Source organism: Nansenia antarctica (assembly GCF_963989245.1).
Source record: "Nansenia antarctica genome assembly, chromosome: 7".
In the NCBI taxonomy this organism is placed as follows: Eukaryota; Metazoa; Chordata; class Actinopteri; order Argentiniformes; family Microstomatidae; genus Nansenia; species Nansenia antarctica.
In genome coordinates this window covers 44746757-44818845 of record NC_137677.1, presented here as the reverse complement: position 1 = coordinate 44818845, position 72089 = coordinate 44746757, and the positions used below count along the sequence as shown (strand labels likewise).

Below are 72089 nucleotides of genomic sequence, written 5' to 3'. Positions count from 1 at the left end.
ATACCAAACAGATGGATGTATGTTGATTTATTGTGTTCAAAACCCTCACAGGAGAGATGTTTGTGCCAGATGCAACAACTGATAATTCACCCTAAGGAAGGATATACACCACAAACACTCCAACGAATAATAATGTTTGGGTCTATCTGCACCTCAATGGTTGCGTAACACTGAAAGAATGCATGAGATCATGTGATTAGATCTTAAACGAGTGATCTCACCATCAACACTGTAGTTGCTGATGTCTCTCCTTGCCTCAACTATGCAACTTCACCTTCAGCGAACTGCTGTTTTGTTCTTATGATCAAAAGTTCAGCACCCTAACAAGCTCATTAAAATTCCTGCCTGGCACAGGAGAAAGGCCAATGGCCTGATACTGGCATTCACCCGCTTTCAGGAGACAAGCAGAGGCACAGAGGCCTGTGGCTCATATGCACGGCCTGGTTTTGAGAGGGAGCATTCAGGCATGCCGTCCCAGAACAGTGAGCGACAATAAGTGGCTACACCACAGGGCAGAAACCAGCCAGGCCTGATGCAAACCACTCTCTTTGGTCTTTCTATCTGTTCTTAACTTTCAATTCGACTGTATACACTGCTTATGGATACTCAAAGATTTCTATAATATATGGATGGGTTTATACACCTCTGAGGATGCATACAGATTACTGGATTACTGGAGATTCATGACTGTATTGTAGAGAAGCAGCCTCTATGTCACTGGGCATTGGTTTTGTGGGTAGGCACTGAGGTGAGGGTAATGAGCAACATGAGGACTGTGGAAATCTGAATGCTGGCAGATGACAGGGTTACATAACTGAAAACAGTATGTTTGCAAACAGTGATACAATTCTACATTAACATTTTCATTTAAAAAATGATGGGCTGTCAACTCATCTAAACAATATCGACAAATGTCCAAGGCAGTTGGATTCCTTCTCAGTGAACATCAAACAATGATAATAATGGATATGAATCCTGAAAAAAATAAAATAATAATAATGCTCTATGTTTAACACCTGGCTATTTATTCAAGGATTCATGGAAATCTATTAATGAAAGGCCGTTAAATAATAAGGAAATCAATGTAGACCAATTTCGAAATACTTTCTGATAGAAATGCTGTTTCAGTGCATTCAACAGTAGTACTGTAGTTGTCCACGAGGTATCACTGTTTCACCTAACATTCCATTAATTGTTTGCCATTCGACACAAATAGAAAAAGCCAGGTAGGCCTACAAATCACATGGTGAAATCTTACCGCGTTTATGGATCTACCGGTAATCGGCAAGATGACCACATTTTCGCCTACAAGAACAATTATCTCAATATGGAAATATGTAAAACATTGAACATATGACATCATCATCAATCATATTTTGGAAACAAAAATAAAGATACTATATGAGTAGCTCTTAATCTAACGTTCATTTGTCCCTTTTAATTCGCCTTTTATGTGTAGGCTACAGTATGACACAGCATGACACTCATGTAGGCTGTTTTTTTGTGCTGTTGTAATTTATGTGTGTTTTTAAATTGAAATAGTTGTTTTTAAATTGTTTAAAAACATATTTTTTTTAACCTATTGTACTTGTAAAGCACTTTGACGTAAAGTGATATATAAATAAAGTTATTATTATTATTATTATTATTATTATTATTATTATTATTATTATTATTATCATGTGCCATAGCTCGCAAAAATGATGAAAAGCGAAAGAACGTTCACTAAAAATATGTTGACAAATTATCCAGATGCAATTAGCCTACAAACCACAAGACAAGATCAGAGGAAAAAACCCAAAACCCAAAAATACAATACAAACAAAACACAAATTGGTGCACAAAAATGTTGTAGTAACACGATAGACGATAAAACAATAAATATTAATTGTAATCCCTGTGTGCTCCTCATGACAAGGATTGGCTGCCACACGCATTCCTAACTAAAGCCCATGAAATCGAACAATAATGAAACTTTATCTAACTTTCCTCCGAGTCTGACTGCTGGGTTCACTTAGCCCGGCCCATCTGGTGCAGCAAATGGCCCAACTCACCAGGGAGGGAGAGGGGGGAGAGAGGGGAGAGAGAGGGGGGAGAGGGGCGCGGATTGGAAACAGATCAGCCTGAAGATCTCACCACCGCATGTCTAGAACAACTGTCGTTTAAAATCTTCTCTAGTTTTAAACTTTAGCCGCACTTACAAGAAAAAGGCATGTTATTTTGAATAAAAATGAGCGAAAGGGGTTGAAAACTTTTACCGCTGCAAGAGGATGGATTGTAAAAAGTTAGACGCAACCCACTGCGCTCCACTGAATTAGATGAGTTATCCGAGGGATGCCGTGGCACGAACTTTGTGAAAGACTTTCCAACAACTTTTCTCGAAACGCAGTGAGTCCATGGATTTTCTCATCACATTCAAAGGGACATATCTGAGTGTTTTTGTATTTAAAAGTACAATTTTAGTCCTAGTTCTCATAGGACTCATAGCGAGTCAGTAATTCACCGGACAAAGTGAACTGAAGAGCAACGGGTAAAATAAGCATTCAAGGTAAGAAAACCTCCTGTTCCGTTGATGACAACAAATGCACTGATTTGGGACACATTTCACATTTCCTATATTTAAGAACATGTTTAAAGGCTTCAGTAAAACATATCTGGGTGTAACATGTATTAGACAATATGTGTTTGACACCAAATACTATCCTCCCTTTCTCTTGCGTGTCAAGGACGGATGAGGCTGGGGGTAACTTCACATCTCATTTGCACTTTGAACTTATCTGACAGAGGAATCCAAACAATTCTGTCCTGCAACTTGATCCATATGTGAAGAGATGTGATCAGAAATCTCGGCGCCAATCCTTTTACAGAATTCCAAGTGCCTCTGCTCACTGAAGCCATTATGATCACTCACCCCACTTTCTTGTAAGATCCCTAAAGTTTCTGCTACTTTTATGCAAAAACAAATAAGTTACGTGTTATGGCTACGGTTATAACTACTATATGCACTGCAATTGATTTGTGCATGTTTCAGCTGGAACTCAATACTGAAGGAATGAAGGTTTATGTTGGTGGCAATCACAACTTTGAGTGGATATACAGTATATATCAGATTGGTAAAAAAAAAATGCACATTGCAACTTATTGTGGCTCTCACACTTATGTGTCCAAGTTAGTAGTATGTTATTGCACAAGTAAGGTAAGTTGATACTTGTGTTAGAGAGTAACTACAAGTTGATAGCTGCGTCATAGAATGTACTAGATGTTTGAAAGTGTTCTCAATGTCTACACACTATTATAAGATCCCACTCATTAACCACTTGCTCTTGGCAAATAAGGACTTCAACAATAATGCTCCAAGTGCCAAGCATGCAGTGGAACTAAGACCATCTCACTGGGTCTGTCAGGTCAGTAGGAGTTGTGTACCTACTGTTGACAGATTCAAAGTTGCTGTTTGCACTCCAGGCTGAATAATCAACAAACACTTCACGCTTTTGTGCTGGATCCTAAACAGCTATATTTGCTATTGGCTTTTACCCCCATCTTAAATGTCCTAATGATCCCTGAGGTCATGGCTGAACTGATGAGTGTCATTTCTGTTGGATGTTTTGGACTACATTCTAATAAGGAAAAGAAAGGGGGGAAAAATGTTTCTTTTTGTGTCTGTTTATTCATACAGTACATACAGACCAAAAGTGTCTTTTACCATCTTGTGAAAAAGTTTGACCTGATCCAAATATAATGTTATTAGATACCCTATACTAAGTGAAATTGAAAACTGCACAGTATACTTTAAAAAAAAATATATATAATCAGGATGTTCTTCAAAGAATAAAAGTATTATTACAATAAAAAAAAGAGAAAAAAATGAATGAAAAGAAAGGTAAAAAGAGAAACAGACTCTCAAAGGGGAAAAAAAACTAAAAACATTTCCAGTGTGTATTTCTGTGTGCGCGTGTATGAATGTGTATGCCTATGAGTGTGTTTTTAATTTAATGTGATGCCCAGTTGAGATCATTAGCATGAGAAAAAAAGTTTTAGTGCATTTGCCATTGTGTGGAATGAAGAGTCCCAGCAGTCAGGCCTGGGACGAGTGAAAGGATGTAAAGAAATGATGGGCTATTCAGCTTATTCAGCCTGGGTTGGGGCTCCGGTCCCCGGGCTCTGAGACCCATGGTGACGATGTTACTTTCATCTCCCCAGCCAGTCTCTGTATGCCCGTTTTCACACGTCTCTCCCCCAGTCCCACTTTATTGATCTGGCTTTTTCTTCTCTGGAAGTCTGCGGAAAATTTAATGAACCGAATACTGGAAAGGGGGGGAGCTTTTTGAAAACAAATACCGATGAAGTCTAGCGTGTAAGGCAGGACGAAGAGGAGGAGGAGAAGTCTGAATGACCCCCCCCTCCGTCCCCCCTACTGAGAGAACTCAAAAGTTGAGAAAAGAACAGAGTCTTCTTCCCCCTTCTCCCACCTCTCTGAACTAAGACACTATATATGTACCAATGAAGCCATTCATCTCTGCATGTCATTCTTAGATTGCAGTCCCCTAAAACTATTCAGTTGGGCTGGAGAAATGGCTAAGAATGTGGTTGATGTAAAAGAAATACAGCAGGTTACCCCAGTTACATGTTTTCCCAGTACTGCACTCACACAATTACGTGTTTGTCCTGATTGGCAAAATACATTCATAGGCCTGCATTAGGCCTTGATGATTTGAAACCACTACTACAACCACTACTACATACACTACTACTACATAATATAATGGTCATCAACAACATCCACAATGTAGATGTATATTTAAAATATTAAATAGGTAGTACTGTAGGATATTACCATGGAATAAATAATGTATTAGGTTTTTTGCCGCAATGATCGCAAAGACATAAAGACTTCAAAAAAAAGACTTCTATTTCCATTATCCCTTTGAGTGAAAAGACCATCATCTCGGACTCATCAGAGACACTACTTTGTGCCTGCATTGGCCAATACTGTGTGTCTAGCAGGAGCCCAGGATGGGGTGTGTGTGTGTGTGTGTGTGGGGGGGGGTAGCTGAAGTACACTCGTGTCTAGAGCTGAATTGATGGGAATTTAATGGCCATTTAGGGAGCTGTAAAAGACAGCTATGTGTTGAGCTAGTCCGCCGTGTTTTCTAGCTACGAGCCTGTACTTGAGATTGGTGCAAAGTGGGGGGAGAGTGAAGTGATGGCAGCATACATTCATTTTCAGGGTCCTCATTGAGCCCCTCTGCTTTGGCTTGGACGGCAGGGGACAATCCCTGCTTTTTTTGTGGCTGTTGTCCTACACCCCTCAAGGCATCCGGCTCATTCTCTCTCAAGTGTCCAGGGGTTAAATAGGATCACATCATATCCGGTTTGGGAGAGGAGAGCACAGCCTGCTCCTCATCCCCTTCTTCATCTCTCACAGGGCCAGCTATGAGTGAGTACTTAGACACTGACATGGAAAGTGAACACGTCCCATTCGATCGAGCCTGTAACCTCTGTTGTTATCAAAGAAAATGGGGGAAACTATGTCTCACTGAAAACATACGTCACTGTAAAAGTGGAAAGTCCAATGTGCCTTTAACACAAGCCATTTAAAGGGATGTATGGTAAAATCTCTAACAACCTAATTCCACAGTGATTGACCTCATCAAGAACGTACAAGTATGAAGCAACTGGTTTCTCTGGAGGAAACAGTATTTCCATGTTGCTCTAAGTTCATGCAACAAGGCCTTATCAGTTTCCTATCCATGCCTTTTCTCACAGAGACTCTCAGAGCCTCTACACAGAATGGTCTCGGATGGTCTCGGCCCCCCTCCAGACATCCAAGCGGCTCTCTGAGGGAGGAAGGATTGAAAGTCAAACAGATTAAATCATGTATACAATTTACACTGTGTTATATATGATGTGTCATCACCAGTAATCTCAACACTATACACAGTTCCCAGACAGACTCCCCAAACAATGGCTTTTAACAGTGATTCACCAGGTCAGGGGGTTAGCAAGTTTGTGGAGGGTTGACGCACAATTTATTTCATTACCTAACCTAAAATAAACCATTTGGGTTGAGTTGCAGAGCTCCACACTCTGGAGGAGACGTCTGAACTAGCTCACTTTGCTGTATCCAGTATATTGTACAGTCTATGTGCGAATGACTGGATTGTTGCTTTCTTTACCCCAGCCAGTCTTATTGCCGTAGGTCCTTTCACCAAGATGGAGCCTTAGACATGGGCCGCTCCTCAACACAAGTGAGGGTTCAAGGAGGTTTCACTAACTTGCTCTGCAACAACACCAAACCTGGAGAGGGCACTTATGAGGGGGGTGCCATGATCCTGGTTCCTGCTGTTAATTGACTCCTGGTGGGGCTAGAGTAACAGGATGATCTGCTGTCTTCCTCAGCAGCTGGCTGTGAGAGTATCATTATTACAATCACTGTATCTTCCTCATTGCCAATGAACAGAGTTTTTGTGTTGTTCAGAGGACGACTGACATGGACTCCCAGACAATGGCATATTGTCTCTAGTGTTTGCCGTCAGCCCTAATCTGATGCAGAGACAGAGTTGGGGGCTATGCAGAGGCCACTGGCAGCACAGCACATTCAACAGGAGGGGTGTGTGTGTTTGTGCTTCCAACACTGGGGTTTGTGGAGGGGGGAGAAGCCTCAGTTGTAAGTTATGATTTATCTGGGGGCCCTCCCGTAGCTACAAAGTAGACTAGCCCATAGGGGCTGGGCGGTTGGGCTCTTCTTCTTACGTTCCATATGATGAGCAATATTAACTTCCAAATAGCGCTGTCTCTCTGCCAGGCCACAGACTCCTCTCTGATAGACGAAAGCATGGAGTTCGGTAAAAGCCATGTGGTAATCTTTAGCAAGCGGTCCGTCACCCCTCCTCCTCAGCACACATGTCCGCTGCCATTGGCCTCTCTCTGAGCAAGGCTCTGGGCTCGGGCCAGCTTGAGGTTTGCTCATGATTTGTAATCATCTCATTACAGAGAGCAGGACGAGGGTCATATATACAGTACATGCTGTCTTTGTCTTCTTTAACTTGAAACATGTAAGAAGTATGGCTGTTGTTCACACTGTCCTCTACAGAGTAGCATTAACAGGTGGTCAGTCAAAAAGGAGGTGAGTGGCAACACTCATAAAGAATAGAACAGTTTCTGTTCTATCTCCATGTGTAAGACCTGTACTCCTAATAATTAATTAATAATAATTTTGCCATTTAGCAGACGCTTTTAATCCAAAACGACTTACAATTACGAATTACAGGGACATTCCCCCTGGAGTAACTGAGGGCTAAGTGCCTTACTCAAGGGCACACTAGTAGTGGTGTGGTTTCAGGCGGGATTTGAACTCACAACCTTCCGATCACAAGTCCAACTCACTACCACTAGACCACCCTCCTCAGACTGAATATGGAGAAGTGGCAAAGTTGGGAACATACTTCACTTGGAGGGGGTCCAAAAGAGATTTGGATCATAAAGTCACTTGGTGTGAAACTGCACACTACTTCCCCCGTCATTATGTTTGTACTCGGTCGTCATCTCACCTCTTGGTGTACTTTGACAGCTGATGACCTCACACACAGACAAGGGCCCCGACAACAGGGGTCTCCCATTCTTGTCACCAAGGCCTGCTATCTGAGCCATGAAGCAGCTGACACATTGCCCACATATGCCACACACTCAATGAGACACAGTCTGCTGGTATAATCACTTCTACTGGTATGATAAACGCTCATAGCAACATTGTGGATGTGTGGACATAAGCATCGGATGCCAGCTTTGATTTTCACCAACTCCCGATTCACAAGCATGCATAGAGACATACAGTAGCGTGCACACACACACACACACACACACACACACACACACACACACACACACACACACCACCCACCACCCACCACCACCACCTAAGTGGTCGGTGAGAGTATTGACAGCTGAAACTGTTGAGAGTGAGTGCTAACAACACATTTAGGATAAATGACCTGGCCAAATGTTGTTGAGAGGAAGCCGACTCTGCAATGTGGCACAAATGACAGCTGGGGGTTCTCCTTGTAGGGGAGACCTCCTAACCAAATGTCCCTTACATGACATAACAAATATCTCGGACACACAAACCTTGTGTAATTACATTGAGCATCATAAATAGCCACTTCCAACTGGGCTACATCAAGGCGACATGAAACCCAACAGCTAGGAATTCTACCCTGTGAGTGTGTGTAGGCTGTGAGAGAGCTACACATCTGTTTTATATTGGTTGGGAGACAAAGAGATCAACCACAGGATATTGCATTTACTAGCAAGGAGTGGTGGGGGTGGATTTAGTGGAGAACTCATCTACAGGACTTGCCTTGATTTGTTAGATGTTCAGTCTTGGGATCAATGTAAGAACATGGGCCTTTGAGTGCCTCTCAGCTACTCATGACTCAAGACTCAAGACAGTGAAGTGTGCACTCTCCATTTTTCCATGTGAACATGTTTTGGCAATAACTTAGTGCTTTCATCTACAGGGTCACTGACCAGGACTGGGTCCATGCATTACATATCTGTGTGTCTGCATCAGGAGAATGACAAATGAGGGCTGCCAGTTCTCTCACCATATGTTTTACACAATGCCCTTTTAGACCAGAACTTCAAAGGGGTTGTGTTTTTCAGAAGACAGTGATTCACCCATCTAGAATGTGTTCATGTCTAAGTCCCAACTTGTCTTGCAGTTACTACCAGAGAGGCATCTCTCTGTGTGTAATCAGCTTAATAAGCCCAACATGAAACAGGGCTTTTGGAAAGGCTAAATAAATTCATATTTATATGCCCAGTATGGTCACTATTTAGTTGCCCCTATAGTATGCTGCACATGTAATTGCTTTGTAGCTGCATGGTAATGGACTTGAGTGGTTATAACTTGTGATATGTACAATAACATGTTAACTTCATAGATATTGTGTTGTTAATAGGAGGTAACTACACAGGTATTTGGGAAACTTAATGTAAAGAGTTACCCACAGTCTTTCCCGAGATCTGCTTAAGCTTTTCTAGAAGCATTGTCTTTAACCAGGACCAAATTCTATTTGCCAACTTCCGGAGAACAATGGTCACTGCCTGAGACCAAACAGATCCCTTTCAATTTAAACAGTGCCACATTAGACTCTAAAGTAAGAGTAAATGTCAGATAACAACAATGATAACAAAACAACCTCCCTCTCTTTCATTGGCAAAGCATTTAATTATTAGTTTGTTTGTTCAGATTAGAGACAGACTGACTGCAATTATTTATTTTGGGCTGTAGAAAATAATTGAGAGAATGTGTATACGTATATATACAATATATATATATATATATATTGTACTTTTGTATTACACATATACAAGACCTAAAGTGTAGGAGTCGAAACCACATTACTGTATGTAATATGGGTAAATTAGATACCTGCCAAACCATCCTGGGATTGAATTATTGCAATTGAATAAGTAGTTGGCCGAAGAACCAACTGTGTGAGGGCTGTGACCCCCCACATGTGACCTCTGAAAGTACACTCAGAGCAGTTTGTCCAAATTATAAGTACTGTAATTACTTTGTGGGATGTAATAATGAGTGATGTTTGTGATGTCCTCAATACCCAGAGTTCATCCAGAGTATAAAGAGGTCCAACACGTAGAATAAGTAGGGAGGGGGATCAGGAAACTGATCAAATAAATTATTATTAAATAATTATCAAAAATACATATTTTTGCCCATGGACAAATATGTAGTATACAGTATGTTCCAAACAACCATACATTTAGGATTGTCTGAAAGCATTACTTTGTCAATGGTAAAACCATTGTAAAAAAACATGGTAAAACCATTGCTAAGATAATAGCATAGTCGTGTCCTTGGAAGAAAAGTTTTGGTAAGAGAAAAGAGGATTCAATTAAAGGTTTTTCATGGTGCTCCCACAAAGTTAAAAGGAAGTCACCATTGGTCTGGCCAACGCGGTTAGGTCTGGCCTTGCAATGTTAAAAAAAGAAAAAAGACAAAAAAAGACAGCTGTATTTTGTCTGAATTAGCCACTCGCTTTTTTTAAAGAAGGAAATTGGTTGGATTTGGGGTTAGCTGAATGACTATGCTCATTCACTGTGTTCAACAGAGGGAGAGTTTGTAGGGACAAGGGTTGTGTTTGCTGGTCTCCCCCTTTCCTCTGCAGCTGTACACCTGTGAATTAATCGTTGGTCACCCTAAAATGTCCCCAGCACTGAATTAAATTCACAACCATTTGTAGCCTTGTCTGTGTATCACATGTATTGTATCACATGTATTGTATTTAGTGGGATATCTATCATGGTTAAGGCTAACTTGGTTCAGGAGGCGTTTTCATATGATATGGTTTAAAAAAGAATCAGACCATTTTATAAATCCAAATTAAGTTGTGTTTTAGCTATGCTGTTTCGACAATATTTAGGCAAGGATTGTTCCCAATTCACACAGAGTACTATTTGAGGATTTACAAAAAGCCTGGTTGTCCCCAGTAAACCCCAGACATGCCCTGCAGTTTCTGTCACTGCCTTCCTTCTACAGTAACTTCACTGTGGTTCCCCTTCCAGGACTGGCACAGGACTGCATTGAAAGCCAGTCATGCCGTTTGGAGCTTGATAAGCAACAACTGTCACAGTCTCCATCCCTCCATGAAGTGCATGCTGTATTGTCATAACCCAACACGATACTGTAGACCCTCTTTCGGTTTGTTTACTAACCTCCACAAGGAGCCTAGTCAGCTGTAACCACAACCAATGGGCTGTATACTATTTTACACTCACAAAACCCTAAATTACCTGTCCCACCCCATGTTTGCAGACTTTCTTCAGTCAAGTTTTTCAGCTGTTATATAGAATCATTTCAGGAGAATAACAATGGTGTTCACATTTAGTACCATTCTGGTATGTGAAATACAGTAGACATTCAATCAATGTAGTAGTAGGCTATGTGTACGCTGTTTCCAGTCTTAATCTGAGATCTTGGAAACCACCAACGGGCAGCAGGCAGGGTATTGATTGGTAAAGGGATTTTCAGTGCCCCTACATCAATGTTTGAAGTAAACAGAAACTTCAAATGCAGTATTTCCTGAAAGCTAGACTGTTGAAGGAGGAGGAAATAATGACTAAAAGCTGTGCATGGAGTCAGATGAAATGGAATACATCAGCTCTCATTCTGCATGGGCAGACAAACTGCAGTCAGAAACAGGAGTCATAAAAGTTGGGAAGCAAAAAGAGAAAAAACACTTTTCACAGAGCATTATGCTATCATTATGTTGCAATAATATTCCTATGTGAAATTGGGATGTCTGGACAGGACAAGAGTTCTGCAGCTCACAATGTACAGTCGATTGTTGTTGGTTACTGGGGATGAGATAACTCACATGAGCACCACCATCTGAAATTTGAGATGGCACCGCACAAGCTGAGACAACTGTAGGTGGCATAGGGGCATCAAACTTAAGACTTGTGTTATTGCCAAATGAGTGGGGAAGGGGTTGGAGAGGGGGGGAAGAGATCTTACCAGCATCAGTATCTTATCGTAGCTAAGTTAGGAAAGAAGAAATAGGAGAGCAGACAGAGACAGAATAACTTCAAATAAGAGGACATCCTTTGATGTCTGTTTGCATTCCATTCAATGTTGGTGAAAGAGGAGCTGTTGAACGGTAGTGGAAGAGGGGAACACTTGAAACTGAATGAGGCGCTAAGGAAAACACACACCAGGTCTCAGAACAAAAGCCTGGGAAGAGAGAGAGAAAGAGAGAGAAATAGAGAGTGAGAGAGAGAGTCGTTGTCCCCATCACTGTGTTGTGTCAAGGATTGTCGTGGTTAAGTGGCATGTTTTGGTAATTCATCTCCAAGTAAAGGTTGGCAGTGTCAGGCAGAGCGACTGGAGGAAGAGTCATAATCGGGCGGTACTGCAACACATCTGGGTCTCTTCTTACTTACTTGTTTACGCCCGCTGCCCTCCTCCCCTCCTCCCCTCCTCCCTTCTCCAGTGGGCTCCGATACATGCCTTTTATTTCCTGCTGATTTTCTCAGACATAGGATACACTGATATGATGTGCATTTGCATGCATTTACAGAACAACTTTCAGACTAGCAGTGAAGCTCCGTAACGTGGACTACAGCAGTGTGTTGCCTAACCTCACTGCAGGCTATACTGTATGCTAGACCAGAAGAAGCTACATGTTTTTACCATCCCATACTTTGGTGGAGGTCTTAGTGAGAGGTGGGTACTGGCTGGGTATGGTTATCAGAGGACCGTATCTGCTGGTTTTAGGGATTATCCCATGCAGCCCTGTAAAGTCCCCTGCCCCTGGTCACGTGATATGGGTGTGTATGTGTGGGTGTGGGTGTGGGGGGAGGGGGGGGGGTCTGATCCTGTTCGCGCGCTGCACTGGGCTGCCCAGCCAACCAGAAGAAGAGAAAAGAAATGCCCTCTTGTTGTTTGTTCTCTCCTTGGCCACCATCTGTCCGTTCAGTTCCTGACACCTGTACCATCCCATCAGAGCCCGGCACCCCTGTCAAAAGGGGCAGCATGGGCCTGGTCTGCAGGGAGAGATGGGGTTGGGGGGAAATGTAGCTTCTCCAAAGACCTGCAGGAGCTATGGGGGGGATGGGGTGAAGTTGGGGCCACTTCTATCCCTCTATCACACTCCCTAACTATCTACTGTATCCCTAAACCCTTCTCGAAAGTATATACAGTATTACAGAGCTGCTTGTGTCCTTATAGCACCAAACTGTGGGCTTACGTTTGTAATTATGCTAGGTAATTAGAAAGCAAACGTTTAGCTCACCGTGAAAGCAGAAAAACAATGTTTTAATGTTGTGCCAGATGTTCCTGAAACATGATGCTATCAAGAGTACACTAACTTCTTCTGTGGGGTCAGAAGGCAGATAGTGGGGGACAGAAGATGCTGATGTTGTGGGCCTTGCTGTTGGCAGGCCCTTTCTGGACACATGATGGTCACATGAACGGCTCTCCTGCCAGTGCCTCAAAGTCTTGGACCAATCCATGAAAATCAGATAATGATTCATACAAAGAAATACAAAAAACAGACTATTTGGATTGTAGCATTAAGGAAATGTCTATGAATGAGTTGTCAATGACAGGATGGCTAGAGGACTTTGCTGTTGGCACAAGAAAAAAGAAACAGATGCCTTCTAAACCTGTTAGCTGCCCACCTCTAATCGGCTTACCATGGCACAGAGACGGGCGACTGGCACCTCTCAGGGGTCACTAAAACGGCCACTAGTCCACACCTCCAATACAACACAACATGTTGGATGACCACATGAAACCAAAAGATACTTCACACACCAGCACACTTTCAATTACATGTCAGATTACTGTGAGCACCATACATTGTGTGTAGCAGTGGAAGTACAGAAGATACATATCCATGTGTTATTGGTCAAGGCCTGTTTCCTTAGGTTCGGAGCCCTGCATGTAATAACACATTCTATAATAAGTTCAACCACCACAAGTTCAACATTAATATATGTATGCCAAATGGCCATGCCTGCCAACAGGTGTGTCACTCCACTTTTACACTGCAGTAGACAGTAAATACTACATTCAAGATAGCCTTAACAACATTTACTTTCTGCTGACAGAGGTCATATTCGTGAAATAATGATGAAACATTTATTTAAACAATGAATCACTATAAATTAAATCAGTTGGTGCACACAGGTCTAATCACAGTACTGTAAAATAAATAAACACTCATGTTTACCCACTAAACCAGTTTGGATAACCATGACCACAAACTGGTGAGAGAGTCTGGAATGGCCTCTCCTCTTAGCCTTAAACCACTGTGTGTTTGCACTTTGCAGAGGATAATCATGTATATTCCACAAACTCAAACAAGTGGCACACTGCCAAGTCATCTGCCATTCATACAGGCATTTGAATGTATTGACTCAGTCACAGCAGCTAAAGGCTGACTGCTGGGGGCTTGTCACCTTTACAATTGAATGGATGGCACTATTTTCTTTACACCAAATGTAAAGAAAATGATTATATATGTTTATAATAATAATAACAATATATTTATATATTGTAAATATATAGTCTCACTGTATGTGAAGTGATGCTACAACTACTACATGATAGCTGCATACACAGCTATAGTGTAAGGAGTGGACACATCGTCACTTACTTACTTTAGTACTTCTGTGATACTTAATTGTTTGTTATTATACAATTATGCCTTTATTCTCTGTAGAAAAGTTGAGTATCTACAATTAGTTGCAGGAGAAGACTCCAACCACAACCAGACATTCAAGATGATGTCATTTGCTAGACTCATTTAGTATTTTGTGTCGTTAGTAAAGCAACAGCATTACCTCAGGAAAGCCTGCTTTGTGTCATAAGATTATTTTCAGAAACCAAATAGTTTGGTCTCCCTAAAAGGTCACAAGCAATTCTTTTTCAACTCATTCTTTAGATATGCAGCACACCAAACGTGTTGGGCACCCACTGTTAGAGACATGGATACACGTATCTCCTCAAATATCCACTTCAAAAATAAGTAGTCTTTCCATACTGACAAAATCTGTCTTTCTCCCTCTTTCTCTGTAGTTTCACACAGACTAATCAGCAACATGGAGACCTCAGCTCCAACTGCCACTGAGAAGAAGGAGTGTAAGACATCTGGCCTAGATGGAAGCAGCTTCTCAGACCTCCCAAAGAAACCCTCTCCAACGACAGTGACAAGAGGTATGACCGCTCCCGGCTTCAACTATACTGATGTCCCCCTACAGTTTCTACGGCAACATACCGGTAATATTGAACATATGACCAAATATACAGTTTGTGTGTAATAGTTGCATTTAAGGACATGAAAATTGTGGACATCAAAAATGTTTTACGTAGTCTGCCTTAAAATCTGCCTTTGTGTCATGTTTTCCTTTTGCACCATCTTGATGTACAGTAAGCTTGGTAGAAGCAGAAAAAAACAGCCTATTGAAAAGAGAAACATTGAAGCTCAGTGAAAAGAGAAAAATACAGTAGAGCGGGACTGCATGTTTCAAAGATGTCAGAGAATGGGTGATGAAAAAACACCATAATGAGGTCGAAAGACCTTGTTCTTACCTCCCGAGTGTAAACGTCATAAATTACTAAAACTGGCTGGTGTAGCAGTGGACGACATAGTGTATCAGTGTCCTCTGAAAGACAAGGACGGGAAACAACCTTTGATATGCTAATGAGGTATCTATCTGATATTGGGGCATTATTTCTGTTTAATGATAAGTTTGGTGGCCTGCCACAAGCAAAGCCACAGGCAAAAAAACTGTTTAGAGAAACAGATGAAAAATAGGACGTTTCACTCTGCCCTCTCTGGCACCTTCACAAAGAAATCGCTCAAATGTCTGTTCTTGTCCTGAAATCCAATAACAAGGTTTCTTCAAAACCACAGTGACTTGAGTAGAATTGTAAGGATTATATTGTAGGTAGGCTTGTTTAGATTTAAACTTTCCATACTCCATACTGTACGTCTGAAATGGAAAGTAGCTGATACTTGGGCGTCCGGTCGGGGTAGAAAGAACTAGACTGTGAGAGAGGAATAGAGGCCTCATGTTTTAAAGATGAGACCTCATGTTTACATTAGTGAATGTGTGATGAAAACTCCCCATAACGAGGTTGGAGGACCTTGTTCTTGCCTCCAGAGTATCACTGTTATAAATTACTTAAACTTTGCTGGTGGAGTGCTGGACATTGAAGTCCTTCAGAGATTGACAAAGACATACACTGAGGGCCACCACTGAGATGGTAAAGGAACTTATCAGTCAGGCGTTTTTACTGTTTAATGAAAGGCTTGGTGGCCTGCCATCAGAAAACTATAATCATCAGTTCTTTATTCACGGAAACAGTGAAAGTAGGACATTCATACCCATCGTTAGATAGTTATATGTTTGTCTTTTGTTTTCTTTTTGATTAGCGTATTCCTTTTTATTCTTTACTAGCTCTACAATTAGCATGCACATCATAGCTGGAATATAGGGCACGTTTGGACGAATCAACAATCACTGGCAATGTACATGTATTTTTTGGTAAATTATTATTATATCAATGTCCTAGTCCATTCAACTGAATTCAAAACTGCTAGGCTTACAGGAAGTTATACAAACCACTCACGGTAAAATCCATTTGAAAGCCCTCTACTGTACAGTGGAAAGGCATGGATATACTACATAGTGATTGTGCATATAAAAGTAGCTTAAAAACAAAGGCATTCAAGTTATTTAAAATGCTACAAAATGCTCAACCCCTTCTTTTTCCTTCACTTGACACATATGCAGCAGTTTTAACATTAGTGGCTAATAAGACTCATTTCAGTTTAGTTTCATGGAGACATGACTAGCCCTGTTAAATTTGAGTCCATGAGTCTTAAAGCATAATGGAAGTCTGGCCCCTAGAGCTTAGAGCAGGGGGGCCCTAGCCCCAGACAAGGGGGCTGATGTTGGCAGAACCCAACCCTTGATATGTATCAGGCTTTCTCTGGGCCTTGTTAATGATTTTAAATGGGCACCCGTATTCTCTGTGACAACCCGCATCTGTCTGGAAGGACAGGCTTCTACAGGCTCACTGCAACACGACTCCCAGGCTCCAGGATTTATTAGTCTGTCTCACATGTTGTACCTTACCAGTCGGTGTAACATGTGCTCAGGTCTGGTACCTAATACCAGGACAGTAAAACATCTCACTATTTCAAAGCAGAACTGTAAGTGGTTCTCTTTCACACAAAAGGCAGAGGGCTTTGTGCACGTACAGTAGAGCACAGACTTTCTCAATACTCTTTGGATTGTTATCCTCTGTGCTGAAAGCATTATCCATACTGATCGTTTGACAGAGGGTTTCTGCCAAGCTGTTAGTTTATAATGTTCACTTTGTTACATTTGAAAAAATGTCCGTCATCTCTCTTTTTGCTTTTTTGCTTGAACTGGGCCAGTGGAACAGAGTCTGTTAGTAATTATTTGATTATTCCGACTGGTGTGTCACATACATTTTTCAGTTTCAGAGTCTACAGTTGATTCTTGTGAGCTGGAGAAGGAGATTGATACACTGGCACTGCATATAGAATCGGCTGCCACAGACAATCATTCTCAGTGCCACTATGGTATGGGGAGGGGGGGGGAGTAACTTGAGGGACATGCCAGGTATACAGGTACAGACGTCAGAACTCCACTATAATGAATTATGCCCTTCCCCCACCGTCTCTCCAGTCCTTATGCACTAACTGTGTGGATGTGCTCCAACACCAAGCCTTAAGACTGGGGCTGGTCACTAGATGGATGGAGCCAGGCCACTCTGTGTAATTAGTTTAGTTAAGAGTGGCAAGTTAGCGATAAGCAGCGGTGTGTTAATCATAGCGCTGGTCTCGGTGGAGACGGTGAGTAATGTTCAGGGGAGTGGGGTCTCCTTTGCTGGTCCCAGGGGCAGTGCCGTTCAGGATGGTGCCTCCAGGGGTCAGAACACTGGCAGAGAAAAATGTGCTTGAAAAAAAGGCTGCCGGTCCCGTCTGCAGGCCACTCCAAAGGGACAGCCACTAATCTTCCTGAGAAAAAGGATTTCTGCCTTTCTTTCTCTCCCTCTAAATGAGGCTCTTACGCTGCCGTGGTTTCCTGGCCCCGTGAAAGGCAGGGAGAGAATGGGGCTCTGTGGCGGAGGTTAGCCAGGGCTGACTGCATTCACATTGGACGTCTACTTCTGAGGTTTAACTCTTTGGCTTTAACTTCACCTGGGTGAGAGGAATTAAAAAGTTAATCTCCTGATAAGTAAAACAGTCTATGTCAGGAAAGGTTATCATGCTTTATAACATTCATAAAGCCTGACATACTATGCAATATTTGGATTAATGCTTCAGAATTCATGTCTAAAAAAGACTAAACAAAGTGATATAAGATATACTTAGTTTTGCTAGCTTGTGTACAGCACATTATCTCCTCTAGCTCTAATATTTACAACTGTATGACATATCAATGAAAAGCAGAGAGCATTTTTACTATTCCCTTTAGATCGTCATGTTGGGAAAGAACCAACTCTATCCAGTGTCATCTATTTCACATCAGTGTGTCAATACTGCCTTGCCCTAATACCCGATACCTGAGAAGTCTCCCAACAAGCTTACAGGAAGGCCTATTGACTGGGCCTTAACTTCCTGTTAGGGGGCATAGCCACCGCCACACACTATCAGGAACTGGCTGTTGTCCTCCAAGACAGTCCAAGATAGAGACAGATATCATTTCAGTGCCGGAATAAATCTCAATGTATCGTCATCTATCAAAATCCATACAGCTCTTTATAAGTCATCTAGAATTATAAACATTCTAGTCTTTTTTACAGCAATTGAATCCTATTTTGTATCTGATATGTGATATGTACAATGTGAGGCTCTGCTGGGGAGGTCGGCTAAATAGGTCTATATTTCCCCACATTCACTTCGCTTTATCTGACATCAGGTATTCATCAGCTTGTATTAAGTCATTCCATACATTCTGCTAACATACTTTGTTTGCTTTTGGTTTATTGGAGCTCCTTTCACTTTGGCCCCGGACCCCCGTGAGCTTTCCCCCCCAGGATCAGTTCCATCCGCAATGAAATGCTCAATGATCAGTGGAAACGCTCTCCTCCCCTCACACAGAGAATGGCTGAGTGGGTATCTGGGGGAAGGGGGATAGATGCTTACATTCATTCATGTGGCTTCTATAAACAGTTGACTTGATGGCTTTCCAAGGTACACCACCTCCCCCCCTCTCCCCTTATCTAGAATTTCACTTGGGGGACTGGCTAGCCAAGAGAGGATTTAGTGATTAGATATGGCAAGTGAAAGCAGAGGGGGCATCTTGTTAGTGTTTCTACTACTACGTAGTAGTAGGAACAGTATTGTTATTGGTGGTTTACTTCTTCTTATTATTCTTTTCCTCGCTTTAGTCAAATAGCTCAAAAAGTCCTTGACCAAAAATGCTATGAATTTGCATGCCACAACTAGAGAGCATCTGTAACAATGCCAGAAAGAATGACCATGATTAGACCATAGGTGGCGCATAATAACCAAAAGTCAATAATTAACTTCAGAATGCTGGCATTTCCACCCCGTTGGATGAAAATGTATGAAACTTGGTACGTGTCTTTCCTCATGGGGAACATATTTGCCTCAAGAACCCATAAAGTCTGCCTTTTCAGTTTGAACCCGAGCGCAGGACAGCAGAGAAGACATTACACAAAATGTCGATCAAAATGAAGAGGATCCGAGAGGTGAGGAGGCGCGAGTGGGTATCTGTGCAGAAACTGTCAACCAATGCCAACCGAGATGGAGAGTGTAAACAAACTTGTTGTAAAGAGCACAGATTTCTGTCCGCAGCTGTTCAAGGCAAGTTGACGTTATCAAACTATCGCTTTATGATAAAGCGTAGTCTTCTTACCTGTGAGCGCTTCCATTAGCGGTGGTCGATTAAATGCCTCCAATGCATCTTCAGAAAAGTGGCGAGAACAAGGACGCGCATCTTTATGCAGTTGGGTTCGTCCACATGCATCTCCCCACTGCTTTCTCCTCTTCTGCTCATTCACTGACCTTGTCACTGCCTCTATGCTGTATATTGATTCCATTCAGCTTAACATTATATATTATTCTCAAATAGCTTACACAGACAACTTTACTCTGGTTCATATCACTTAACATACTCTATAAATATATTGAAAACATATACCTCCCATGTCTGATTAACAACGCATCTTGGCACTACAATGTGTTACCATGTTGAAGCATTTCCAGATATCTAAAAAAACAGACCTTTGAAATTTTGGCTAAAAGCTAATGCTAATATAGCACTTTAAAACTCATCTTCTCATGTCCGCTTTACCTGATTCAGTCAGATGGGGATGGCATACTATGCTAGGCTTGCAGAATATAGTGTAAGCACATTATAAGTAGTGAAATGCTTGACATAAACTATACAACATGGTCATTAACTGGGCAAGTTTAATCCACAATGCATTTTCGTATTTACTTACTGTATATTATCATCATAGCATAGTAGCCTATGTATATCAGGCCATAATTAGATGACTGGTACATTACAGGCCCGTGGTCCTAGGGTACTTCATAATATCATAGCTTAGTATATCATGAGTTCAACTTGGCCCATATTAGGTGAGTGGTCTACCCCCCTGTCTGTAGGTCTACCCCGTATCTGTCAATCTACAACCTGTCTGTAAGTCTACCCCGTGTCTGTCAATCTCACCCCATTTATGGGTATGGGGGCATATCTGTAGGAACACGGCCCATTGCCGCTTGCGGTTATTTTATTTGTTTTGTTTTCAGAGTCCACTTTCAGCTGATTGCCGTACAAAATCTCAAATCACTGAGAAGTTGCAGACGCTGTTCTGCCTCCATTGGTAGTCTTTAAAGGATGTTCAAATCAGAGAAGTAGTGGCCTAGATACTGAAGAAACAAGTTACTCTCTCCTGTACACTTCTGTTCTCCTTAAGAGGAAATTGGTCACAGGGGGTTTTGCATTTTAGGATTTTTGACATTCTGAAGATAGAATTCTTTAAAATAGATTATCTGAATAGTTTTTTATTTGATATAACTGAAAGTAAAGAAATGTCAATTCTTGAGTTAACGGCTCTTGAGTTCAGAGGAATACTTAAGATGTTTAGAACACTGAAGTGATCTATCTTTTAATGAAGAAATCACAAACCAAATATATATTTAATGCATATACTGTATATCTCAGTCGTAGTGAGAATAACAGTCTTCACATTGTGTCTTCCGAAGCCCACTTACAGTATACATTGACAGAGCAGAACATATTAAGGCTTTGACAGGACTCGGTCTCTAATGTGGTCATAAATAAGATCATAATAACTCTGAAATGAAAATACATCTCTGATATTGGTTATTTCTTTAGAAAGATCTGCCTTTGCATCAAAGCCTCTAGTTAAAAGTGAAAAAAGTGTGCTTTGGGCAACGTCTGTGCACATAAATCTCTCCTTACCAGAGGCGTCCACACACATAGGGTCCAAAGACAACACATTACATTCCTAGCCATTTACAAGCAGTGGGAGAGGAGTTGGGAGCAATATATGGATGCTTAAGGGGCTTAACGAACACACACACACACTCTCTCTCTCTCTCTCTCTCTCTCTCTCTCTCTCTCTCTCTCTCTCTCTCTCTCTCTCTCTCTCTCTCTCTCTCTCTCTCTCTCTCTCTCTCTCTCTCTCTCTCCGCCCTCCCTCCCTCCCTCCCTCCCTCCCTCCCTACTTCTTCCTCTTTTTAACAACATGGCATGCCTTTCCCAGCATCTCGGAGACGTTTCCTTCCTGTTCGTTGGCCTGATTTGGATTTCTCTGCCCAGGGTGTAGTTCTCCCCTCTCCTCATGGGTGTCTCCTCAGGCACCCCCTGCCTCTTGCCTTCCTTGCTACATCCAAACAGACAGCCCCACCCCCTGTGCTCCCAATGCCTATCACCCTGAACTAAGAGCCTGCCGGCTTCGCCTGCTTTCATCTGCTAATGTAACCTTCACGCTCATAGTTCAAGTGAACAAAAATAAACGGCAGAGGGGGTTAAACATGGTAAAACAAAATGTGTCCCGAGTTGTAAACAGTGACGGGAGGTGCTTATGTAAACAGGCCTGTTCCAATGGCTCCATGCGGCCTTGTCCAGCCCACATCTCCGTCCGCTTTGGCCAGCACATACAGCTGTGTTCCCCACGGTGGAAACACTGTCAGACCGACCGCCACTCACAGCACAGAGCAGAGGCAGGGCACAGATGTTGCTTAACCATGACCAGAAGTGCATGTCTGGGTTGATGCAGGAGTCAATCGAGAACACAATTGGACAATATGCTGTACTGTCCATCTTCTACAGCGTTAGCTATATCTATCCTAGCCTAAACTAACTTGTGTTTTTTTGGGAGGTGGGAAAATATGTGTTATTCCAATATGAACTGTGAATAACTTGAAGTCATTATGGCCTCAATTGATGAAATGGCCACAGTTCCTTGCTCTTATCTAATTTGTCACTCAACCCTGAGAGGACAAAGCTGTTGGACAATAGCCATCCGGCATTAGAGCTCTCTGTAATTGTGTTGTTGCAGCTCTGTTAAGCTCAGAGAGGAAATTGATTTCTACCGACACTAGAATCCCTCCTGAGGGAGGCGTTTGCTGGTAAATACAGATCTATGGTTACACGGCTGACACTGTCTGTCGCTCAGTATTAGCCTTTAGCAATTAGCGTAATTATTGAGAGCTTTGGGACACGGTCACATGCCACACGCTCCATTGCCTGCACCTGTAAGCCAGTCAGCAGATGTAGCCTGAGTTTTAAAAAATTGACCAGTGGTTTTACAAGCTTTAGGTCACTTTTGGCTGAATTAATGAGTGGGAGGAGAAATTCTGTAAACATTTGGGAAGATCAAACTTTTCCAGTATTTTTGTGGTCAGTGCAGTGCAGGGTGAATCCTGTCTGAGACAGACAGACAGAGAGTGGAGCCATGACACCAGTGGTAACTCCTGGACTCTCTCCAAGGACAGGACGCAGACGGGCTACAGTAAACTGTGTGACCAGCAAAATAAGCAGACAGGGTTGCCTGAGTAAATGCAGTGGACCGGGGGATAACAAACAGAGGCATCCCAACCCACAACTCCTGGCTGGGGAACAGTCCCTTTGAAAGGGGGTCAAGAGGGAACAACCAACACAAAACGTATGTCTTCTGGTTTAATGGAAATTATATCACTCAGCAATTGCAGTCGAGTACCACACCTATCCCCTGCATCAATGACTATCCACTGTCTCTCTGTTATATGTGTGTAATATCCTTCGTTCTAAAGGCCATGGTGAAGTACAGGCTTTTCAGCAGTGCCTATTTATAGAGAGACAGTAGCATGGTCTTCACTGTACAATTGTTCATTTAACTCCCTGTGAAAGTGTTGTCTAACACTTCTACCCTGTAATCACAGTACAGCCATTGGGACCAGTATTAGCTCAGTATGGTTGTCAAGGTCACAAGAAATAAACAGACTGCTGCCATATGGGAAGATACTTTGTCATTTCATACATCATACTGATGAGAAATGTGAATGGGAGAAAAGATAACTTTTTTTTTCTTTTTAGGTAGAAATTGAGTGATATGCTTTAACCAGCTCTATCCAGCTCTTGGGTTCCTTCAGGGAGAGTTCTCTCATTTTCCATGGTGAGATAGAAAGTATACGATTCACATGCAACTTAGCCTTCTTTCAACTCCAAGTCATCTACAGTAGCTGTATAGATAGCCTTATGAGATGTGGTAGTTAGTGGTTTCTTATGCTAGTTCCATGATATCTGCATGCATGCTCTATGGACTGTTCCCTGGTGGATTCAGTGGTCCGGTTTGTGACAGTGCTCTGACCAGTCTAGGACTAGGTGAAGGAGAGGTTGTCCAGACTGAACCCAGTACAACCTCAGCCTAATGAGAACAAGGAGCTGGGACTTTGAACGTTAAGCCTCTGTATCAGTGTAGTCTGTGAGCTCTGTGTTGGGGCCCAGGTAATTTCCCATGCACAATATGAGTTATGCGTGTGCATTCTTGGCCAGAACTTCAAAGGGGGAGCAGGGTCATCCCTCTGCAGCAGCAAATACAGACTTGTTCCCTCCTCACAACCTGACGCCCCCACCTCTTCACAACCTCCTGAGCCTGGCGGTTTAACATGGACCCAGAACAAGATCTTATCTTATCTGGGAGCGAGGATGGCATCAAACTGCCACGGTAAACAGAAAGGCTTTGCTCTCTGACTCGGGAATATATATATATATACTGTATATATGTACGATCTAGAATATTCACAGACAAATCCATGAATTCAGGTCCATGTGTGTCATGCATCTGGACCTTCAACTTCATTTCAACGATGTATATTTCACATTTAATTCATGTAACACAGTCAGCAAAGACACGTGGAAACCCAAAACAACGAGAGTCCACTCACTCTATAAGCGAGCTGTCCTCTAGTAGACATGTACATTTACAGGAATGTGTGTGTTCATATACTGTACTGTACTTGTCTTGTGGATGTGCACAGTGTACATTTTCCGAGTGTTAGCTTTGGCAAAGAGCGGTTTATGTGACTTAAGAGTCAAAGACTCAGTAAATCCTCCTTATTCAACACAGTTGCAGCCTTAGGAAGGATCCTGCCTGCCCTGAAATTCCCACGGCACAGACAGAGAGAATACATGACAGAAGAGGGGATTGTTTACATTTCAAGACGCTTCTTTAAACTCCCAGGAAAAACAATCATTTAGCCAGTGAGTTTAATTTACAGTTTAATTTCTTCATTGTGTGGGGAAAACCCTTTAATTACAGCTGAGGACGTGCCTAAAGCCCCCGACAGAGGCAGAGCTAAGAGGTTGGGTGTGTTTTTGTGTGGCCATCTTCTTTTTCTCCCTCATTTGTTTCTGCTTTTTTTGTTCAATATGAACATTTTTCCTGTTCATTAGCACTTGTGGGGTGTCTGGGCCCTAGCCAATTAGTGCTATGCTCCAGGTAATATTTCCTTCCATCAGGCCAGCCTCTCTCTGCTGGTGGAGACTTACAGGCGTCTGGGCCTGGGGGGAGGTGGCCAGGGTCTGCCAAGAGCCAAGAGAAGGGGGAGGGGGGAGAAAGTGCCCCCCGCCCTCCAAGGCCTGCCATATTATACATTCTTTGTTCACTGTATGTTGAAACAAAGGACCCTCCATAGAGGAAAGCCTAAGGTCACCCCAACAACTCGCTTAGAACTTAACTTTATCTTAACATTAACTTAACACTGCAGCCAAATGACAAATATACATTGTGAAAATGAACTGTAAAGAACATCAATTAGTCCAGCTTAAAGACATTGAATTGGACAGACCTATTACACTCTGTTGAGTAGGTAGAGATACTGTACGCAAACATTATGTTACAGTTCCACTGTATTTCCATCAAAATACCCGTGTATCGGTTAAAAGTGGCTCTTGGGTTACCTAATTCATACTTTAGGGAAAATGGTCTTGGCTTCACAATGTATCTTTCTTTTTGCAAATCGCACAGGTATAAATGAGTTCAACAGAATTATTGACGGTCATGCAAAAGGTAAAAATATAGTTAACTTTTAGGTCTAACACAGATTTCTTTGGTGTTGTTTTTTTATGGTATTGTGAGAAAATATGAATTTAAGCAAGTCAAAGAAACTATGAAAATGCTGTTTTTGCAGGTGTGCACTAGACTTACACTGTAGACATGCCTTACGATTCTCTAAATAGGGCCTTGTGTGCCTGTCTGTTTAGTTTGCCTATGTTCACTTGGATTTGAGCAGGCAGCTTGTCAGACCTGTAGAGACAGTGTAATTGCCCTCAAACTGCCTGAGAAAACGTAGTTGGGCAGATGAAATGACATCAATATGAAACATTCACATTTCCAATTGACTCAATTGTGGTCGAACTAGGCCCGACAACCCCAACAGTGCACACATCTAGCCTAATAATGAAGTTTGACCACAAATCTGTAGTGAAATCTCTTTTTTCATAGTAAAGGTTCTGTAAAAGACCAGTGGTATTTTAGCTAATCTGTAACCATTTCACAAACTGGCACATCCCTCAGTTACCCTTTGTAACAAAAAGAAACTGTTAAGAAAGAAAGAATGGCTAGTTAAGTAAGGTTTTACATCAAATGTATTGAGGAATATTTCCCCTCATAAACACACTGAAAGGAATGGGCCTGAACTAGCCAGCTTCACTTTCAAATGTAGTTGAAGGTTCCAATACACAAGGTGCTTGTTTGTTATGGTTTGCAGCACAGACCTAGGGAGGACTTACTTTCAACTTTAACAAAACTCTTTATGCACTGCGAACGTGTCATTTACTACCATGTATTTTTACTGTCATAGAAAAAACAAAATGTTCCCTGTTGAATAAATCTACAGGCAGGATTAGAGCCCATTCATTCTTGTTTCTCTCTCCACCAACCACAGTTAACTGATCCATTAGCCTGTCATAATACAGCACATATAACCTTAGGTGATCCCAGGCCTGGGTGAATGTAATGTCTCTGGAGACAGCAGGCTGTGGCCACTGAACAGGATCACCACCCCATGGTAAGGGTGATGGATACCACATGTAAGTCAGGGGAGGCAGTGGTCCTAATAGGAGCTGACAAGCGGCGGTCTGACGGGGGAAATCAGATTGCTGCTGGCTGCAAACACAGGTTTTGCGCAGGCCCTGTGATAGAGCTGCCTCTCAAAGACACTCTTTGTGCTTTGGGAGTGGCACTCATTTCCTACTCGGTCCCCGCTTGCTCCCTTGTCCATCCCAACCCACCTCACCACAGCCAGGGTGTAGAGCGCAAGAAAGACCCAGGAGCCGGGTTTAGGGGGCCTGACGGACACAAGGGAGAAAGAGGCTGAGGTCACACAAAGAAAGCAGCTCTAGATAGACACGGTTGTGGGGATGTGTCTGGCACCCACAATATGTAATGTATATTCGATAAATATGAAATGGAGGCTGTCAAAGCAACAGATTTTGGCAAAATCGGTCTCTCAGAAGTCGTCATTTGTTTCCTTCCAATCCAGCTATGACTCCACATGAGAGTTGGTTAAGAGACAGAGCAAATGCGGTTGGCTTATTTAAAGTATGGAGAATTAAAAATAACACAGGGGCAACATGTGGCACTCTTTCTACCCGCAAGAGGAACACGAGTTAGATTAGGAGACATCTGTGGCACATGTGTATCATCATCAAGGCGGCGGCGATTGTTAAACTTCAATGTGCTCTTAGATTGGGGCTTTCTTTGAGGGGAAGGAAAAAATGCTTTTTAATCAGAGCCTTGGAAAAACAAGCACTGTAGTGTGTTAGCCCCATAGAAATCATCCCAACCAATATAAAGAGCCCAGATGTTTGTCTTATGGATGCATTCCTTAAGATCTAGTTAAGCATCCAATGTATAGCGCTTTTACATTAGAGACCTCTAGCCTAGAGACTGGTACTTGGACCATGGCCATGTTGTGATTGCTTCACCATGTCCTCACTGGATAACAATCCATTACGTACATTAAGTATAGTGACACACCCACGCACACACACACACACACACACACACACACACACACACACACACACACACACACACACACACACACACACACACACACAGAGACACAGACTCAGATAGATTTGACAAGGTTACTCTACTGTATTCTTAATACACCTCAGCATAAACATTGATGACACTACCTATTTTAGTCTTGATAGGAATCATAAAACCTCTCCGCTCTCTTTGAAATGTGCACAAATGTGCCATTAAAACAGTTGTAGAGGTTCTGTACTGGTAGTGATTTAAATGTGGTCTTAATGACACACTTCTCTGTTACGCTGCACCTCTATCACGGTTGACGGCCACATTGTGTGTGGGGGTGTACACTGATCCAGCACCAAAAGAGCACAATATACAAGACAACCACAACTAAGAAACCAGAGCCAAACAGAGACGACCAACCAGAGGAGGTCCATGCTGCTGTGTGGTGGACTGGAGTGTGTCTTAGGTGCGCTCTATTCATCAACACTAGAAGACCCAGCTAAACCCAGCCCTGCTGAAGAGATCATATGGCTGCCATGTCATCCTCCTCCTCCTTCTCCTCCTCCTTCTCCTCCTCCTTCTCCTCCTTCTCCTCCTCATCCTCCTCCTCCTCCTCCTCCTCCTCCTCCTCCTCCCCTCCTTGCCTGCCTCCCTGCTCCACATCCCTCTAATCACAGTTGAGCCTGACCGCTAGCCTGCCGGCTGGGTATATAGGGTTGCATGGGACCATGCAAAGGGAGTTAGAGGCTTAATTAGAACCTGAACGCCATGCATAGAAAGCAGTGATTGTATTGCTGTCATCACTATTTTGATTCGATTTCACCTTCACTTATTCCAAGAGCAATGTTGAATTTTCCCCCATTTGATTTTTTACTCTTAATGTGTATACGTTTGGACATTTTCAAATGAAAAGATGTAATAGTATATCATTCTAGTGTATAGTACATTTACATTTTTACCACATGTGTACAGAAAGGTCTACTCTGGTCCTACATGACTTATTTCCTTAAGAAAACCTTTACCAGCGGAGGACACACACACAGCTTTCCCTCTTTTTTCACCTCTCATTCTTCCAGAGAGTAATTTCACCTGTCATTAATGGTGTAATTACCAAATTAAAGTGTCTAGTGTGATGCCTGTCTCTATTCTACGTGGTAATGACCCTCCTCTTAGCCGTGACAGTGCCCATTGAACACTCCTCGCTCACTGTCAGCTCATGGCTATTCACTCAGCCTCCGCACACTTTAAACACTCATGGCTGCAGGCTGCGGATGAGGGCGCACTCTTTTACACTCTCTCTCTCTGTCTCTCTATCTCTCTCTCTCTATCTCTCTCTCTCTCTCTCTCTATCTCTCTCTCTCTCTCTCTCTACCCCCCCCCCCCATCATCAATTATCATGGATTATGACTCCTTCATTCTGAGATGATCTTCCATTATGACAGCGGGAAGACAATTGACATGTCATGGCGGACTGATCTGACCTCCACACGTGTCATGAGGTACAGGAAACAGATTGAGTGGCATTGGATCTGACTGGATCGAACAAGCAAACATGCTATGGATCACATTGTCACTGAAGGCGGAATAATCAGTGTGGGATAACATGTTATCAAGATGCACCATTACCAGCACTATACACTTCTAAGTAGAGAGTCTTTGCTAATGGCTTTTTCAGTGTGTACTGCCCCCTGTCACCAAACAGACCAGTGTTTGTCTGGTTTTGTCTTTTTCCACTGTTCGCACTCAGTCTCTGAATAGCAGGGGATAAGCAGGAGGTGGCCCACTGGATTGTAGAGAGAGGGGGGGGGGGAGTGTTTGCCCAGGCCCGTCTCCGCTTCTTCAGCCTCCTCCTCAGCCCACACTAAGATCAATATTACACTTTGCCGAGTGCATTCTAAGAGGCGGACGGAGGCACGCATCCCCTTGTCTGACAATATTTACCATGGTGTTGAGAGGACTTAGAGGAGTATGTGAACAAAACTTAGTAGAGTTACAATTGACTCCTGGGCTTGACTCCAAACACTCCAAACATGGCCTATTTAAAGAGCCCTTGACATACAATCCTTGCATACAGTTTAACACCTTAAGACAATTATGTGGTCTAGAAATGCAACAGGAACCTATTGAGATTATGATTGAGCAGGTTGTATTGTGTAGTCTTTAGTTTTGTTTTGCTTACACATACTTTCAGCAGATAAAACAAATATCCCCAGACACATTCTGAGGCGAACAAACTCTTCTCTTGTATATTGCCTTTCTACACTAGGGACGTAACATCTAATTTTATCACACAATGTATTGTCACTGGACTCAGTTGACAAATGATTCCTTATCTTGACAGTTGTTGTTGTAGCTGACTAATGTCCTAGCCACACTTTCTCTTGTCTCAGGAGTCTAAGAGGTTTCACCTTTCCTCTTCTCTAGTGAGAAGCATCCACACACATGGGTGGGGCTTATCAAGTGATCATCTAAACAAAAGTAAACCAAAACTTTCCTCGGGTTGTCGATGGACTCCCCATATTGGTCATTGACACCTACACCACCCCCTACATGTCAGCCAATATCCCTCAGTAGCTGTGTATCTCATGTGTCTATAATGACATAAGCTTTACTCATGTCACTCACAATGAATGTGCAGTCTGTTTGATGGTCTGTCCACTCCCCTAAATAGACTGTAATTAAGATAGACATGTAGACTAACACAGTTCAACCTCCCATCACTTTTACCCTGTAAATCCCCTGTTAAATATTTTGACCTTTTTGCCAACAAGGGACAAGAAAGCAACATGTGTTACTCATAGAGCTCTGTTTATTTTAGTTTCATACTTGCATTACAGCCAAGTAAACATATCAACTGCTAGCCATCCACAAAGCCACCATAAAGATGCTGGCTTCAGGGCCAGAGGGAAGATTGCTTTCACCATGGGCCATGGTGGCTCCAAAGTGGAAAAGCAACGCTCTTTTGTGAAATTCAGATTTCCTGCTATGTATTACCTATATCTTCTATTGGATTAAAGACATTGATGTAATCGAGACAATGTAATTTGACTCTAATCTTATGAAATGCAAACAATGTTATACAACATTTCAATTACATTTTCTATAAATCCCCTGGATCCTTGTATGGGAGGCACACATTCCTCTCTACAGTACATCTGGGAAAAACTAGACTAGTTTCCAAAACATTTACAATCACAACTGATATTCGTAACATGCTAAGTTGTATGTATTTAGGGCTGCATGCCGTGTGCTGAAGATCTCACTGAGCTCTCTGTTTGAGAAAGAAGAGCTCTTCTGCCTGAGGGTCGGTCGAGTTACAAAAGCACTCCATGAGAGAGGACAAAAAAGAGCCTGTTTACTTGGCAGATCCTGAGGTTAGCCTTTTAATTCATGCCATTGTTGACTCTATTCCCCCCCTCCTCCTCCCTCCTCCTCCCATCCCCCCCAGCTTCTACCACACCACACTCCATCCACCCCTCCTCCTTACTCCAGCGTGAAGCAAGTCACTCTGTTTATTTTTCTCTAACTGGGCCGAGGAGATTGGGAGAGGAAGGCTGCCATTTGATTTTGTGATTACTCACATCAACCCCCTCCCCCTCCTTCCCTCTACCCAACCCCAAACCCAACCCCCCACCTATTGGTCACCCTGCGCTCCAGAGATACTGTCTAGCCCCTAACAGCCCCTCTTTCCACCACCCTAGTAAACACCCAGTAGCAAGAATGTTCCGCTATTGTCCAGAAAGAAAGGTCTTCTCTGCCCCATCCCCCTCGGCCTGTCCCCTTTGAGACTGGGCCTTCCATGCTGGGCTGTTGGACATTCCCTTGGTTCCTCCCCATCCCTGACTGCCTCCATATAAACTAAGCCGGATGCTCTAATTAAGAGCCCTAATCTGTGCTGGGCCCTCAGACAACAAGAGAGGGGAAGGGAAGGGAAATGTCTCCCCACAGTTCATTATCTATGTGGCTAAGGGCTTCGACACTGGCGGTGCGAGGCTAGGCTGTAAAAATACTATTAAAAAGACTTGTAATAAATCATGTAACTTTCCCTGTGTGAGACGGATCTGCGGCTGACACACTGCTGGTTTAGGAGTGGCCTGCTTGGTGTTTTCAACGTAAATGTGACGTTGGTCCATTAAGTTTACGGAGCCCAATTAGCTGAACCAAAAATCTACTGGGCATCACTGTTTCACAACAAGGAAGTTGGGAGGCCGAGTTGCAGCCCATGGAGATAGAAGACAAGCATTATAATTCACTTATCACATAGTGAGGAAAAATCTAAATGTATTACCGCACGGGTCAAATGTGTCAACGGGTATCCAGGAATATTCAACTTGTTCCTTTGGCCACCGCACCGAACCCAGGATAACATTTGCAAACACTAACTGAGGGCCTGTTTAAGAAGAGGCAGATACTTGCTTGTCGGCCCGTCTAAATTCCCAGACCCCTGAAATAGCACCTGAGGACCTCAGAGGGCCTCGGAGTCTTCACAGCTGTTCTTCATTTGTGTTTTTAAAACAAATTCCCTGAGTTGAGTTTTTCACCACAATTCCCTGGAATGAGAGGCTAGACATCAGAGGAGGTAAGTTAGGTCCTTGTTCTGTGTAAGTGTTCTGTGTGAGTGGCCCAGTCAGTGTTTTCCGTCTTATCTTATCGAAGTAGATGACCTGAAACACAGAGGCCTGCACTTAAAATGTTCTGCCCTGTGTTGTAAGCTCAATGGCAGTTGGGTTGACAGTTACAGAACTGTGTTTTTTTTACACACAGAGACATCGCTTCATGGATGGCAAGGACAGACACAGATTAAGTGGATGCACACAATCCATGATGTCCATTTTATTCTTGACTTTTTGTCCATACTTTTCATATGTATTCAATATGATGCCAACCACCACCACCACCACCACCACCTCCTCAAAGACCAAAAGAGCTGTCTTGAATAATAACATTGTCTTTACTTTCATTGTTCAACACAAAAATGTTGTGTATCATTCCCTAAATAGAGCCACATTTTTATAGACCCCACAGTGACAGTTTGATGTAGTCCAGGCTAGCCTCTCGCTAAGACACTCTCCAGCCCTGTTAGAGCCCAGAAACAGAGCTCTCCAGGGGGGGCCTCACCCCAGGGTGACCCCCAGCTGAGACGCCCCTTAGATTGATGTTCACAGCCCCTGCTCCCACGCATTGTCTGCTGCTGGGTGTACTTCCTCTGCTCCTCTCTCCTGGTCCCTTCAAAATAGACCCCTTTTCTGCAGGGGGGGGGGGAGTGCTGAGCCAGCGCTGACCATGTCGTCAGAGGGCTGTGAGGATGCTGTTCATGTGAGCTAACAGCTTTTCTATCAGCTGTTTTTGAGGGGTCAGGGGTCAGGGGGTCACGCACAAGACAGAGCTCTGTTGTGGCCTGAGTTCCCGAGGTTTGAAGTGTGACTTGCTTTGTTCATCCGGTACATTAGCCGGTGTCATGCTGTATAAAAGTGGACATCCCAGTAGCAGCCAGTAGGATCCCATGGGATTATGACAAATCACAAGCATAGAGAAAACAAAGATATATTTGATGCCAACTATCCCAGAACATTGGCAGGGCTGGGCCTCTGGAGGTTGTCGCGTGAGAGGAGTGTTGGGTAGCAAAAGCCGGACTCCTCAGAGTGTCAAAGTAGTCTTGTTCTGCCTTGGGGACCATCCATAACAAATAACTCACACTGTTCACCATTTACTGTTTACCATTTGTACGGGTCAGTCACCATAAAGAATGGATGATTTGACAGTCAACATTCAATCCTCTATTGTTACAGCACCAAAATAGAACAAACATTCAACATTTATACTGGGATGTAATCCCAGTTTTCCTTTGCAACGATCACCCTAAAAACAAAATAAATACAGGCTTGAGAACATGACCACATTCAGGGCCAATTTCATTCACATAACTTTAATTCACCAGACAGCCTTACTTTAGCGTTACCTCTGCTGTAGAGATAATAGACTTTTTTGTGCGCTGTGAGGTAATTACTTAATCTGTGCCACACCTGTGTTAAGCAGAGCTGTTAGGTGAGCAGGTGATAAATCACTGTCTGGTCAGGTAGCTGATTACTCTGACGGGTCATCAGTCTTAGAGAGACCCTCACTGAACCCCCAAGCACCCCAGCTACACTAACGGCATGCTAACATCACAGGCCACACGGCTCAACCCTTCCAGCTCCCTGGCTTCTCTCTAAATGCCCGCCACAGTGTAGCTCCAGTTCCTAGCTAGTTGATGCATGACGGTCATTAGCCAGTGATCCCAGGACACGGCTGCCCAACGCTGATAGCTATATTCCCCATGCAGCCATGTCCCCTGGCCCCCACGCTGCAAAGAGGTAGGCTACTGCTAGCTCACCCTGTGATGTGATAGGAGTGAGGTCCTACCAGGCCCGCCCGAAGGACAATTAAGAGAACCAGTCTGCCACCTTAGCTAAGGTGATGAATCATGCTGACTGCAGTCAGATAGAAGGCAGGTTTGAGGTTCACTGAGAGCATTAGGACTAGGGGTGATTGGGTGAATTAGGCCTGTTGTTTGACTGAGACAGATCGCAGCAGAGAAAAGCCAGCTGGGCCCAGCTCTGTAAACACATACAGGAAAGGCACTCGAGACGCAGCTACACAACGCCCGAAGAAGATCGGACACATCTGGGGGTGCCCATGGCAACGGCAGTAAACACAGCCTGGGCCGTAACAGACAACACTCAGACTCAGACACACACACACACACACACAACTCAATCCTAGTCCACTCATTCACAGAACGTAACACCTGCAGTCTCAGTTCAGAAATACTTAAACTGATTCTCTGGCAGTTTTCCCCCTGTTTGGACCCAAGTGAACATTTTCCAGAAAACCCCTTATAAAAACATTCTAGAAGAATACTTTCCTAAAGCAGGCCTCTACATGGTCCCTCTTCAGCTCCCTCCCTCTCAGTAAAGACAGCATATGCATGTCTAGCCAAGCTATAACTGTCACCTAATGGACATTGTTCCGTTTGAGGTATAAACATCTTATTTCCTAATGTACTATAAAAGGTTACAGACTTCAAAGATAGACCATACTCACCACTTCACAGAGACAGCTCAAAACCTCAGCAAGCTTAAATAAAAAAATAATCAATCTTCCATTTTCAGGGGGGGAATCTGTATTTGATATGACTATTCCTCTGCCTTACTGTACCTATTGCAGACCTCATATCAGTTCGAGACTATGTGGGTTTTCCCTGATGAGTTTCTTTTCTACCCGTCACATGTTTGTATGGAGGCCCTAACCTAATCCATTTACCTCCAGCTCAAAAGCCCCCTGTCAATAAAACATATATCATTTTGCTAATCCCAGAGGGGTATTAAGAGAGGAGAGTCACTCACTTAATACTTTCTTTCATAGATGGTGGTGGTTCCGTGCACTCCTGTAACCCCCTAATCCCTCTGTCTCCATGGCTAACCCACGCGTCAGGAGGAAACAGCATCCCAGACTAGACCTGCAGGTTTCGTGCTGTGCGCCTTGCACTGTTCTGGGATCAGGCTGAATACACAGTTGTTAACCTCTCATACAGAAAAGGCCTAACTGTATTTCTGCTGAGTTTGATGGTAACAAATTGCACGCTACTGAAAGCTTCCTCTTAAGCCACTGTTAGAGGTCCAGTCCGGTCAGGCTGTGGCTGTTTCCCAGAGTGCAGTGCAGCACGGACGGGGACCTTGTGTGTAGCCGTTGGCATGGCACTGTGTAGTTAGGACTCCAGCCAGTTTATTCGGCTGGAATTTCCTGTCTGAATGGAGCCTCCTCTCCTCCTCCTCTCCTCCCCCCCTCCTCTCCTCCCCCTAGCTCCCTTGCTAGACAGAAAAGCTTTTTTAATTACCCTGCCCAGGCTAGGCCTCTCAGGATATTATTATTATCACTGAGTGCTTCCTCAGAGGATGAGCCCTCTCCACTTCAATGTGGCCCCCGATCTTGGCTGCGTTTGGACATGAAAAGTGAATGTTTTCCCCTGCGCTTTGTGTGCCCCTTTGTTAATGTCTAACACCTGGCATTGTCTTTAGGAGGAGATCAAACCGGGCTTAAGACCAAAACAAAAGGAGAGGATGGTTGGTTCTCACCGACTCTCTGGCAGGATGTTTGCCACATCTGAGATGTTATTATGGGGGTTAGGGGGAATAATATTTTCGGAGAATTTGAAGCAAACATGTTATGATGGAACATCTAAGGGTAGAGGGCACCCAGATATGTACCCGAACGCAAACAAACTCCAGAAGCCTATTCCCAGGAGGTGGATCAGCTCAGCTCAAAGATTTGCTCACTGATAAAAAAAAGGCAAGGCCTGGAAGTGACAATGAGCTGCTTCATGGGGACTAACTACACTCTGATGTGAGCATCCTGCCACTGAACCCACTTCTCCAGAGACACAGGGTCTCAGGTCTGCCTGAACAGAGAGCAGAGAGAGAGACTTTGTTTAGGGATTTAAGCTGTTCCCCCTGCCAGATGTGTGTGTGTGTGTGTGTGTGTGTGTGTGTGTGTGTGTGTGTGTGTGTGTGTGTGTGTGTGTGTGTGTGTGTGTCAGCACTCCAAAGACTGATAGGTGTGTGAAGGCCAGAGCAGAGTGTTTCTGCATTGCTGGACCCCCAGGGGGACTGAGGGCCAGTAAATCAGGTAAACACGCCTGTGGACCCTCCCATGTACCTGCCTTCTGCGGTCCCTAAAGCCCAGGAAACAATGCAGCTGTCTGGGTGATGGAAGGCCTGCCCAGCGAATCCCCCCGTTGCCCAGCTCAGGACTGCCCCTACAGGGCTGGGTTCTGGGCTCTCTAAAGGCGCTTCTCCACTACCGTCCCGTACCGTACCGGAACCCGTGCTCCCTCTTTGTTTTGCTTTCCCCACTGCCAACTGGCCCGTACCGGGCCGCAGTACCTGTACTGATTTTAGCTACTGCTCCTGAGTCGGAGCGAAAGGTACTATCCTTGCTACTATGTGACGCTGCAGACCGTTGATTGGTCAATGGAAATCGTCACAATAACGTAATCCCAGGTTCATATTCGAGTTCACAGCTAGTACAACAGTACCTAGCGAATTACTTGTTAAATCTAGTTAAATTTACTTTACAAAATAAAGGACGCTTTACTCCTCCTACTTTCCCGACTCGCTCCAGGTCTGTTGTGAATAATGGAGAAGCGTTTCTGAAAATACGGTACGGGTAACAAATGCGTGCCCTCTGGTACCGTCCCGGTCAGGTCAATGGAGAAGCACCATAAGGCTCTGTGAGGAAGGGTTTGTTTGGTAGCACCTTGCATAAAGTTGCCTCTATACCTGTGTAGTAACACTGCAATTACTGTTGTTATAACAGTATTAATGTGTTATGGTGGTTATATAGTTATTATTAGGTAACATCTCAACGCATTTTAAAACCAAAACCGATAAAACCAAAACCCAAAACCAAAACCGATAAAACCGATAAAAGTGCAAATGCCGATTGTGTCTGAGGCCTTCTTTTAACATTCCTCTTTTAGCCTGACTTCTCAGACATCCTCAGTCTTTTAGTCTACGTCTCCTCTCCCAGGCTGTCTGGTCCACTGACATCTCCTTGACCCATGCCCACCCCACCCTGTCTAAAAGCTAAATCACCCAGAAATGTACCATGCATTGTGGGAAGAGGGCACGTTTGAATGAAGCAGCAAGAACTTCAGCTTTACACTCAAGCTTTCATACGGGTTGATTTGTAAGTGTTCTACTCTTACATACAAAGGAAAGGGACGCTCATTGGCAGACATCCAACAGTGTAGAACTTTACAGAGACATGAATCTCTTTCTTCAGGATTCTAGAGGGGTTAGGGTCGAAGAAGGGGGGACATTTTCACTTAAACTGACTTGATGTCTTAATGTTCCCCTCTGCTCTGTGTTTTTGCAGTCGTGCTACTTGATGTGTGTGTGTTTCATATCATAAATAAAACAGTATAGCAACTTTCCCATGATTGATCATTCTCTGCTGGTAAACAATTCCATTACAGTCAACCATTTGTAATAAAGATCACATTCATTCACACAGACATTCATACCTCTGCCTTACATTTGCTACTTATGTCACAATTACACACACAGAGTGGTATGGTACAACAGAAGCATGCTACAATCATTGCAACAATAAGCTCAATCACAGCTAAGTACCAGTAATGTCTTGCCTTTGTGTTTGCAGTCCCCCCAAAAAATATTCAACATTCCTGTTTGGCCTCCAGGCATAGAGTCCTGTTACAGTCATGTTTACTTAGCGATGACATCAGAAGCTTTTGTGCTGTAATGAAGATAAGTACAGCTCAAATAGTAAGGTGCAAGGACCCATCCTGCTCGGAGAAAGTATATACCCCATATGGCTTCAAACCAGGCCAGCGCTCTGAATCAAAGCGTTGTGGTAGGCTTAGCTTTTTGGCAGCTGTCAATCAAAATGACAGGCGCTAGGCTTTAGCGATGGTTCTGGAATGCTGAATCATGCAGGTTACCTCCCCTTGGCCATCCACCCCCCACACCCCCCTGTGCCCCTACATAGCGCCCATTACCCCCCATCCCCTCACCCTCCTATCCCATAAGCCCTCTCAGAGAGAGATAATGATCCGTGCTCCCTGACCTCTAACCCCTGACCCTGGTGGTCTCTGCTCCCTGGTCACCTCTGACTCACTGAAGCGGATGATGCCCAAAGAATTTTAATACAGGCCAGGGATCTGCCTAGGGGAGCTGGCCTCCTTCTCCTCGCTGTAGCGCACACACACACTAGCCCCAATTCAGCTCCAAAGACAAGAGACGCTCCTCTAGTTTGTGGAGTAAATCAGTGCTATTGTTGGGGATTACACGAGTGAATATCCCTTTGATTATGTTCTGCATAAATTCAAAAAGGAGGACGTTACGATGAGCAACTAAACCGCAACGACTGGAAAGTTGTTTAAGATGAGAGTTCATCACTGTAACATCATAGAGGAGCTGAAGAAGTTCAGACTTAGACTTTATAATCAGAGTAATTAATGACAGTCTGTTGTTTTTTAACAAGACTTCCCAGAGCTATGAGCCTTTTTATGGCAGGAAATTGTTGATTTGCACATTTTTTGTCTCTCACAAAAAAAACTCATCATGTAAAACTGTGTTACCCCCATTAGAGATAGAAAGTCATTAACGGACATACTCAGGCCAGCCACAAACAGACTGACTGAAAGGTTCCAATTACTGCAGTATTATGGGAACTGTTAATAGGTGGCCCACAGTTGCAGCCCTGCTGTGTAGGTAGGTAGGATAGAGTACAGTACACCATTCCTAGCACCAGAGTAGGTCAAACCACACTCACTCTTCCTCTGACTCATTCAGCTTCTCCGGAATGATGGCTAGAATTCTCTCCAACCGTGAGTTAATAGCGTGGACTAATGTTTGAAACGCTTCTATGGTTGAACCCAGAACACACACACACACACACACACACACACACACACACACACACACACACACACACACACCACCTGGATTGTATCTCCATTAGAGTACTGACTGAGGCAGGGTTTCACTCTTATGGCCATCGTTTCTTGTTTATATCCGGCTGCAGCTCTCCTTCTCGTGGTCTCCCTCCCGTCCATCCTTCCCCTCCTCCCCTCCCCTCCCCTTCCCTTCCACCCCCACCATGGTTCAAAGGCGGCCTCACTGCAGGTCTTTGTCAAAGGCTCAGTATGATCTCTCTCAAGTTAGAGATGTAGGATATCCCAGGATGACTTTGATTATTTATTTATCCCACTTCATCTGTGTGATAGTGCCAATATTTGACACAAAACTGCACAGCCAGCTCTGAGATTCATGTCTGCTGCATTGTAGCTTTAGTTTTTTTGGTCTTTGAAATATTGCATCTGAAGTTCTTCTTCTCTTTCTTCTTCCCTTTTCTCCCTTTTTTTCTCCCCCTCTCCCCCTCTTTCCTTTCCTCTGTCTCACAGGTCCTCATCACATATTCCCTACGTTTCACACGCCCATCCCGATTGACATGCGTCACCACGAGGGGAGGTACCATTATGAGCCACACCCTCTCCACGCCATACACGGGTAAGCCTCCTAATACTACCTTTGTCAGAATGGGAAGGAAGACCTCAATCTTAGGAGGGGAAAAATGTAAAATAATAGCATACAGTTATACATAGACTTGATACACACTGCGCTTACCGCTAAGCTCAAGTTTTAAAGTTGTCAGGTATCTTTATTTATTTTTTAGGAGTACTCAAGTACTTAAGAGAAAATCATGCGAGTACAAAAGATGTCAAACGTCCATCCCTAGTTCAGGGTATTCAGTGCTTCATAAGGTGATGATGTAACGTTAGAGGGTGAGTTTCACATCCAGTTCAGTTGTGGTACTCAGTGAGGTCAATGTTGATTGAGGTCAGTCATCACACTCCAGTGGTTTATCCTTCTCTGGTTGGGAGATTCCTCTACCATTGTCAGTGCCAGAGGTAGAGAAGCCCTTCTTCCAGGGCTGAGAAAGGAATCCAACTCCATATCAAACACAGATGAGACAGAGAGAAACAAGAGGAGAAGAGCCAGTTTAGCACCGATACAACAGCATGTTAACATTTCGGCTTGTATCCTCCTTACATTTCATGGTGTGGCTCTTGGACAGCTCTGTGGTCCAGGAGCATTGGCCAGATCCCTACACTATGGAGCGCTGCCAGGACACATCCTCTTCCTATTAGAGGAGCTCCACTGAGAGGGATCCATCAGACGGACAGACAGACAGACAGAGTGTGTGGGAGAATGTTTGGCTCCATTCAGCCCTTCTCTCGCATAGCCTATTACAGCAGTTGGGCATACAGACAGGCAGGCAGGCAGGCAGGCAGTCAGACAGACAGACAGACAGACAGACAGCACCGTGAGGTCCATGCGATGTCAACAGCAAGCTGGGCACACAGCCAGAGGGCAGCAGGGCTACACGCTACCTTGTCTGGCACATTCTGTCTCTAAACATTGTAGTGTTTGAATTATCAAGCAGCCCTACCATATCAAGCAACCTAGTGCTCTGTAACAGCATTTCATATTTAGTATTTCTACTGATGGACTGAACTTTGATACAATCCTGTTTATGTTCATCACTCTGCCTCCAGCCACACTGACTTCTTTCTTTCAGACTCCATCCTATTTAGTATGTTACTGAAAAGTTTGCACTACTTAACATTGCTAGCCTCTCAATATGCTTATCTTAAAATCCATGAAGGGAGAAGGGGAAAAAATCTATAGGTTTGTAGGCATTGTGCTGTTACATTTAAATTCACAGATGTGATGGTGATACATACTTTGTACCCACGGCGGCAGAGCTATTCATCACTAGAAGAGCTCGGGAGGGGGAGAGAAAACACTGTCTGTACTCTGGCTGTGTTGATTAATGTGATTTGATCTTGACAGTGCTCCCCTAATTCATCAAGACCTTGATCTAGCTGTCTTTTCCTCTGCCTGTGCCAAATTCATCTAATTACGGGTGCGTTGCTCGGCAAATTAAGTGCAGTGTCGTTTGTCGGCGTGCCACATCGCTTTGTTATCCACTCGTTGCTGAGTGTCAGGGGTCCCCTTCCTGTCGGCCCTGAACATGACAGCTCCATACAGAACCCCTTCATCACTGTTTGCATGTAACATAATGAGGGCGCAGGTCATTCTGTCAGGGCTGTCATAGGCTGAGCTAGCTCTCCTGCTGCCACACTACCTGGCAGACAGAGCATATATTCAGATACACTTGCATAAGACTACACACTACACCAGATAGTGGAAAGACCAAAAAAAAAAGTTGACAGATTGGACTCTGGATTCATTGGTTCACGGTAGGCTAAAGTACTTGCTTGGAGACAGCTCTGATGCGCTGTGTACAGCAGACTGTTGATATGGGCATCCTCTCGGTGAACCCACAAGTCAGAGCAGCCAGCCTCCCTGCCAACATGTTTGAGGGGGTAATTAGTATCCAACATCCAGCCTTCCGTTCCCAGAACCTCAACGACAACACAACGGATGAGAAAAACAGATCCCCACTCATTCCAGGACTGGTATTTATTCTTTTTTGGAGGCAGTTAGAAATTGCAGCATTGAAGTGAAATCTGTCCAAGGTTTTTCGTGTGGTGTAGCTGTGGCTGTGGCCTGCACCAGCCCTGTCTCCAAACAGATGCGGTCCAGCTCACCAGGCAATCAGGCTGCTCTAGGTTGGCCTTGGAATGTGTTAATTAAATGGATTTTCCAGATGAACCATTGTTTTTTTTTTGTTTGGTTTGTTGGTGTGGGAAGGGCTGATCCTAAGGGTAATGATTGGGTGTCACTGAGTTGACACATTGTTTTCTTATGCCTGTTCTAGTCTTTACTCTGCACTAATGTAAGGATTTAAATACTCCTGTGAATTGCTGGGCAGAATGCATTCATGAAAAGACAGAAGCAGCTATCAATCAAACTCTGTGTGGCAAATCAATAGCCAAATGATTTATCTCATATCCTTAACGCAATTTGCACTTGGTTGAAGTACTGCTCATGTCATGGGGTAGAAATAGAATAATAGATAATTGCCCTCTACTGTATGTAGCCTACCATACATCATTATATTATAGACGATGGCTCCAGCGTATGTTTCTGGGTCATCCCTTTGTCTGTACACACAGTCCTCTTCTAAAGAATAGTATATCAAGTTTGTGTCCAAATGCTCGGCATCGCAATGGAGGCCCCAAAAACAACTACAGTAGGAGCTCACCACAGCCCCTGTGGGGTACAGAGTGATTTATCTCAATCCGAGCGCCTGCCCAGAAGTACAGACGAGAGTGTGTCATGTCGTAATTCATCTCCTGAGCCAGTAGGGAACATGCCAGAGAGGCAAATACAAACTTGTTGGCGGGCCAGGCAGGGAGCAATGCACTGACGCTGGATGCCTGTATATAACCTTAGGCGTGAAGAAAGAAGACTGGGTCTAGGCAATGGGTTTCTTTAGTTGCCCCGCCCTGCACCCCTGACTGAACTAAGTCTAGTTCAGAGAAGGAACTGTATATGGAATATAGGTGGCCTAACTAACCTACACTAACCTCTCTCTCACACACACACACACACACACTAGAATGCACTTACTGTACTCATAGGCTTTTGGAGCTAAACAAACAATACCTTGTCCAGGTGCACTTTTTCACACTAGAAATTCAACAATAGGATAAAAGAGGGTACAACAAGCATGTAATCATACAGTGAAGCAAACGCCAATTACCTAAAGTGGAAATGTTCTATAGTTAGTTTGGCTGGAATCACTCTCTCTCCCTCCGCCAACAGAACAGAAAGAGACAATGATAAAGACTTGACTGTCTCCCTTTTAGTGTAGTGACAGTACATCAGACCAGCCACCCATGGTGCTATGATGGAACTCCTTTAAAATGACAGGCCCTCTGATTAAGAGACAGCTCCCCCAGACTCCTTTACTTAGAGATGCGCATACTCTCTCTGTGACATCTGTGGAAAAACAGTTCAAGTAACGTCTTGTCAGAAAGAGGGCGGATCGACAAGGCTTCAATAATAGTACCTGTCAAAGAGGCCTCCTATTTGTTGTTTCCTGACAGGTTAGGTTGTAAATTTTACCTTATTACCAAGAACTCAAACACGCACTTGGTGACTGGCGTGATTTATTTGCAGTATGTGTTCACATGTAATGCTGTCTTATAAAACGACTATATGAGACACATATGGTTTGTTGATGGAGATGATGAATAGAAAGGATGAATATTGTTATTGGGTACTTGGCCACCAAAATCTAATTTGTATACATTTTAACAGATGTTTGATAAACACATTCAGTTGCCCCTATACCTGTGTAGTAACACTGTAACTCAGGGGTCCCCAAACTTTTTTCTGTGAGGGCCACATCATTTTTCCTTTCTGTGATGGGGGGCCTGGGTCGGTCTCTAACATAGAATAATATGGAACGGAGTGAAATGGAGGCGGTTGCGCAAAGCAATTGCGCGCAGGAGAGCACTGGTGGATGCAAACAAAGTCTAAACAGTTGAATTTGGATGGAATTTATACCTATAGTGATATGTTAATGAAATATAATCAGTTTTACAGTCTGATACATGAGGGAGGACCCTCATCATACACGGGGGGACCCATGAAGCAGGGCTGTCTGGGGGTCCTTAAACGAGCATCAAACACTTAATTTCTTGCATTCTGGTGAATTGATATGCACCAATTTGTGACCTTTCTGCATCAATTTATGGTGGAAATGTCATTATTTATGTAAAGGAAAACACAATATTCAGGCACCAGATGATCAAAATATAATGTAATATAATGCAATATAAGGCTCTCAGGCATTCTGTACTTTCAAATAGGTATTCTCCTTGAGCAGTCAACATACTATCAGCTATTTCGCTAGCAAAAACGAAAGCTAACTTATTTGCGAAACAGCGCCCCCGCCACCACGTCGGCGCAATGCCGCAATTGCAGTTAGAAATGACAGAAATCCACCGTAGAAAATACGACCGTCAGAGTTTTGTTGGGAGCTGGAGGCGGCAAGAAATATGACGGAGGCGGCCGCCTCATAATTCTCTATGCAGGAAAAACCCTGCTTGACACAGATCATGAACAAATTATTTCGTTTTCTCCTGCAGCTGGGCATCTACATTCTCTAATCCCCCATTGTTTCAATTCATCTGGTGCCTACTTGCGGACAGACTCACTGCGGGACACACCTCCTCCGCGATCACATTCATACTTTTATTGACAAAGTTCTTTGCCTTTAACAATAATAATCACTTGTGCACTGTTGGTTAAAAACCCTGCATTCTGAATCAACTTTTCTCTTTACCAACCGTTTGGCCATTTTTAATCTCTCTGAATTTTCGTTCTAGCTCGCGTGCACCTGCTATAGATCCGCATTCTGTGGGCGGGTGAAACTAACTAATAATATTATTAATGAAAATAGTTTATAACTGAGGGAAATTTTAATTTGAAAGCCAACCTTTAATATCAAATACAGATATGATATGATTAAAACATATATTTAAAGTTTAATTTTCAAAATATGTTTCTGGCATTGTTGAGAGTGTGTGGGGGCGACGTTGTTCAAAGGGCCGGTCCAAGTGTGGGGGTGGGCCGTGTTCAGCCCGCGGGCCGTAGTTTGGGGACCCCTGCTGTAACTACTCTTGTAACAACATTTAACAATAACAAGTCGTGTTAGTTCCCCTCAACGTCAGTAAGATTCCACATAAGGGGCTGCAGCAATGATGCCATAAGGGAGAGCATTCACATCCACAGCACTTACAAAATGTCTATCGCAGTTTCAATTAAGTTTGCGAACGTATTGCAAATACTTGATGGAGATCCAAAGCCACTGTATAAACACAACATGGCTTCTTAACAGGCGTCAATGTTGATAAAGAATCATTTAAACATGTAAAATGTCCACTTGTGTACTCTCTGTGTGTTGGTGCTCTGTGGCTGAGGTCTGGACCACAGGAGTGTCAGCTCAGCTCTTCGTAAAGAGACAACACCACAGATCTCACAGCGGTGAGTGGGCTAAACATGAGCGACGGTGACCAGCATGATCAGTAATACATTACCCCTAGGCAGATAAGAGCACTCTGCTGCCAGTTTAAGAAAGCAGAACATCAGTAGAGCCAAGGGATATCTGAAGGGCTTGTGCCAGCCTCCCTGTGCGCTGTGTGGAAGGGGAGGAAAGCGTGTTTTTTTGTGTATGGAGCGTCTGTTTCTTCTCAGCTCCCCCAGAACAGAACAGAGAGCTCTTTATGGCCGTCCATTGGAGGGGGTTGACGGCAGAAAGTTGGCCCACAGACAAGGCTGGTAGTCTGTAGGCGTTTACTGGAAACACAGAAAGGCCTGGGTTGGGTTGGGGGCAGGTTGGCTTCCACACAGAGAGGGTATGAATGAGAGGCTGAGGTGGACCAAGACCCTGCCAAGAACGCAACATCTCAGACCCACCTTTCAGACCCTCCGCCACCATACAGTCCAGCCAGCCTCACTCATCCCCACAGTTAAGTGATTTAAAATCACTACCCAAATCCACACAGTTTAGAGGCAGAAACCAGTATTTCAACATACATACGTAATGTACTCTTGGCATGTATCAACATTTACTATGCTTGAGACACAAAACTATATTTTACTCCCAAGGTCAAATTCTATCTAGCATATGGTACATAAAAATCATTACAACGAATGCAAGGTGACACATTACTGTCTCTGTGAACACACATTTCTTTCCCCTTACAATCTCTTCCGAGCTAAATTAAAGTCAGACCGTTGTGGTCGATTTTTTCACATTGCCTGCAACTCATCAATGTAGCAGACTTCTAGTCTCAGCCCCTCCACCCTCCACCCTCCCCCGAGGACTGCATACTGGTGACTCATTACGCCGGTCATTTCCTTCTGCTTGGAAAGTGAGGGGAGTCTAATGAAGTGTGAGGACGCGGACGGGCCTGCGTTGTTTAACACTGTCTGACATCTGCTCACAGCCCGTGGGCCTCAGCAGCAGCAGACAAGACAGTTGAGGTGTGTGAGAGTGTGTCGGTGTGGAAGGGGAAGGGAAGGGAGCGTAACTACAACACAGAGCCTGCAACTGCAGGCCATGGCCAGGCTTTTATCAACTCAGGCTGGCCGGGTAATTCTCTCATCTACCACTGAGGAGAGAGAGAGAGAGAGAGAGAGGTGACATCCTCCTCCAGGTGTTCTATTGCCACACACTGAGTAGACTACAGGCCAGATTAGACCAATAGAACACAGGAATACAAGAACATATATTATCTCTGTGATTAGAGACCCAACTCCAGATGCTCACTGGTACCCCTTCAAAGAAGCCAGCGGCTATCAGACATCCAGTATTCAGTGTTCTGCCTTCAGGAGGTATCAAGAGTTACAGCGCCCACCTGTCTGTTCCAACAAGGAGGCTGCTGTTACCTGCCAACTGATGACAAATATATGTTCTGATGCGACCTGTGGGCGATTAGTGAACTTCAAACATGGTATCTTGTTATATTAATATGTAAGCCTAAAGGTGGCCAGCCTGACACTGAGTTTGAACACTTGGATGTGCTGTCTCATCACTGAGCTGAATCGCTTACGAGAGACTCCCTGGCTCTGCCCACCCAAACAGCAGGCTTCCTATTTGGCCTGAACCGTAGTCTAACACCTTCGGTCTCAACTTGTTCATTGCCACAGGCATTAATCGGAGGAGGATGAGAAGGGATCATTGTTACATATCGGGCATGAAAAAGAGAACAAAAGCTGTGGAACTGGATGAGGTTTCAGGGACGGACCAGACAGACAGACGCTAACATCCCTCATCTCCCTCGTCTCCCTCGTATAGGCTTAACTTTACCTCTCGAATGTTAATTATGGTCTACACTGTGCTTAGACATGACTGTCGTGTTATTTTACTCACTCACTAACTTATTCATTCTCCACCCTCTCTCTATCTTTCTCTCCCCAGACCTCCAGGACTAACAGGCAGCCCGGTCATATCAGACATTTCCCTGATCCGCCTGTCCCCCCATGCTGCGGTAACAGGGGACTCCCCCTTCAGCCCCCCACACCCCTACGTCAACCCCCACATGGAACACTACCTACGCTCCATGCACAGCAGCCCCACCCTGTCCATGATCTCAGCCGCCAGAGGACTCAGCCCTGCAGAAGGTGAGACACATATACACGCATGCAGACTCGCAGACTCATATACACACACACACACACACACACACACGAATCATGTACATACAGTTCTCCATGTTGAATCACACCCACAGCTGTCAGATAATGTTTATTTATGATCATCTATAATGTTTACTGACATTGTCAATAGAAAGTCCGAAAAAATATTATTAATGAATTTCAGCTCAGATGCCCTTTCACATAATCGATGGGTGTTAGATTTAATATTTAATATAATATATGCTTTCATCCAACATTACATTGCAGTGAATATGCCTTTTTCAGTATATATGGTCCCAGCGGGAATTGAACCCAGAACCTAAGTGTTGTTAGGCAGCACAATGCTCTACCAACTGAGCCACAGAGGACCAGCAATGCAGATGTATAGAATGTAGTCAGGGCAACAAGAAGGAGGTGAGATGAGAAGAGAGGGGTGTGTTTGAGGTAAATAACTTTATGGATCCGGTTGACTATAAACACTGGGGGAGAGTCTGTCTGGCACACATGATCCCACAGAACGTACCTTGGTGCATGTTTACACACTAGATTACCTACCCAACTGTGCTAATTAGTCTAACACCTAATACACTCTGCAGCGTAAAACTTTCTGCTTTCATCCTCTCATGTCAGGGTGTGTGTTAGGGTGTGTGTGTGTGTGTGTGTGTGTGTGTGTGTGTATGTGTGTGTATGTGCGCCTGTGAACGTACACGTAAGTCTGCGAATGAGTGTTTGGGTATCGGAAACCATGGAAATTAACAAAGACAAACAGAGCCAGTGAGCTTGGGCTGTATTGAGTTCATATGATGACAGCCCTGTCCTCACAGCCCTGTTACAGGAGAGAGAGAGGGCTGAGATAAATCACTGAGTACACTCTGTCGGTAGTAATGGCCCTCATGCTTTTAGAAGAAGCAATGCGGAAGAGATCCTGTCACTGATAAAGTGGCAGGCAAGTATGGCATAAAATGGAGGGCATTAACTCCAGCGAAGTTAGTCTGTGTTACCGTGGAGCCTATTGGACCGTAGATAATCCTTGGATAGGATACCTGTAGTGAACTTGTTTTTAATATAGTTTTAGTAAACTATACCGCATTCTAGTGACCCAAACTGCATTCTACACACTTATTTTTAGGTTTGTTGCAGAATCTTTATTTAATTGCAGAAGAAAATTGCATCTTCAAGAAATTGTCCACTTGCTTGGTTGTCAGTGGCGTCTATGTCTGATACAACATAGTGATTGTCTGGCAGTAGAGAGAGCGTTCTTACCAGGCTAGGCCTGTCTGTTAGATTCTCTGGCTGTGGGTGAGCTGGTTTCACTGGGACAGCTACAGGGTTTATCTGCTAGCTACTCTCCGCAACCCTCCCCAGTGTGTCCAGTCTCCACAAAGCTGCTCGCTGAAAGTGGTAATGTGATCTGGCAAGCATGGAGAGACTAAACGAGCTGGCTGAGCTGCCAGGCCAGCACAAACACACGCCTGTTCTCCATTACCACGACCTGGTCTAATTGGTTCTGAAATATCAGGTTTGGTGTAAGCCTTGGTTTTGGCAACAGAGAGGAAGGGGCTCCCACCTTTCTTTAACGGGAGAGACGTTAGCCCCTGACATATCCATAGGCGCAAATGGGGAGCAGGAAGCAGGGGGAGGGATGCAGTCAGGGTTAACCCATAGCAGCTCATGAAGTCAAGAAGGAAAAACAAATCCATCCCTCACTCTTATAGCCCCTGACACTTTTAAATGTGGGTTTACTGGGTGCAGGTGTTAACACGTTCTACATCAATATTACCGTTGTGCTCAAGGGTTCTCCTCCAATATGTATAACTACCCATTTATGGTTGTTGTGTGCGAGTGTGTGTGTGTGTGTGTGTGTGTGTGTGTGTGTGTGTGTGTGTGTGTGTGCGTGCTTGCGTGCACAAAAAAGCAGTCTGTCGCAATTAATTTATGTACGAGACAGGGGAAGCGCAGGAATGTGATATTCACTCCTTCTATTTCTTCTTCCTCTGCTCCCCAGGGTCGTTTACACGCCCGAGCAAAACCTCAAAGACTTCAGCCATCTTTTATCAAAGCCTACTGCCCCCAGGCATCTACAGTAGCATAGATCTTCAAACAGGTGAAGCAATGCATTGATCCCCTCTCTGTCTGTATGTCAACTCTCTCTACTGCAGTGACCCACGAGCACCTAAAGGAGCGTGCCCTCTTCAGCCTCCCCCACCCCCCTCCAGGGGCTAATCCCGCTGAGTACTACCACCTGATGGCCAGCCAGAGGACTCCTTACGGGGACCTGCTCATGCAGACGGGGGCGGCAGCAGCTGCGGCAGCAGCAGCCCATCTACCTGACTACATCAGCCCTGTTGATGGTGAGAGCCCAACCTTGTATCTTACAGTCTCTTCACTGTGATAGCCAGATTTTATTTGATTTTATTTAAGGATCCCCATTAGAAGCACACAGATGTACCTCTAGCCCTCCTGGGGTCCTGAACATACAAAATACAGACATAATAATAATAATAATAATAATAATAATAATAATAATAATAATAATAATAATAATAATAATAATAATAATAATAATAATAATAATAATAACTTTATTTGTATAGCACTTTACATCAAAGTGCTTTACAATAGGTAAGCCACAGTTTAAAACAATTTAAAACAACTATTTCAGACATACAGACATAATAAATGTACAATCGACAAAAGGTAAAAAGACAAAAGACAAAGAGAAACTTTTAATATAATAAAGTATGCTGCTTAACAGCTAGACAAAAGAAAGAGTTAAAACTAGAATATTTAAAATAACAGTCATCAGTCATATTAAAAAAGAACAGCCAGACATACATACAAAAATGGGTCTCTCTGTTATTTGGCAAGGATTTTTTTTTTTTTTGAAAGCTGTCTTATTATTAACCTTAGCTTAATGTCCTTCGGCAGAGAGTTCCAGAGAGCAATTGACCTATATATAATGGTGAGTTTTCAAATATTTGTTCTTGGAGCTGGGAGCATTAAGTGACCAGCCACAGCACCTCTAGTGCTGTATCCATAGTCAGAGGTCATGTGTAACTAATCAGCCAAGCTGGATGGTTTTTTACTGCTGATTATGCTCCGCAGTCTGTATATGCATGTCGACAGTTAGAGAGTAGATAACACGTCACATTGAAGTTGCTTTAATAAAGGGTTCTCGTCATCTGCGTACTAACTTCTACTACACCTTTTATGAAGGTACACTTCACACAGTGTTACCGATATCCATATGTAACACTGCAACAGTAAGAGCCCGCAACCTTATTACCCTTTGTGCTTAGCTACAGGTATGTTTCTGTTATCCTTTTATACATGTCCCTCTCTTTTGTGTGGAAGACTTCCCCACTTCAAAGGGAGAGGAGCTTTTTTGCACTTATAAAAACCATGACTCATAGCAGGGGGGCGTATGTATAAACACTAAAAGCCCTCAGGCTTCGGACTCGTAAAAATTATGTTCCCCCAATGCAGGCCTCTCATTCACATGATTCAGGTGTGCGACACTGTTATGAGTAACATCCTACACATCCACAGTAACCTTAAAAGGGCAGCCATGTCTGTCTAGGGGAGAGAGAAAGAGGGAAAGAGAGAGAGGGGGGGAGAGAGACAGAGGGGGAGAGAGATTTGGCAGTGGAGGTACAGTGTACAGTAGCAGCAGATGCCAGGTCTTCTTCCATCTCTGTTTTCTGTCTGTTTCTTTGTCAGTGTTTTGGCAGGTAGGAACCTGTGTTGCCTTCTCTCTCAATCAAATAGCACATATAAAGACCGGGATCATTGAATGACAGTTTGACAGACAGAGGCTGACAGAGACATCATTTTTGACCAAACTGATGGTAAGGCCTTACATGGCTGATATAGGACCAGGACCAAGCTTTTGATTTAAAATCCAGGAATCCGTCAGCTAGATGTATGAAATGGTAATACAGTGCAATGAGTGGAAAACGGTCCATGAAAGAAAACCTTTCGTAACCGATAATAAAACACATTTGTTGGCAGCTACTCCTGGTACAGTATCCATATCACTTTCATCCTGTCCAACCACCCAAGGAATGAGTGAATCTAACAGTTTGCATTTCCTCTCTCCAAACCCCTGCGTGACGCCAACACAGGAACCCTCACGCTTACATTGGAAAACGGCATAACGACCCAACGGCGGGTCCCACTCCAATTAACCGTTTAAAATTACCCCCAATCACTTAATCAAACACGGAGAGTTACGCTAGGGCATGGAGGTTGTTGCCCCCTCTCACCCCCCCCCCCCCCCCACCCCCCCCACCCCTCTTCCCTCTCTCCACCAGTGACCGCCACTGCGCTGCCTGCCCACACTTGTTTGGGGAGGCTGTTTGTTCAAACACCCACCGCCACCGACACACACAGCACACAGCCTGCTTCCCTGCTCCCTCTCTGTGGCAGGCTTATTTGGTGTTCTCTCCTGTCTGGACTGATGTGGTCGCACTCTCGGCACTCTCAGGCTCGGGGCTCTCCAGGGCAGCCCACAGACACAGGGCTTGTATTGACCCAGCCTGCCAGCTATTGGTCCAGCAGACGGCCTGGTGAATAAAGAGCCTCATTTACTGCAGAGAGGGCGATAAATATGCATCGAGACCCTGCCGTTTGTTTTGGAAGGCAGCGCTGATAAAATTCATATGCATATTTAAAAATCAATTTATGCTCTAATAAATTCACTGGACCTACCACAAGAGCGAGTCCTCAGTGAACCCAGGGTAGGGCTCCTTCTCTTCCCCAGCGATTCCCACCCGCCCATTACCAGATATGAGAGAGCAGGGTTTTAAGGTTTTGACTGTAAAATAGTGAACGTTGTTGTAAAAGTGAGAAATATGTGCACGGAAAGTTCTGGAGACTCACGTCAGCGCCAGTGAGTGCTGTAAAGTCTTAAAAGAGTTGGCTGTTCTTATAGCTCCAGAGAGCAAAATGTATGGTTTTCACTTGTACAGTAATTAGCCATTCAGCATATTATAACCTGGTCCTAGCCACCTTACTGCAGGAATGTTATTCTATCGCACTACAAATGTCATAATGACGTTGTCCAGTCTGCCGGAGCTAACAACTTGCATGGTTGTCCCATTGCGTGGTAGCCTACTGTACTCTTTCCCCATCAGAAAAACACAATTGATATGAACAAGCCAATGAGATCATACAGGATGACCTGACATCTTGGGCAATCCGATAATACTGTCTGCGAATACTGTAACTCTGTGCTCTGCTCTTCCACCCACACTGTGTCATCATGGGTCCCATGTACAGACAGCAGTATGCCCCGACAGGCCTGCTAAACAAACACTAAGGTGTCCTGCCTTTGGTTGCGTGGGCCATGGCGAAACGCTCCGCCGCCATGCCAATTGCATGTCGGTGCCAATGGCGTGCTCTTACGCGTTAATCACTGCCTGCGTGTGACGGACCGGCACGCAGACTGAAAGAACAGTCTCTGCTAAAACAACAAAGACCAATTTCCCCTAGACACAAGGATTTCCACCAGACCGGGAGGGACACGTTTCTGAGCCCTTTGTGTACCTAAAGTAAATCTATTGCGCGTGCGATGTTATGAGTGGTCTCACTCAGTGACGTCCAATAGAGGGGAGATGGGAAATGCCGGCCCCATGGTGGATGAAGATGTAAATAAATAAATCTGTCAGCATAACCACAGGCCCAGGCCTGGCTCACCACCAGAGAGACACTCGGCCAAAACACAGGGACCACGATTATTATAATGGGTTGTCCAGGACAGGAGCTTTTGGATTAGCATTTATACCCATGTCCATGTAAACGTAAAGAAGGCTACGTTTTGTCTTATTGGTAAACTCTCACTGGACCGTGCCAAAACAAGCGTAGGAGGGGGAGGGAGGGCCATAGAGAGAAATAGCAGAGGAGCTGGCTGGAAAACCTTGAAGGTCCCATGACAATAGCTGCTGCCAAAGTAAATGTCTGCCATCCAGAGGAAAAAGAGATCCTAGTGTTGGGGGAGGCAGGGACTGAGAGGGGGAGGGACTGAGGGCGGGGGGGGGAGGCTATCGTCCATCCCCCTGACTACATACACAAACACTTACTGTACGAGTACACATGAACACACGCAGAAGTATGTGCTCACACACACCAACACAAAGCTGGCTTTAGCAGGACACTGGGGGCTCATAGAGTATCCGGCGCGAGCCCCCTCTAATAAAAATTTGCAGTGATGGTATTAGTGAGATTTACCAGGAAAAATAAACATTCCCCTACTCCAGCCGGGGGTGGCTGTGCTGGGGCTGGGCCCCAAGCTGGCAGATGCCCAGGCTGCGGTGCAGGGGAAACGGGCCTCACGCTGGGCTGCTCCACTCGCCTCCTAATCGAGGACCAGAGCCTGGGCCTGCTTCACCTCAGCCTGGGGTCACTAGAGAGAGAGAGAGAGAGAGAGAGAGAGCGCACGAGAGAGAGAGAGAGAGAGAGAGAGAGAGAGAGAGAGAGAGAGAGAGAGAGAGAGAGAGAGAGAGAGAGAGAGAGAGAGAGAGAGCGCACGAGAGAGAGAGAGAGAGAGCGAGAGAGAGAGAGACAGAGAGAAGGGTGGAAAGGGCCAGAGCAGTGTGGAGGCCTCTGTACATAAACTCCTAAATTACCCCACCAAACACAGCCCCTCCACAGGCCTTCACTGCTGGCTCTCCTGGTGAGAACACAGAGAAGGGATAACGAAAGCCCACTGGCTATAGAAACGGCATTCTCTCAGACTAAATACACGACTCCAAAGCCTGTTACAGTGAACAAAGGCAGCATACCTTTGTGTGCTGCTGTGTACTCCTGTGCCAACTCTCATTCAGGGGGCTTTACGGCTGCACTACAGGGGTGGGGGGTACAGGATTAGTACCCTCCAATTACAGTATTCTGATTTTCCACAAAGCTATTTCAATTAAAACAGCAAGGCAGATGCTTAAAATAATCGCTCCCACCCCTTTTTTTTTGTGAATGTGCACTCAAGTGCCTGTAATTATAAGCCCATATATCAGGCCAGATCCCCCAATTACAGCCAGCACTCCCTGTGCTTCTACAGCGCCCCAGAGAACAGTACAAGTCTCTGAGCCAGCCAGCACCGTCCCCACCACCGCCACTGCCGCCACCACCGTGCCCCACAAAACATCTGGTTTCTCACTCCCGCCGGAACCTGCGCACCCCTAAATTAGAGCCGCCACCCATAAAACAACCCATTGCCAAGTGTGTGCTTGAGTGACCTCGGGCGGCGCAGACGAGAACGCGACGATGACCTCCGGCACTGCTCTAGCCTATCACAGAGGCCAGTGGCAGACAGGCAGCGCCTTGGTGTGCCAGGCTTCAAGAAATGCTGCTCTCTCTCCTGTTGAATGAAGCTTTAACTACTCTACTGGGGGTGGGGGTTGGAGATAGGACGGATGAGGAGGTCTTTTAGGAAGGGTATCCTGGGGTTGAATCCATGTCTGGGGGGTAGGGGGGGTGGGGTGGTAGGAGGTTGGTTGGAGGTATGAGGCAGTCTTTTGGGGAAGGGCCCAGGGGGTGAGGCAGGTGCCAGACTTGGAGCCCTGTTTCCTCATTTATAAAGTGGTACGTTAATAAGCACATCTCCCCTGAGGTCTGTGGGTAGCATAGATGAATAGGTCCGACCGCGGCTCCACAGTGGCCCCGGCCCAGTCAGAGAGAAGGAGCCATTAGAGCCATGCAAAACTGAATACACCCCCTCACTTCTAAAAAGAACTATAAACCCGTATCTGCTGGGTAGCAACCCCCACCCCACCCCCCATCTTTCCTGCTCCTACTCCCCCCTCCCCCCCTCTTTTTTCCCACAAGCCTCTTCTTTCTCAATGTGCCTAATGACACATGACACATTTATTTATTAGCCTCATAGAGGAACATTCCTAGGGACCGTTTGTTGTTTTTGCCAACTCTTTCATAAATATCTCACATCTCTGCTAGTTTTCATAGCAGTAACAGCCGTCTGAGGTCCTGGAGCTTTAACTAAGCACATATGCCTTTGTTTTACAACTCAGCACCTCTAAATGTAATCATTTTAAGCAAGACCACAGTTTATGGCAGTTGTAGGCTTGAAAAAGTGGGTCTCTGGATCCATATGGTTGGAAGGATTATTAATTTACCAATAAAAGGTCAGGGTTGACTGCAGGTTGATGGTGGTGTAGTTGACATGCAGGCGATGTGCATGTGTTGTGGTGAGGTGTGATGGGGCTATTATGTGCTTCCTGTTGCCCGCGCCTCTGATGATGCCCCCTGCAAGCCCTAATTACCCCCCCCAGCCCAGTCCTGTGCTGTGTCCTCTCACACCAGGCATAATGCTCAGCACCTGTTGGCCCAGAGCAGCAGGCCAATGCTGGCCCTACTCACCCCCCTCCTACCTCCCTCTGTCCCTGCCGCCTAACACCAGGGGAACACACTCACTATCAATACCACCAAAGAAAATACTACTTTTTGAACATCCTGAAAGGGATTGATATTTCTTTACCCTTTCAAGTGTCTTTGACCACCTGGAACTGCCAGTAAATGACTTAAACGAAAGATTTGTTGTGGCAATGGAAGCTTAGTACATGCACTCTTACGGACCGAAATGTATTCAAATGATGAAAAACTATCTGAAGAAATGAATGCCAAGAATAAAGGTTAACACACAATACCCCAAAAAGTTCATGGGAAAAGAGTTTCCCCCGTAATTTTCCTGTATTTCTGTTTTGCTCCACAACATCCAAAAACCCACTAAGAGTTCCTTGACCTCTACCTTTTGTATGCCTTGTTATTTTAATGTTATTCAGAAATCAATTTGTTTAAATTGCCTCCATTTAACTTGCTGAAATACAACTGCCCAAGTAAGATTCTTATCGTGGTAATTACTGTAAATGATTGGGAGTGATTAATTCTGCATAAGAGGATGTGAATCTTAAGTAGACGCCTGTATGTGAGAGATGCTGGAGATAGACTGTAGTCTAGCACCACATTGACCTCCACTAGAATGTGCCTCTGGTGAAACAGAGAACGTTCCTGCTTTCATCTGGAGTAACCCCATGGGTTTGTAACTGACCACTGTTTCTGGCAGTACACTGATTAGACTGAAGTCTAATGTTTCTTTGTAATGTTTGTTTTTTCTCTCACAGCTATAATGCACTATACTGTATATTCATGATAGAGAGAGAGTGCCACTAAAGGGGTTGTTGGTGTGGTGTTTTCTCTCTACAGTGTCTCGGTTCTCGAGCCCCAGACTAACTCCCAGGCTGAATCGAAAGCGAGCCCTCTCCATCTCGCCTCTGTCGGACGCCAGCATTGACCTGCAGACCATGATACGCACGTCTCCCAACTCCCTGGTGGCCTACATCAACAACTCCCGCTCCAGTTCTGCAGCCAGCAGCTCCTACGGTCATCTCTCTGTCGGAGGCCTCAGGTACACACCCTCACTTATAGCTATACTTATAGAACGCTATACTTACAGACCGACAAAGACAGACTTTCTTATACTGCACATGCACCTTTAATAGAGCCTCTTATCTATAAAGCTAAGCTATTACTTTCATTTGCGTTTGGCTGTATGGATGAGTGCCATGTCTTTTTTCTCTCCCTCAGTCCCTCGTTCACCTTCCCCCACCCCATCAACCCCATGGCCTATCAACAGCTGCTCAATCAACAGAGAGGTCTGAGTGCGTTCGGACACACTCCGCCCCTCATCCAGCACTCGCCCTCCTTCGCCGCACGCCAGCACGCAGCAATGGCAGCCTCCGCCCTCGCCACCACCCACAACAGCAGCAGCCAAGAGTCAAACCAGGTGAGCCCAGCAGCTTTATCTCCCCCCCCCCCCCCCACACACACACACGAAGAGAATAGGAATCAGTTACCCCGTATAAACCAATCTATGACGGGCTAACTTCTAAAAAAACGCTAAATCTTGCATGCCTTAAGTGCTTTTTGTAATCATTAGTTTGCAAGTAATTGTCATCGGCCTCAGGTCCTACACTTTTCTCTCCTTTATCAACTTATTGTATACATTATGGCTTCTCTGAATGTAAACTTCCCCCTCATCAACCCACTCTCCTACAGACACAGACACCCATCCATTCCACCATCATCTCTACTTTAGTACTCCAGTACACACACACACACACACACACACTGAGCTGTATCTACCCCTCGACAGTGATCAGAAACACATCTCCGCCTGGTTTTGAGCTAATGAAGTCAGTGTTAGTGAAACTATGGGACCCCCCCCTGAGCCGCGGTACTGCACTGTAGTATTTGGGTGGGATTTAAAGACTCCCCCCTCCCTTCATATCCTTTCTTTTCTGAGTGTCTCCACAGAGACTCTCAGGCTTAAAAAGGCCCTGTCTGTCTGTTGTGTTAAGAATTCATCTGAGGATCAAAGCCCTGAGTCGTGCTCTGTGGGTAATAATTTCTCCCTTTTCATATTTCGTCCTGGCTGGCGCTCATAAAGCAGTCTAAACTGTTTAGTCTCTGTTGCGGGTCGCACTCTGAATTATTGGCCCCGGTGCTTGGCGCTCGGTGGAACCCTCACATCACCATGGAGCAGCGCTGAGCCAAGAACAACAATGCTGTGGTATCTCTCTGACTCTTCTCCTGCACCTCTCTCTCTCTCTCTCTCTCTCTCTCTCTCTCTCTCTCTCTCTCTCTCTCTCTCTCTCTCTCTCTCTCTCTCTCTCTCTCTCTCTCTCTCTCTCTCTCTCTCTCTCTCTCTCTCTCTCTCTCTCTCTCTCTCTCTCTCTCTCTCTCTCTCTCTCTCTCTCTCTCTCTCTCTCTCTCTCTCTCTCTCTCTCTCTCTCTCTCTCTCTCTCTCTCTCTCTCTCTCTCTCTCTCTCTCTCTAGAACGCTGGTGGAGACTCAGCCGTCAGCAGCACAGTCAACCCCATGATCACCAAGAGGTCAAAGGTGAAGACGGAGGTGGAGGGACCACGGCCCATCTCGCCGTGTTCACAGGTAAACATTTGTTTTGCTTATTAGGATCCCCATTAGATGTTGCTAATGGTGCAGCTACTCTTCCTGGGGTTCACACATAAGAAGGATTCAAAGAGAGGGGATTGTTACTGCATGCCGATTTAATTTCAAGATCATGAGACTAGGGTTGGGCGGTTATACGGTTATACTGTAAATTCATAATTTGAAATTAGCATTTTGTATAGAAGCCTGCCACAGTGCATCATGAACAATAAAAGTTGTGTACATGTATCTGTTTTAAGGATTCAGTTAAGTACCCAAAATAATACAGCATGTTCTGTTTTACTGCAGTTCTACTGCGACTAATTGCTGTTCATGTTCCCCTTAATTGATTATAAATAATGCACAAATACAGCATTTTTACTCTTGATCAATACGATGAATTGTGTTTTTATCTTATCAGCCACTTGCACAAAATCAATGTCAGATCATTAGGACGCAGATAAGATAAGCAAATGCAAAATAGTTTAGTAAAGTAAAAACCCTTACTAATGACACCCCCACTATCCATCCATCTCAGCTCCCTTTGCTGCTGCACAGTAAACTGTGCCAGAGATACGCCTCAGTGGAGAATTGGCTGGACTTTTAGCATTAGCAGAACTTTTCTTTATACATCACTTTCCTACCCCCTTCTTTATACATCACTTTCTATGTCTTTCTTCTTGCCTTTCTCTCTCCTCTTGCTATGGTGATGTGGTTGTGGCCGCTTCCTGATGCAGTGACAGGATTGGGGGATGATACATGGGGAGCTGTGGACGGCCTGGTCGTCTGGGGGCATGCCTCGATTGATGAGGATATTGTTGTTTTGTGTGTGTGTGTGTGTGTGTGTGTGTGTGTGTGTGTGTGTGTGTGTGTGTGTAACAGACTTGTGAACTCCCTCTGACTGAGTGCTCTCCTCCACAGGATCATGGAGGAGGGGTCCTGGACCAGAGCGAGGAGCTGGACAAAGACGAGTGTAAACAGGAGCCGGAGGCCGTGTACGAGACCAACTGTCACTGGGAGGGCTGTGCCAAGGAGTACGACACCCAGGATCAGCTTGTCCATGTGAGTGAAGATCCACTGTTCCCACTGCACTGCACTGAGACTTTAGAGAGAGAAAGTCTGAAAGCAAAGACAACAAAGAAACTACAAAGTAAAGAAACCACAATCAGGCATTACAACAACATGGGACGCCAAAACAGAAAACACACTTTCTGCTGAGCATACGCTGTATTTCATTGCTTCCTGTAGAGGTGTAAGTTGCCTTCACCCTATCCTAGTATCTTTTTTTAAAGTTGAAGTTCAAATCTCCTCTGCTCCTCATTAAAACCTCAGTGTGTTTTAGGCGAGGCAGTAACTGATCCTTTCCTGTGGCGGACACGCGCAGGGTTAATGAGCCTGTAGCTTCTCACTGAGGTACAGAGAGCCGCTGCAGCTGTGCCCCCCCCAACCCCTGGCTCTCAACGACCTCTGACCTTTGAACCCCAGAGGGGCGGCCGTAAATCCGTCATCATGCCAGGAGCTCTGGAACCCTGCTCCCTTCTCTTCCCTAGTCATCCAGCCACTCTGCTTTACTCCCATAGCCTGTGATTAACACTGGGGTCTCCCCACCCTGACAGGCAGGGGGCATGTGTCAGCTTGGTGCCCAGACTGAGAGGCTCTGAGCTGGGTCCCAGCAGACCTGGAGCAGGGGGGAGCAGTATGGGGTGTCACGGGTCAGAGGTAGAGCCACCTCTGAGGCCCTCTCACACACCCCCCCCCCACCCACCCTCCCCCTCTCTCAGCACTCCACAATCCTGCCTCCACACAGGCCCCCGGCCCCTGACTAAGGGGCAAGCCCAGACCAGTCCCAACCCCAGTCCCAGTCCCCAGCCCCATTCCCAGTCCCAGTCCCAGCCCCAAGCTCAGCATCCATTCTCCTCCTCTAACCAAGCCTGACAGGATTAGAGCATAGTTCTGGGGCCTGGTCTGATCTGGGGTGTGGATGGACATGGTGAGACAAACACATACCACAACCCTCTCTGGGAAAAGGGGAATGGAAACCTGGAAAGTTTCGCGATAAAACATGTCAATTGATAAATACAGTTTAGTACATCAATGAATGTATGCATTTAAAAAGAGGATGTCATAATGTAATGAATAATGTTATTGTGCATTTGCCTCTACGTGTTGATGTACCGTGGCTGTACTGTAGACATCTGCGGAGGTAATAACTGGAAGTTGGTGCCAAGATCTTGACAGTGTTCATCCCCTTCTGCACACTCCGCTCGTCGTTCCAAGGTTTCACACAGTGTTCTCACCATGCAAGTGAAATCACACACCTTGAGAAAAAAAACTAAATTATGGCATAGTGCTAGCTTCTATTTACCCAGAGTAATCCTTCCCAATAGCCCTAAATTATGGTTGGAGTTAGGTATGGAGAGTACATGGCTGAAAATGGATGCCGGCTCCAGGCCACACACTTCTATCCACTCCTCCTTTAAAAAAGATCTGGGCAGGATCCTCAACCACCAACCCACCCAGTGGGTGGACATGAAGAGAGGATGGAGTCTTGCACCATTTGCTTTTGCTTGTGACGAAGTGGCCACATAAGTAGAGCATTGTGAGGGTAGATGTCCGTAGGAAATTAAGTGGTTTGTCTGGGTGTGTGAGTATTTGCATGTGGTGGACTGGATGTGTGTGGACTGGAGGAGTTTTAGACACACTCACTTGGGCTCTGTATGTGGTGTGTGTTTGTGTGTGCGTGTGTGTGTGTGCGTGTGTGTGTGTGTGTAATATGAGATAGTAGCTGGGGGTCTCTTGGCTATGGCTCTTGGGCCCGGGGGAGTGTGGTATAATTAAGGGCTCAGTAGAAACGGAGGGGTCGGCCTGGTAATCCTACTGAGTGGTCTTGCATGCCTCGACAATAAGGCAGGAATAGCAGAATGCAACCCCTTCCTCCTCTGCTGTGTCCTCCTGTGTTACAAATTTAACACAATTCTGAGAGACAAACTCTAAGATACAATAATAATGTTTTTGAAACACAAAATGTATGCCTCCTCTCCTCTCTGGAACCCTTTACAATTTGCATTTGTCCTAACTTTCATCCGTCCAAGTTTGTATAAACAATATCCCAAAACTAAAATCAACCATTAAAGCATGGGCATCTCAGAGCATGGTATTTTACACCCAGTTGATTTTTATTTTATTTTATCAAAGAGTGACATTTGTAAAATCTCAGGTGTGACAGGTTGGTTGTGACTGCAGCTGCTGGTGTTAATTCCTCCTGGGAGCGAAGGAAGTCCACTTTCTCTGATGCTCTGCCTGAGAAAACACCACTGGTCCTGCCTATCACAGCCCTTTGTCTCAACGTGACAAATGGAAAATCACTGTCAGCCATGATTGATGGCACTGTCACTCTTGGTGTGGGGAAGTGGGGAAGAGCATGTCCTCCTTGGTGGGAACAAAGACAGGAGGCCTGCTCTCACAAGCTCTTTGCTGGCTCGTCTAACTCGCACACACACACACACACACACACACACACACACACACACACACACACACACACACACACACATACACACACACAAGTCAGCAGGAAGGAGCTAACCAGCCTAGACTAAGATTTAAACATGGATGGCCAAATCCAGGTTTGGATATCAGGTTGACCTATAAGAGTGTTGGAGCATGACTTGTGGTTCATGACTTTCCCGTAAGGAGGTTCAGATATGGCATCTGAATCTGAATATGGGGAAGTGACTGTGTATTGCATACTGTAGTTATTGTATTGAATCCCTGTTCTCTTTGCAGCATATCAATAACGACCACATCCATGGTGAGAAGAAGGAGTTTGTGTGTCACTGGGACGAGTGCTCGCGAGAACAGAAACCTTTCAAGGCCCAGTACATGCTGGTGGTCCACATGCGCAGACACACAGGGGAGAAGCCACACCAGTGCTCAGTAAGGACGCCATTTTCTGTCATGCACCTTGTGTAAAATACATTTCATTATTAGCTGAAGTTACAGTTCTTGATGCTTTGTCCCCTATACAAACAGTATATTATGTACATACCATTACCTAAAGTGGGACTTTCATTTGAAATCAAAGCCTGTTTCTCTGAAGTGGTTCTCATCCTCATGTAAATGAGTCGTCTGGAGTTCATCTGTTGCATGTATTGCTAGATGATCAAATTCAGTGTCTAGTTTTTCAGCTTCAAAGCTCAAAGCCTACGAGTCCATTAAAAGACAACTTCTGAGAGAAGGCTTCACATATCTGATTGACAGGATGGGGATGTAATTAAACTCTCAAGTGAAGTAGGGGCCATGGGTCCTTATTACTGTATAGCTTGTAAATCCCACATGCATCCCATTCAGACCATCTCCCTCTCTCTCTAGTCGATTCAAGTCTTTTTGAAGGAGGGATTTTTGGCTTTAATAACCACTTTTTTTTAGCTTATCTAATTTGATCTCATTTCACACTCCCTGCCAATTACCCAGGGCAAGGCGGCGTGCTCTGGTAGAATAGCAAATTCTAGCACAAAACAGTAAGACAGCAAAACACAGAAACACACTTTATTTCAATCAAGCCTCACACATAGCTTAAATACTTGTAATAGTGCTTTTCTCAAAGAACAAATACTTATGTGTATAATACCTATTGCTAACGCTCATCCTGTATGTCTCCCTTTCTCCTTATCTCTGTGTCTCTTTAGTTTGAAGGATGTGCAAAGGCCTACTCCCGCCTGGAGAACCTCAAGACCCATCTCCGGTCCCACACTGGGGAGAAGCCTTATGTGTGTGAACATGAAGGCTGCAACAAGGCCTTCTCCAACGCCTCGGACAGGGCCAAGCACCAGAACCGCACACACTCCAATGAGGTAGGACCTTTTACGTGGCCAATCAGCTGGGAGAGACTTTACACACTATATTCACCAATCAATCCTTTAGACCAAAGTGCATTTTGTATTTGTTTTCGAGAGCAGTGCAGTCAATTTCTCAAAAACAGTCACTTCCAATCCAGCACTCAGTTAATGTAATTTTGTATATACTTTGAATGGGGAGACCTGAATACACAGTAGTGCTGAATAGATATGGAATCATTATAATATAGGAGAAAATCCTTAAAAATAAGATTTTATTCTTGTTTTTTTTTTAAACGGTATTTTCAACAACTCTCCACAGAAACCCTACGTGTGTAAGATCCCGGGCTGTACAAAGCGCTACACAGACCCCAGCTCTCTTAGGAAGCATGTGAAGACCGTCCACGGGCCTGAGGCCCACGTCACAAAAAAGCAACGTGGCGACGTACCCCCCAGACCCCAGCCTCCCAAGGGAAATGGAGAGAACGAGGCAAACGCCAAACCGAGCGGTAGAGGTCTGGAGGGCAAGATAGAGGGAATAGAGGACTGCCTGCAGGTCAAGTCTATCAAGACAGAGAACTCTATGGTAAGATTGTGTGAGCCGTTTAATCGATGACACTCTGCCCGCTTTACTTTAACATTGATCTTGACTAACAATTATTAATATTCACACTAATATACAGTTGTTTTTCAAATATCTTGTCAAATATGGACATTTTACCTTCAACCACTTCACATTTCATACCTTACTAACACTAATCTAACTACTCTGGGTCTATCTTCCTCCTAACTCACCTCTCTGGTCTCTGCTTGAATGTGCTTCTCTATCCCATAACACCTTTCCTAATGGACAGGCTTCACTGAGGTGAGCATTGCCACTGTTCTCTTTCTCTCAATGCTTTCTAACTCTGAAGAAAAAGAGCCAAAATGTCTAAATAACACCTTATTATTTATAGAAAATTACATTACAGAAGGCATTCTCAATGAGTCTCTGTTTGAAAATATGTATGTTAGCTACTGTAGATGAAATATACTGTGAACCCCATCCCCTTGCAGACACACACACACACACACAGACACACACACACACACACACACACACACACACACACACATATACGCACACTTGATTCAGTTGTATTCCTCTGTGGCTTAGAGATCTGACAGTAATCTCTTCTGGGCGACGATAAAAGTCGTTATCAAATTAATATTCAAAGACCGGGACTGTTCAGCACATGCTGAACAAATAGTGCCAGAAATCAAGCTGTGATCAAGACTCTTTTAGTTCAGTTTGGGTCAGAATTAATTAGTACTACCGGACTGTGAAGCTCATCGTATACATCCATTATCGACTTGTTTCCTTTGTAAATACATCAAATGAACGTATGATGAAATAGATTATGGAACTTTACATCAGCTATTCAATTTACGGTATTGTTAACTATTACTCAAATCCAAAAAATTCAAGCATTTAAAATACAGTATTAAGTACTGAGCTCATAAGCATATTTTGAAAATAAGCATGTGGTTTTTGCAAACAGCGACAGGCTTGGTGAAGTGTCACTAACTTGCCCCCTGCCCTCTTGCAGACGTATCAGTCCAGCCCTGGCGGTCACTCGTCATGTAGCAGTGAGCCGTCGCCGCTTGGCAGCGCCAACAACAATGACAGTGGAGTAGAGATGGCCATGCATAGCGGGGGCAGCTTCGGGGACCTGAGTGCACTTGACGACCCCCCCCTACTGGACTCCACCGTCTCCCAGGGACACTCAGCGGGAGTGGGGCTCCAGATGAGGAAGAGTGGGGGGGTCACCATCAAGCTGGAGAACATCAAGAAGGAGAGGCTGAAGACTGTGAGGGACTCCTGTCCCTGGGCCAACTCAGCGCCTCAGGTCCGGAACACCAAGCTGCCTCCCATACCTGCTATTGGTAAGTTGGAGTGATGAGAGAAGGAGCTGGATAACACTTTTCACGAAGATGCCCATATACCTGTGTAGTACCACTGTAGTAACAACACTGTATTCATATACCTGTGTAGTACCACTGTAGTAACAACACTGTATTCAGGGCATTAAGGTGTCAGGTGGATGAGAAAATTCACCAGCCACATTTTTCTTTAATAAATATTAAGAATGGGCAGTAGTTACAATTCAATTCAATTCAATTCAATTCAATGATACTTTATTTATCCCCGTGGGGAAATTCATTTTGCCACGCCACTCCACTAAAAACAACACATAACAACACAACATAAAGGACAGACAATAATACTGGGCCAGCCATATATGGTATATAAAAAACAGTGAGATCATGATAAAAAAGTGGATTAAAAAGATGGCTATAGTTATTATATTAAAATACTAAAAAAGTGATGATGATGATTAAAATAAATAATAATAAATACAAATTCAGGAGCCTTGACCCCGACTGCTGCTTTAGTTGCCATTGAACAGTCTTAGTGCATATTTTTTATACAATCAACTGGAGGAGGCAGGAGGAGAGTTGTCACAAATGTTGAATCAACAGCGACCATAATTGAGGATCACACCAGTTTGTTTTTTTAAGTTGGCTTCACACTGAAGATTTACAGATTTACCCATCAATGCCAAAATCTAGCCGGATTTGGCGGTTGGCGGGTGTTTTTTTTTACGTGGATTAAGCAACAGTCCATATTACATTTGTATTATTACACATGTGGAATAAGAAATGTAGAATATTTATAACGTGGTCTTCCTTGTGTTTCAGGTTCCCTTCTGGAGAGTTCGAGTATGACCGGTCCAACAGGCTCCTTCCCTGGTCAGCGGCTTGGTGACCTGTCGTCCTGCGAAGTCACCATGTTGAACCAGCTGAACCAGCTGAACGGGCGCAGGGACAGCAACACCAGCACCACTAGCTCTGCCTACCTGAGCCGCCGGTCCTCTGGCATCTCCCCCTGCTACTCCAGCCGCCGCTCCAGCGAGGCCTCCCAGTTCAGCCACCGCCACAACAACATCAGCTCAGCCGACTCCTACGATCCGATTTCCACCGACCTCTCCCGCCGCTCTAGCGAGGCCAGCCAGTGTGGTGGGGGTGGAGGAGGGGGGCTCCCCAGCCTGCTCAGCCTCACCCCGGCCCAGCATTACCGTCTCAAAGCTAAATACGCAGCGGCCACCGGAGGTGCCCCACCCACACCCCTACCCAACATGGACCGCATGAGCCTCAGGACCCGGATGGCGCTGTATGGGGATTCCCAGGAAAGCAACTCTCACCTTTTCCAGCCCCCTACTGGGGCAGTGCCCAGACGTTGCAGCGACATCAGCTATGGCACCCAAAGTATGATGCCCCACGAGGTACCGGGGACCCTGCCCCGACGAGCCAGCGACCCTGTCCGCCGGCCAACCCTGGACCCACTGTCCCTGCCACGGGTCCAGCGCTACAACAGCATGAACAGTATGAACCCCATGCCTCCACCCGCTGCCATGGACTGCCGAGGCTTGGCCATGCAGGGCTACACACGGTCAGACGGCAGCCTGCACCGCCATCCCTTCGCCCCCAGGCCACCCAGCATCTCAGAGAACGTGGTGATGGAGAACATGGCTGTGGACGGGGTGGAACAGGTCGCTGAAGAGGACATGGTGCTCCCTGATGACGTGATGCAGTACCTCAGGTCACAGAATGGTGGCCCCGCCCAGAACCCAGGGTCAGCTGACTATGGCAACAGCCAGTCCCAAGGCTTCCAGGGTAACATGGCTTCACAGCACCAACACCAACAGCAGCAGTTTTATGGTCAGAGGAGGATGGCCATGGTGGATGCCAACATGTCAACCATGCCCCAGTCAGGACAGCCCATGCCCCCCTGCCAGATGAGCCCGGGGTCCCAACAGTTCCCAGCCTCCCCCAGTATGAACAAGAACAACATGCCTGTGCAGTGGAATGAGGTCAGCTCAGGGACGGTGGATGCAACAGCCAGGCTCACCAAGCAGCAGCTAGTCAGAGGGAACCTGGCTGTGGTCCAGCAGAAACAAAACTTTGGTCCCTTCCAGGGCATGGGTAATAACCAGCAGGTGATGCCAATGAGCCAGAATATGGCACTGCAAGGATACACACAGCGGATGAACACCCAGAGGATGAACTCTCTTCAACTCCAGCGGCAGTTGAACTATAGTGAGCAGATGAGTCCCCAGCAAGGGTACGGCCAAGAGGTGGTCCCCAACACTGCCTCTGGAAACACCGGATTAAGACCCACATACAACAGCATTGCACTGCCTAGTGGCAGAGGGATGCCAACACAAAATCCAGACATGCTGAGCTACAGGTCCAGAACTCAGGTTGAAAGCTACCCTCACATGAATCAGGTTGAGCAGCAGAGTTACGGTATTCCTCCCCAGCAGCAGCAGCAGGCTGTTCATAATGGCAACAGAGCAGTGATGCAGCCTAGGCCTCCTATGGAGCCTAAGTCTTTGAGCAGCAGACACTCAGGGTCCAGTAACATGCAGCAGAGCCGGTTCCCTCAAGCTGACTTCATGCCCAATCACAACACCTCTGAGGCCAGCCCAAAGAGGCCTGGTGGAATAGCAGCAGCAGCACATAATGGAAATGGGGACAACAACTCTGCCATGTTCTACGCTGGGCATGTCCATATGTTTGAGCCCAGCGTCAGCTTTGATGCCCCCATGTCCCCCTGTACGGGCCAGGCCCCGGGCAGCATCACGGCCACCATGGCGTCCCCAGGGGTCAACCAGGTCACCAGCACAGTGGACTCTGGCGTGGAGCATTCTCAGATTGACTTTGACGCCATGTTGGATGACGGGGACCACTCCAGTCTCATGTCAGGCACCCTCAGCCCCGGTCTCCTGACAAACATATCCCAGAATTCATCGCGGCTCACCACACCCCGCAACTCAGTAACCCTGGCCTCGGTGCCAGCAGGGATCGGCAACATGGCCATCGGAGACATGAGTTCCATGCTGACTGCCCTGGCTGAGGAGAGCAAGTTCCTCAACATGATGGCTTAGGGCCTCATGCAAGACAGTCTAACCATTTCTACATCAGGAAAATGTACTGAAAAAAGCACTGATTTACAATACCATGTGGAAGTGGTTATTTCAGGAGAGAGAGCTTCGATCTCCATCAGCCTGTATAGTATCTTTGCTTATCCAGTAATGTTTTGCTCCCAGACATTTTACGTAGTTTTTATGTTGTTAGTATGTGTAGTAAAGGCATAAGGAGCATTTCTATCTGTTTTAAAAAGCCATACTATTATCTACAAATGAGAATAGACCAGGGTATAAAAATGCATTTACAAATGATGGCCATTGCTCAGTATTTGTTACCCTTTAAAAAGCAGTGCACTGAAAGCAGTTCACGAAGTGCCTTGTTGAATAAAACAAGTTTGAACATTTGAACACATTAAACTGATATGTAATGATGTTGCCATGTCATGTACACAGGCATATGGAAATATTTGAATATTATTTTCTCATCATTATGACCTTCATGTTTATAGGTATATTGTATGGTACGTGCTTTAAATTATGTTATATAAGACTTGAGTATTGCTCAGTAGGTTGCAAATGCAGAACAATGTGATGCCACATTGTTGCCCCCCCATGCATAGAGGAACCAGCAGTGGAACATGATCCCAAGCAGGAGTTGGGCACTCATGCCCGTCAAGAGCTGAAGCTATATCCCTCTCTCTCTGATTGAAAAGGACAGAGATATGCCTCAGTGTGAGTCAGTCTGCCGAGGCCCATGGACCCCGTCTATGAGGTATCCTATAAAGGAATTTGCAAGTGCTCCATGTGTTCTCAGAGGAGATCCCCCCTTAATAAGTGATTTCATTACCCCCTCCCCCACATGAGCTGGGGATGGACTATGGAGGCTCAAACATGGAACTCAGCCTGATAACGAATCATATCAAGGACAAGACAATGATGAATTCATCCTCCTCAGTTTTATGTTTGCTGGAACTAGAGGAGCCTTATGCATGTATGCTTCCATCCATTTTACTATGCTCAGTGTGTGTGTTTGTGTATATAGCTTTTGTACATTTCAAATACAGTATCTCAATGTTTCTGTTTTAACCAAAGTCCTGCGTTGTGTCTCCTTTGAAATCACATGGTCTAGTCCCTTGGTACACATGAAAGGAACTGTCATTATTTAAACTCACCAGCACACCCTAATGAATTCGATGCAGCAAAAATGTCAAAGGATTTAGTTTGATCAAAAACGTACTGGACATGTGTCACAGCTGGATTTTATTTTCTGCATCATGTTCACACAGTAGAGACATGCAGTTCTAAAATGATGTCTAACACTATCCAATGTCATTTCTCCAAGACTTCTATGCGCACATTTCTCTATTTCTGTTGATGGCAAATCCTTATGTTTTGTTGATGGATTTGCTAATTGCTCTAGTCCAAGCTAACAGCACCCACAGTATGCTTCCCTGATGCTTCGCAGCAAATGATACCTTTTGTGTTTTCATGTACACCATGTTTCTGAGGGGTATTTCATCATAGATGAAAGTGGTGGATACAGTTGAATAATGGACAAGCAAACATTGTTTTCTCTTTGAAGCCTTCTCTTTCATCCACTACTTCACAATGCATCTTTCTTCATCATGCTCAACAAATGAAATGATAATATATATCTTATGGGGCTAGTAGTGTAGCTATTTTAGTTGGCAAGGGCAAATAAATCAACCTCTGTCTGAAAACCCAGGCGAAAAAGGATACTTCAAAAACACAAAATGCATACAGAGCAGTTTTTAAAGTTAGACGGCATGTTGTCCAAAATTAACAGTGGCAGGCAGGCCCTGAGGAAACAATTTTAGGAACCACATAAAACATAGTCAAGGGAAGAGAGAGAGAGAGAGAGAGAAAGAGAAAGGGGGTTGTAAGGGATGACGCATGAAGTGTAAAGAGATTGGGAACAAATGATTTCACTCTGACAGCAAACTCTGCTGAGGATGCATTTGATGTAGATCCCACTGATTGATTTTGCCACTGGAATTCCTTATTCTCTCAGAGAAAAGATGGAAGAAAAATAGCCCCGGGGTATGGAATCTCACAAGAGCAGAGAACAAGAGGTTGCGGGAGCCACACTGATCAGAAGCGGACACGGCAGTAATTAGACAACCACACAAATGAGGTGAGATACGAGACTTGAACACAACCTCGTACTACAGTCCACAGAGATACTAAACGCCAAACTGAACTAGTTACGCATATGGGGGTTGTAGCTCAAAGAGTGGAAGGGGGGAGAGAGAGAGAGAGAGAGGCGTTCTATTGTACAGCATGTTCTCCATGCTACAGTGCAGTGATTCGTAGATGCAGCATTATAAGCATGTCTCAGGGGGTGGGGCACTGTGAACTCTGGGACTCCCTCCTCTCAGCTGTCCCCTGGTTGGCAGACAGTAGGCAGCTGGAGGAGGGGAGGGAGGGCAGCTGTTGGCTAGGGTAGCACTGGGTAACATGGCCACCAGACAAAACAACACAAGGCTCAGAGGTCTCACATAATTACTCTAAATTAGTTTCCCTTTGTGCTCATAGGGATTCTTCATGCCAAGTGTACCTTTTTATAGATTCCTATTAGTGGCAAGCAGAAAACATGTTGCCACCAATGTCAATATGTTTTGGGGTTTTACTAATCAATCTAGAAATCAACCTTCAGTGTGTATCCAGTCATGGGATCATAGGCCTAGACCCACATTAATGACTACAATAACACAAAACTACACTAAGGAGTCTGCATGTCTTTCATTGGACAAGTATTTCAAAGTTACAAACTCAATTTTACAGGCAGATGTTCAAGAGATTATATTACTCCTCAACATCTCACAAATAAACATCCACTGCCTAAGTCTCCATCAGCTCTTGAAATCCTCCCATTTTAAGAGAATCAAGTTACTAAGCAGCTTGACTGAACCCTTTAGTGTCTGAACAAAAGGTCATTGTTTGTGGGGAAATGCCAGTCAAGACCCTCTGCACATTTCAAATCCATTGTTTTAACATTTACTTTTGTTGTTGAAGGGGAGACAATGATGAGAATAACAACAATGGGTTACACACATTCCAAACATATCCTCTCCTCTACTACTGTATCATGCGTATGGCACACACAGAGACACTTACAAATCTATAGACTACTTGTCATTTCATATGATCCATTACTCTTTTATTACAATCATGAAAAGGACTTGATTTAAAGTTGATCGAAAAAAAAAGAAGCTGGACAGAATGAGTGTTAATGGATGTATATCTAAAGCCATTTTAAGAAACAACAGAGTGTGTCACATCTTGCCCTTTGCCCTGTGAGGGCAGGTCATCATAATAAAGCGATTCATTTGACTGGGCCTCTCTCTGGTCCATCTCTTTAGGCCTGGTGGTTGAGTCTCTCATCAAAGGCTTCCTGCACACAGAGCTCAGTCCCATTGAGATCAGAGGGACATGACCCGTGTCAGAGGCAAGGCCACCTTCTCCTGGCATGGGGCCTTGGCCTGTCCTGACTACAGCCCTCCAGGCTTTAGGTCCAGAAGAATTATTATCACCCTGGACTGAGCCCAGAGGACGTCCGCCAGCCACCATGAACGGGCTGCATTGTGGTCTGACTCAGGGTAAAACCTTGGAGGAGCAGACTTTCGCTCTGATCCGTGACCTCTTGTACATGCACCACTGTGGCGATGCAGAGGAGAGGTCACTAGCTGTGAGGGGCCATGCGTGGGCTGTTAAAGAATGCCATGGTTTGGTTCAGGGGGTTTCTGATTGAATACTTGTGTGAGTGATAGTGAGAGGCGAGAATGGACAACCCAGTTTGAGCTCTGGTCAGGGAGGCTCAGAGTTTCCTCTTATGTTTAGAATTTCCCTTTCCTGTTATAATTGGCCTTTGACTACATTCATTCCTTACCACTCCACCCACATAATTTCCCCCCACAAATGGATGGAGATTGTAGGGGCTTTAACACATGTGGGTGCAAGAAACACACTTGTGCTGCATAGTCACTACTGAAGGGAAACTGAAAGTGTCTAACTGAAATAAACGAGGCCCATCTGTTATATACAACAATCTGTTATAATCTGTGTAATAATTTAATATCTGAAGTAGCGTAAAGTTAAAAGTGCAAACACTCGCATACTAAAATTCTGACCACGAAACCCACAATGAAAAGTTTTAACAGGCTTAAATTCAGCATGGGCAGTTCCGTTTCAGTTAATGTTCTTCTGGTTTGGCTCACTGGTGACTTCTCCAGGCCACTAACCCAAGCACCTCCCTAACTGTAAAAACCCTCTAATTTCACTGTTTTTGCTTCTTCTTCCGACGCGATCAGTACTAATAGACAGAACAGAGTCCCGCCCAAAACCTGAACCTTTGACCCTGGTTAGGAGTGACCTGGGGGTTCTACAGAGTAGGCGGGGATGGAAAGCTCTGCTGTCGGACTATATTCACAACTTGACCATAGTAATCGTGCACTAAAATTACTGCTTGACACTACAGCTTGAACAGCAGCACTGAAGAATAATATGGAAACAGGGTGTAATGTAC

At 44.7% G+C, this 72089-nt stretch overlaps 1 protein-coding gene across 1 annotated transcript; it reads left to right on the top strand.

Moving 5' to 3' along the window:
* Positions 1 to 14628: 14628 nt before the first annotated feature.
* Positions 14629 to 67561, top strand: gli2a (GLI family zinc finger 2a; the record flags this gene model as incomplete). Its single annotated transcript, XM_080536066.1, has 13 exons — positions 14629 to 14743; positions 39060 to 39165; positions 46562 to 46764; positions 48939 to 49130; positions 55993 to 56194; positions 56374 to 56572; positions 57625 to 57735; positions 58657 to 58797; positions 61522 to 61671; positions 62424 to 62588; positions 62893 to 63156; positions 64160 to 64496; positions 65313 to 67561. 13 exons carry the CDS (start codon positions 14629 to 14631, stop codon positions 67559 to 67561), a joined length of 4434 nt encoding a protein of 1477 aa, XP_080392192.1.
* Positions 67562 to 72089: the final 4528 nt, after the last annotated feature.